The 72,089-nt window shown below is 35.4% G+C and overlaps 1 pseudogene; it reads right to left on the bottom strand.

Annotated features, from left to right (window-relative positions):
- Nucleotides 1–38,456: 38,456 nt before the first annotated feature.
- Nucleotides 38,457–39,869, bottom strand: LOC110207753 (heterogeneous nuclear ribonucleoprotein K pseudogene; annotated as a pseudogene).
- Nucleotides 39,870–72,089: the final 32,220 nt, after the last annotated feature.

Raw genomic sequence — 72,089 nt, 5'->3', positions numbered from 1 at the left:
TCCAAGTACTAAAGTGAGAGCTACCAACTCACCCAAAATTGTGAAAAATCAAATATATTTTAATATTCTCTTAGTCAGCTCCCTATTTGCACTTAATTCTTTTTGTCATTTATTTATTTATTTTTGGTGAGATGATTGGAGTTAAGTGACTCAACCAGAGTCACACAGCTATTACGTGTTATGTGTCAGGCTGAATTTGAACTCAGGTCCTCCTTACTCCACCACCAGTGCTCTATCCACTGCACAATCTAGATGTCCCTCAGTTCTTTTTTAAAGATTTATTTAATATTCTATTTTCTAATTCATGTAAAACATTTTTATAAATCATTTTTTAAAAATTGTGGTTTCTATATTCACTTCTACCCTGCCTGCCTTTTCTCCCTCCTTATTGAGAAGGCAAGCAATTTGATATAGATTATATGTGTGCAGTCACACAAAACATATCTCCATTATTAGTCATTTTGTGAGAGAAAACAGACTAAAAAATAAGGTTTAAAAAAAGCATGCTTTGATCTGTATTAAAACTGCATTAGTTCTTTCTCTGGAGATGAATAACATTTTTCTTGAATAGCATTCTTTCTTTGGAATCGTGTTGGATCATTCTATGACTGAAAATAGCAAAAGAATAATGGCTAAGAATAGCTTCACAAATGGGCACCATAAAATATTACCATTACTGTATACAATGTTCACCTAATCCTGCTCATTTCACTTTGCATCAGTTTGTGTAGGGCTTTCAGGTTTTTCTGAGGGCATCTTGCTCATCATTTCTTATGGCGTAATAATATCCTTTCAAAATCATATACAACACCTTCCTTACCCATTGCATAGTTGATGGACATCCCCATAATTTTCAATTCTCTGCCACCACAAAAAAAACTGCTATAAAAATAAATTTATATGAAGGTCCTTTTCCTAATAAAAAAGGATTTTTTATCTCTTTGGGATAAAGACCTAACAGTGGTATTGCTTGGTCAAAGCATATGCATGGTTTTATAGAATAGTTCCAAATTGCTCTTGGTTGCATCAGTTTACAACTCTACCAATAACGCATTAGTGTTTCAATTTTCCCACATGCCCTCCAACATTTGTCATTTTCCTTTTCTGTCATATTAGTCAATCTGATAGATATTAATCCTTCTTTGAACCATTTCCAATGAGAGTAAGCTTCAGGTTTTTCTCCCTCTGCTTTCCCCATTTTTGCCTCCACTATAAAAGCTCTTTTATGCTTCTTTTGTGTGAGATAATTTAACCCATTCTACCTTTCCCTTTTCCCTTCTTCCTGTGTATTTCTTTTTCTTATCCCTTATTTTATTTTTTTAGATGTCGTTCAATCATATTTGACTCACGCCCATGTCCTGTGTGTGTGTGTGTGTGTGTGTGTGTGTGTGTGTATTCCTTTTATCTTCCCTAATAATGATAAAGTTCTTAGGAGTTACAGGTTTCATCTTCCCATGTAGAAATGTAAACTGTTTAACCTTACTGAATCTCTTATTACTTTTCTTTCCTACTTAGCTTTTTATGCATCTCTGAAGTCTTTTATTTGAAAGTCAACTTTTCTATTTAGCTCTGCTATTTTTATCAGGAATGCTAGAAAGCCCTCTATATCATTAAATATCTGTTTTTCCCCTGAAGAATTATACTTAGCTTTGCTGGGTAGGTAATTCTTGTTGTAATTCTAGCTCTTTTGCCCTCTGGAATATCATATTCCAAGCCTTCTGGTCCTTTATTGAAGAAGCTGTTAAACCTTGCTGTGGGACTGAAAATGGCAAAATACAATTTAACAAATATTTCTTAAGTATTTATTAGATGCAAGGCATAATGCTAGGCTCTGAGGACTCAGAGATGAAACTAAAATGCATCTACTCTCCAAGAGTGATGTGTCTCGCCTACTGTTATTTAGATTTCTAAAATCAAAAGTAACATGTAGACATACCTTCAAATATATCACTCAAATGGGAGTACATTTGTTTTATATAATACATCCTATACATTATATGTGTATGTATGTGCGTGTGTGTATGTGTATATACATGTATGTGTGTATGTGTATATGTGTATATATGTATACACACAAACACACACTTATATGTATGCACATAATTTCAGTACTCATGTGGCACCGACAGTTTATCAAAACAAGAAGAATTAGCTTATAGCAAAACAAAAATGCCACCCAAATGAAGCTGGAAAGGTTATAGTACTCATTTAGCTTGGAAAATGGGTGTGCTTACTGAGGATCTTCTGAAAGTGATACATAGCCATTCCAGATTCTAGTTTACCTGTGTTTGGGAGGTTCAGTCAACTTTCATGTATAATAGTACTAATTCATGCATCCTACAGGACATTGACCACTGTCTGAATCTACCTATATATGTTGAGTTAATTCCTCATACTTCTCCTAGGGGTCACTGCAACAACCAATTATTCCTTTTAAACATCATGCTTTCCCCATTTGTTGAATTGAATTGTAGTCCATGGCCAGTGAAAAGATGAAGATTTACCTGAATGATATGTCTCCACCAGCCCAACCCAATTTATGAATTTTATGACTATAACAACAGCAAATGAAATGCAATAAGCTTTTAATATGTTGCAAATGCAATTTTCTCTGAAAAGAGCTTATCTTTTATTATTGAGATAAAATATGAACACAAATTTAAAATAATTTTGAATAGTACATCAAAGAGAAAAAACTGAAATCAGACAAACAACACAGGGATGATTTTTAAAATGAGAAGAAGATAGATTTTTAGAAAATTTAGACCAGTGTACTTGAAATTGATCTAGACAATGTTCTAGAATGGATGACTTCTGTGCACTTACTTCAAGCCAACACTGGCTTATCAGGAATCAATCATGTCAAACTATTGTCATTTTCCTTTTTGTATCTGGGAAATGCCATAGGAAAAATATACTGCTTTTGTCAAAGTCTTTCCCTGTATAGTTTTGGATAAGATTGAAATGAATCAATGAGTGAATGAAGAAAAAGGACCCATTATATGCTTATTATATTCAAAGATGTGCTAAAAGATGGAGATACAAATACATGGCATGATCTCGGGGTCCCAGAACTCCTAAACCTCTAGACCTCATCAGCTAGAAGGGGAAGTTTGTGTCAGATTAAGAAAAATTCTAAAAGATAAACAGAAGACTCAATACATATACTGGCAGTAATAATGAATTATTGGAATTCAATGAACGGTGGAGAGAGATGTTGAAACATGCTTTAGGGAAATCACTTTGTCAATTGGGTGGAGGCTATTTCAATAGTCCAAGTAAGAGGTGTGTGAAATTGAAAATTGATTTTTAATTATATATTATTAAAACTTAAGCTAGATTTCATGTTCTCTCTCTGTTCCTTACTCTTGCAAGTAGGTCACAATCTACTCTCATGACTTGTAACTCCATCCATACATTGTGAGTTGTATCCCCTCCCTTGTAACTTCACCCTTCACTCCCTTTCCAGAGAAACTTGATTAACCTAAAAGTCAAACTTATCAATCTAAACTGTTAGGCTAAAGATCAAGCTCATCACTTGAGGACTATTCCCATTATCTAAGAACTTATCTCATCTCCCCATGATGTAATGGAGAGAAGTTAAGATGATACTTATCCCACCTTCTCACTGAAATGTCTAGGCAATCAGAGGAAGACACATCTGTGTTGCTTGAAATTTTTCTATGTCATCTTGTAAAGTACTGTAAAAGATCTAAATGCTCAAACTGAAGGTCTTTAATCCTGAGAGGCCATTGATCCCATTTATTGGTGATTGCCAGCTTTGGTAATAAATAGATCATGCTCAGAACTCTGTCTTTTAGGATTTCTATTGTGACAGGTGATAAGGATATAAATTAAGAAGGAAATAGCAGCTAGAAATATTATTGGGAAAGAAATGGCATTATTTGACAACTGATTTGAATATGTGGGGTAAAGAGGATTGAGCTGATATGTATTTAACAATCACTGCTGAAAAAAAATATATATGATAAACTTTTAAGTTTAATCTGCATCTTAAACTTTTTTCATTCAATTTCTTAAGTCTAGATAATTTTTAAAGTTTAATAAATAAAGCCTGAATTAATAATGTTTGCTGATCACTGAGGTTTAAATGCTTATGCTGAAAATTTAATAATCAATTATATGACAGCCAACTTAACAATCAACTTCCTATGACTCTGTTCAAAGTGGCTCTGGAACAACTCTGAATGAGGGAGAGTAAAAAGTCAGAATGACATTTGGTTTGCAAGCCAGAGAGAATAGGATGATGAATGTGAGCTTAACAAGAAATAAGAGAGTATTGAAGAGGAATGGGTTTGGAGAGGAAGATAATGAGTTCTATTTCAGACAGGCTAAGTTTGAAATGTTTATGGCGTATTCAGCTTACTTTTTGATGTGGTACTAGAGTGTAAGTGACAGACCCATACTTAAAATTATACGTTTAGGTGCATTTAGAACTGGTTGAACAATTATATGCAATGATTGGTGATTACAGTGAACCTATAAAGTGGTCCCAGGAATCCACTGGTCCTAGTCTATTTCCTTTTAATATCCTTATTATGTTGTGGATGAAGATATAGATGGCATACTGTCAATATGATAATACACAAAGAGAATTAGGATCCAAAATGATTTTCAAAGACTAAAATAATGGACCAAATATAACAAACTCTTTATGACCCTATTTGGGGTTTTCTTGGAAGAGATATTGGAGTGGTTTGCCATTTTCTTCTCCAGTTCATTTTAGAGATGAGGAACTAAGGCAAGCAGGGTTAAGTGACTTGCCCAGGATTACACAGCTAGTAAGTAAGGGTCTGAGCCCAGATTTGAACCCAGGAAGATAAGTCTTCCTGACTACAGGCTCAGGATTCTATCTACTGAACCACTTAGCTGCCTATAAAGGAAAAATGGAAAGTAACTAACAGAGGGAAGGCACTAAATTAAGAGAAAAGTTAAAAATTTGCAGTAATATGGAAAAAATCTAATGATTTTAGTATCCTAAAAACACAATATGAGTCAACGGTATAATGTGCCTGTCAAAAATGTAAATTTGATGTTAGGTTACATTCATCCAAAAGAGAAATCAGAACAAAGGAAGTGATAATCCAGCGGCGTCCTGATCAGACTACATCTGGAATGTTATCTTTCACCTGAGACACCATTTTAACTGGACTTGAGGGGAGTTCTGATTGGTTTCTGTAGCTATTGGAGAGTTATCAAGTAGAAGAATGAATAGCTTTATTCTAATTGATGCCAGAAATGAAAACTAACAACAGTGGGTTGCAGTTAAAGATGTTACCTTCAAAATTGAAGAATTTCCTAGGCATTCAACATGTTTGAAAATGTAATGGTTTGCTTTAAGGTAGATCATCACTAGGTATATTTAAAGAGAGTCTTGTTGAGCATGTATGATATATTGGAATGAAAAGTGAACTGTACAACAGGATAGGTCTTCCACTCATAATCTTTGTGAGATTCAGAAAATCATTTAAAATTATGAATCTCATTTGCCTTATCTAGAAACTAAGATTGGTACTTTACTTCAGAGTGAGTGGGTGGAACAGATTTTCTTTTCAGATTCCTTCCATTTCTAAGATCTATATGCTTCTATAATATTGTGAAAGGAGTCATGTTCCACAGAAGGGGTGACCTTAGTGACCTATACATTTCTTTGTAACTTAGAAATTCTGTGCTTCTATGACAGTCTATTTGGGTTTACTCTATTTAGATTTAACCAGAATTTTTAATAAAAAAAATAGAATTCATTGTCTGATTTATTCCATGATGTAAGTAGGCTACATTTTTTTATCCTACTGTAAATATATTCTATTTTTTCTTTCTTTGAGTGACCGAAGTATTTCTTACGTCCCATTTTTCTTCCAAGCTTCTCCCTTAAGTACTTAGAATAAAGTTTTAAAAATCAAGCACTTAATGGAGATTACTTATGAGGAAAGCCTTGCTGTCACCTTTCCCTTTGTCTCATTATAAATTATACTTATATATCTTCACAGTGATGCCAGATTAATGATATATTATAGTATCATGTAATCAGCATGGTATTTCCTGGATAATATATTACTCCAAGTCATCAACATAGTAGCATTACATCCATATTACACTGACAATGATTTTAACTAGCACACCATCGGTGCTACTGCCCATCACTCCAGTGATGGAGCATGTTAATACATTTTCTGCTGCCACTTTAATGTTGGATATTAATGTAATGCAACCATGAGGTAACTGAAATAATGGACTTTTCTTTCTTCTATTACTCATTGTCAATGGAGATAGAACACGTTGTGTGACAAGATTCAGCTGCAGTATTCTAATGATGTCTGGTCAAGTTTAGAACAACCCATAGAGTTTGAAGACTATAATGAGGATGGAATTGTTTTCATTTTTTTTCTTAGTACCTTTTAATTTCATTTATAGTTTGTAAAAATATGCTTTCTAGATTCAAAAGGAAAGCCCTTAAAATTTTTCCTTAAGTACTTTTAGCAAAGATTTCTAGTCCTGGTTAAATAAAAGAGTTTATGCTTACATAATACTTTAATGTTTCTGAAGAGTTTTCCTCACAACACTTTGTAAAAGAGACTGTGGAAATATATTCACTTTATATAGAACAAATTCAGATTTAGAAAGGAAAGTGTTGGTAGGCACAACTGTGAAGTAGTTGATCTTTGGCCTCTCCCTCCTCTTTTGACATCTCTGTTTCTGTGTCTGTCTGTGCCTTTGTCTGACTGTCTGTCTCTCCTCCCAGCTTGGACACCCCTGAGCTGTTCTAAATCACTGATTTTCTTTTTGCTGCTTGTCCATCTACATGACCACACTGTGCTATCCTAGCCTCAAAAACTTTCACCATTCCCCCTTTTCTGGCTCTCAGAAAAATGTATCTGCCCTGAGTCCTAGTCTTTCAGAAGAATGACTAATCTGATAAACAAATTTGTCACCAACTGTACATTTTAATAGAAACCACCTTGAGACAATACTCAAACTCCAAAAAGCAAGTAATGGTGAAAATTTGAAACAGTAGGGGGATTGGTTTGGGGACAAATGGGATTCAAGGAACCAATTTTATCAGAATAAAGGTAACTTTTTTCAGAACCTAAATTCTCTCTTCTAGTTCTGCAACTTTTATAATGTCTTTTTAACTACTGATTTCTTGCTGTAATTTAGGCTAAGGTGAAGTTTACCACCCTCTTTCAGCTTCATTCCCAGTGATAACGTTGTATTACTCTTTTTGTAAAATTTCACAGCAAATATTCTCTACATGGTAATTACATGATAATTATACCACTGTGACAATGAAATGCATAATTTATATGTCCCAGTTTATAACAATAAATAGTGTAGCTGGCCACATCCTAAGATGAAAGAGAAAGGCTGTAGAATGTGACCATCTTCAGTGTTACTCTGTTGAGTTAACAGTTTTATAACAATGGTGAGTTCTCATGTTGGCACAGTGGAGAGAGTACCTTTGGAAGCTCAGTTGTTTTGTTCATAAAGTGAGGAAAATCATCATTTTTGATGTATAAAATCTTATACATATTAAAGTTCCACATATTGTGAAGTCCTTCTCCCCACAGGTACTTCAGGGGTATTTTGTGGCTCAAAGAGAGGCAGAATAGACATCACTAACCTCTTCTCCTCCAGTCATCCTCCAAAGGAGACTTTGATTCCTGCCAGGAAGAAAAGGAGGAAATTGGGACTACAGGCCACTCTGTTCTCAGAAAGAAGGGATACCAGGCTAAAATTTTATCTGTCAGCTTGCTTAAATATTATCGGTGTAGAAGACATGATTAGGTTCAATCTTACTTCTGATAGCTATTTCTCATTATAGGAAGGAAGGGGAACTCCATATCCAAAGTCTGACCCCTTTTCTACCAAATACTAGTCCTACAATGAACACACATAACTAAGAACAAAGAACATTTATCCAAATTGTAGCAAAACAGAAATCAGAGAAGACGTTCATAGGAAGATAAATAGAAAGTAAATAGATAAGGATAGCTATCTATATCTACATCAATCTATCTCTAGAGACACAGATATCTGTATGTATATCTATCTATCTATCTATCTATCTATCTATCTATCTATCTATATCTATCTATCTATCTATCTATATCAGACAATACAGAGCGAAGGAGCTCTCCTATTGGGAGTGAGGTAACAGTTCCAGAATGAGACAGGGATATCAACTTTCTGCTCTTTTTCAGTCTAACTTCCTATAGGCAATATGAGTACCTTTATAAAGTTTTCAGGTATGACTCAAATACTACTTCTATCTCATTCTGGAGCTTAAAGTGTCATTCTAGAAAGAATCAGTAAAATGGAAGCAATAGATAAAAGGAAATAATGAATGGAGATTTGAGCTATTACAGAGAACAGAGCAATCAAGTTGGGCCATTGGGTCACTGAAGGCATATCTGAATAAAGGTTTCAGACTGAAATTGCCAATTGTTCACTATTTCAGGGACTGAAGAAAAGTTCCAAAAATATCTCTTCTTTCCCCTGTGTCCCTTTCCCATGGCTATGTAACAATAGACAGTGTAATATAATCTGTTTTTTTATTATTTCCTATATCTTGATATGATTTTAGATATCAAGAATCTAGAGATGTGCTGGGAACAAGAGGTTTAAATTAGTGCAGAGAACCAAATTTTCATTAAAATGTTAGAAATTTTCCGAATTTGGATCTTTGAGTTAGTGTAATTGGGCCACGATCTTTCTATCTGATACAAACTCCAAAAAAGAGACTATATGAACCCAAGGAAATACACACATACACACACACACACAAAAAAAAAACTGTGTGTATATATGTACATATGTGTATACATATATATGCATGTATATATGTATATAGATGCCTGTATGTTTATATTAGAAGAGAACCATATATAAAGGAGCCATATGAGTGCCATAATTTTACTACTGATGAAAATTAAACCAATAGTTTTAGCTGGTTGATTCATATTTCAGCTTCTAGTATCTGCAAGGAAGTGAGTCAGAGTGAAATCAAGAGAGGACTATTTAACTAATAAAGATGGCATGAGATTCAGCTCTATTCATAGTAAATAGTACAGTGAACAGAGCACTGGGCCTAGGAGGCAGGAAAAGCTGAGTTTAAATCTGACCACAAACAGTAGTTGTGTGACTCTAAGCAAATAATTTAACCTCTCTTTGGCTTAGTTTCTTCAACTCCAAAATAGGGATAATAAAAACACCTACATCCCAGATAATTTTTGCAAAATGTTTGGCAAATAGTGGGTACTTAAATGCTTCCTCCCTCCCTCCATTCCGCCCAACCTCCTTCCTTCCTTCCTTCCTTCCTTCCTTCCTTCCTTCCTTCCTTCCTTCCTTCCTTCCTTCCTTCCTTCCTTCCTTCCTTCCTTCCTTCCTTTCTTCCTTTCTTTCTTTCTTTCTTTCTTTCTTTCTTTCTTTCTTTCTTTCTTTCTTTCTTCTTTCTTTCTTTCTTTCTTTCTTCTTTCTTTCTTTCTTTCTTTCTTTCTTTCTTTTCTTTCTTTCTTTCTTCTTTCTTTCTTTCTTTCTTTCTTCTTCCTTCCTTCCTTCTTCCTTCCTTCCTTTCTTTCTTTCTTTCTTTCTTTCTTTCTTTCTTTCTTCTTTCTTTCTTTTCTTTCTTTCTTTCTTTCTTTCTTTCTCTTTCTTTCCTTCTTTCTTTTTCTTTCTTTCTTCTTTCTTTCTTTCTTCTTTCTTTCTTTCTTTCTTCTTTCTTTCTTTCTTTCTTTCTTCTTTCTTCTTTCCTTCTTCCAAAAGGGAGGAGTGAGCAAAAAATATTTAGTACCTTCCATATTGCTCATAATAGCTATTTGGTTTTATGCTGTTATGCCTGTGTACTAGATAGAGAGAAGTTCTTTAGATAATAGTACTGTTGAGTGGATTCAAAATATGATTGGATACCAGGTGTGGTTGTATATTACTGTAATCCTAGTTTCTGAGGATGGCTGAGGCTGATGATCTTTTGAATTCAGGAGTTCTGAGTTACAGTAAGGCTAAGCCAATCACATGTCTATAGTAAGTACAGAAATAATGTGATAAACCCACAGAAGTGGGGCCTACCAGACTGTCTTCTGATGTTCAAATTGGCCCAGGCTGAAAATTGACCAATTCTTATGGGTTTGGTAGGGGAATAGGGTAGTAAATGGCCACTACACTACCAACCTGCAGAGAACCAAAGAGTAATCCTTAATGAACTTTTGTCAAATTGAATATGTGGTAGGTAGGTGAGGGGAATTAGGGCGAAGTCTCAAGTATAATGTTCCAAAGACCTGTTGTTTGGTCCTATATCTTTAATATTTTTCATCAAAGGTTTAGATAGACCTAAAAATGACATGTTTGTCAAATTTTCATATAATATAAAGCAGGAAGTTATAGTTAACCCAGTAAATGGCATAGTCAGCATCCAAAAGACTATTCTCTGTCATTTTCAGATGACATTTGGAATAATGTTTTTTCTTCTGTTTTGAATTTCATATTTTATAAAGAGATTACATAAAAGTCACTGAGTTAATGCCATGTGATAGAGGAACTGGGAAATGTTAGAATTGAGAATAAAAGATGTTGAAATAGGAAGAATATGTCTTCTGTATTCACAAAGTTTTTTCTGTGGAAAAGGGCTTATACTTTTTCCTGGCCTTCCCAGGTCAAGCTAAGAATAATCCCTGGAATTTGTAGAAAATCAGTTTAGGTATGATAAAAGGGACAACTTCCTACAATTAGAGGAAGGGCTCAGAAGGTATAGGTTATCCGTCATTTGAAATCTTCTAACAAAAGTACCTTACAGGCTGAAATTCAGTGATTCTGTATTCAAACTAGAGGACCAACTGTTAGGTTTTTGTGTGAGCAATTCCTGTTTAGGTAGAATTTGGAAAATAGGGCTTCTCTAGTCTCTCACAACTCTTAGATTCAGTGAGTTATTGAACGTTCCCAAACAAGGAACTGATATAATTGAACCTAAGCTTTAGGAATATGAGTTTGCATAGCAGTAGAGAAATAAATTAGGTTACTACATTAGACTAAGGGACTGGTGATGAGAGCTTCAACTTGATTATGTGAGAGAGAGGAAGATAGATGTGAAATGTGGAGGTAGAAAAATCAAAATTGAATATTAAACAGTAAGGAATGCTAATATTTTCAGACTTCACGTTTTGACCTAAACAAAATAATGAAAAAGACTCTTCAGGACTCTAAAGAAATGAAACTAATAACCAAATTAATAGCATAGAAAAACAGGTTAGATGGCATCTAGACTAGAAACACTGCTCCCTTTGTTATAGAGGCAATGATATTTTCTTTAAAAAAGAAGACTGACAAACTGGCATCACTTATGGGCTCTATTTGGGGCATGCAGTTTTCTAGGAGAAAAAAAAAGTGATGTTGGCAGTGTGGAATATAATTATCATTGCCACCCTGGAAAGCACTAAATAAATCTGCTATCACACTCACTGAAACAAATAATGAGGGAAAAGCATATGTTTGTAAACAGGTTGATGTGTACTTCTGTCAAAGAATTGACAAACTATTTTTTTTTCAAGACCTAAGAGAATATAGCTTCAAAATAATAGCTAGAACTTGCTTTTTATTTAGATGTTTCAGTCAAAAACCCTGGGAATGTTTATAAAAGAAGAAAATTTTTATGCAAAATTAGCCACCAGCATCTTATATTACACAGAGAAAAGTTCATTCAAGTTATACTTAACTGTGGAAAGGCAGTTTTTTGTTCCTAGCTAAAATCAAAAGTGCCTAGTTGATGTTACTTTATAAATTCTAATAACAGTCCCTCAAAGGTCTGAAAATGTAATGAGCTTGCCATCTTTTTCATTTATTAAGGGTGCTTCCCTAGGCTGGACTGATTAAATAAAAGTGTATTCTCAATAAATGGAATCTGACACAAAGTGACTGCATTATTCTTTATGGGCAACCTTTGATAAAGGTCCATTTTTAAACTTTTCATGGTCTTGCCTATTGCTACTTAAAGTCAATCTGTAGTAGCTGCTTCACTTAATGAAATAATGGGGGTTAATTTGCCAGAAAGCAATTAAAATAATTCACTAAACTGGAAAATGCATATAGTTCTTGTACAGTAACAGGAATATATCTTGTAGATGTTGAGTTTTGAACATCATTTCAATTATCTTTTTAGATTTATGTAGTATGAATGCTCATAATGTGAATAGGACATTCCACAGAACTTTTGAAATTAACTGTCACTCTAAGGTGCCCAAAAGGTGTATTTGTTCATTTTTTCTAACACTATTTATTTTCATTAATGATATCATCACTAATTTATGATTATAATAGTACTATGGTAAATTTGATTGTATTTTTGTTAATTGAATCACAACAGTAGCTACTTACACCTTATAAATATCCTACATTTGATTCATGTCTATAACTATTTATTAAGCACCTACTATGCATAAAAGAACTAACTGTGCTAGGTACCGGGGATAAATGGAAGCCCATTTCATTATTCATCATAAATTTGAAAAACATTCCTCTATGTAAATGTTTATTTGCTTAAACTTTAATGATACTAGGTATGTTGATAATATATTTCTTACATACTTTTGTAGTTATTTAAGGTCAAAATTCATATCTATATTATATAACTTATAAGTATTTAATAGCTTAAAACTTTAGTAAGACTTTTGAGATGCCCCATATGATCAAGCAATGATGACATGAGAAATTTAACTCAAATATGCTCTGTTTCCTTTAATTTGAATGATAATATTTATGGTGAAACAAACTGAAGGAGAGGATAAAAGAGCAGAAGAAGAGTACAGGACAGAGATGGAGGAAAAGAGGAGAAGAGAAAAGAGTTAGGGGGAGATAAAAAAAATTGAGGGAAAAGAGAGGGGAAAGGAAGGAAGGGAAAAGAAAACCAGCCATGTGTCACATAATAAGTATTCTTTTGAAAATTCAAATTTCAGGGTATCACCTTTTAATGGGATTTGAAGATATTATTTTAGTAATCCATAGTCCAGAGACTCAGGTTCTAGTATTAATTCTAATATTAGGCTATTAATTACCTGTACAAGCTTGAGTAAGTCAATTTACCTGTCTAAGTTTTGGTTTTCTCATTTTTTAAAGTGAGTGAAGAGATGATTCTCTATAGGCCTAAATTTCTCTTGTATTTCTTCAATGAATATCATACACACTTTAGAAGTTTAAGTAGTTTGGATTACATAACCCTATGCAGTTAGCCCTATGAAATAAAACTAATGCAGCATTCTAAAAGAATAAGAAAAGAAAATGTAGATGTTGAAGAAAAAATAAATAAAAAAACCATGAACTACCTTTGGTCAAACCTATAGTTTTGACTCAAGAATCATTTAAGAATTTTAGGGTAAGTACCTGTGTTTATGGATGAAGAAGAATGAGTCAGTCCCTAGTTCTGTGTCTCTTCTTAAACCTGATGAGCAGTATAGGAAGGGGCAATTGCAAGAAGACTTAAAAAGCCAGGCAATAATAATGATGATAAAGATAATGATAACAACAGTAACTAACATTTATTTATCTTAAGTAAGAGACACAAAGACAGAGCCATAGAGAATAGATGGCTGAGATCTAGATAGCACATTTAGCTCTAGAACATAGGTTAGGGAGAGACTGGTGATGCACTCTTTCTCCCTCCTTTTTACTTTCTCCCAGAATATACATAAATATTGCAATGGATTATTTACTTATTCATTTAAATTTACCATCCCCTTTATCCATCTCCAGCATCTCTAAAAGAGAAGCTAGGATTGTAGGAATGTTCTTTCATTCCTTTAAAAGTTTGCTTTATTACTCAAGTTCCTGATGTGTAATAAAGCTTCTATCTAAGATAAACTTGAGGTGGTTTTTTTTCATATTTTATTTAATGCTCATGTATATAGATCACAGGAAGAGAAAGAAAGCATTGCATGTTTTAAAGAGCAGATATTTAGTTCCAATAAAAGTATTGGACATGGGAGTGGAAGCCATTAGGGCAAAGTGGGGACACTGGTTTTAGACTTTTATAAGCCTCGCAAAAGTGTTACTGAGACACAGATATTCCTCATTTAAATAATAATAATAATAACCATAATCATGAATCATGTTGTCCTTCTCAGGAGGCAGAAATCAGAACTTGAAAACCACACCTCTGTGAAGGAAGGGGAAGTGAACAGGGAGAGAAGCTCCACCCACATGAAGCAATAATCAAGCTAGGTCCTTGTAAAGATCAGTCAGGTCCTCTGGCTTAGGGAACAATCATTTTGGGATAGAAGAGTCCTTTAAAAAAATTAAATCAGGTTACAGACTGTTTTGTACATCTATAACAAAATCTTGAGCAAGTAAGGCTGAGGCCTGAGTAGGACTGGGAAAAGAGATGATTTAAGTTCTATGCAGGGAGAAGGCCAAGAGCACTGGGAATAGCAGCATTACTCACAGCTTCCAGTCTGGCCATAGTTCCCTTCATCCCTTTTCCCTTCATCCAATGAAGCAGCTTTGGGGAGACATAGTCTGTCAATTGGCTATGCTGATGCTATAGCCCCTGCCACCTCTGTTGCCACAGATATTGAAGACCTGGAAAAAAAAAAGTCTTGCAACCACAGGTCCTTCGTGCTGTCAACTGGTTCAATAACAGAAATGAATATTCTATTATGAATGGAAATTATATTAAAGAAGATGTTTTATCATCTACCACACTATTATATTTTTAGGATAACAGGACATTTCCACCTAACTTGTAGGTGAAATCTCCCATATGTATTTTCTCTCCCTATATGAATGAGAGCTCCTGGAGAATAGGAGATGTTTTGCTTCTCTAGTTGTATCCTTAATACTTAACACAGTGCTTTGCATGTTTACGTACTTAGTAAATGCTGTTTCATTTCATCTTGCCTTTAGGTGTGTTCTTCACACTAGTATATAATCATACTTTTGCATTTCACATTTTTTCTTCCTTTGAAATTTATTTTGGCAACACTTCTATTTCAATCTAATTACTTTGAATAACTTTTAAATATATAGAATATTAGAAGAAAGATTTTTTTTTTTAAGGTGAGGGTAGTACCTATGATTTCATCATGGTAGGGAAGCCCTAGAAAGAAAACTTTCTCCACTTGAATAACATTTTTTCTGAAATTTGGAGAGTTATCTAAGAGTACAGAGAGACTAATGGAGTAAGTATGGGTCAAAGGTAGAACTTGAACCCAGGTCTTCCTAGCTACAAGTCTAATTTATATAAACTAAACCACTCTGCCGCTTAAGAGACATATACTCCAAATAATACAGTCTATCTGCATTACCAATTTAGACAAAAACAGATGAACAATGTACTTTATTTTTTAGAAGTTTATTATTTTAGACTTGTAAACTTCTTTTGTGATTAAAAGCATAAGCTTTTAATTGTTACTATTATTATTTTTTGCTATCTTGGCTGCTTGATTATATCAAAGTGAATTGTAAGCTGATTTTTTAAAACTCTAATTCCCACGAAGTACTTTGCAAACCTTTATGTTTTTTTCTTCTGAGTGTGAATTGCAATTACTGTTATTGTTCTTTTTGTCATTGTTTCTCTGTCAGATAAATACAGAGATGAAACACAATTCATATTATTAGCATATCGCATAATGTAGAGCACATGACTTATGACTCTTCGGAACATAAAAAAAGTTATGCTGTGAAAAAATGATGCCACAGTCTTCCTGGTTTTTTTTAAACCACTTTAACTGCAGCATAAGAATGTAAATAAATCAACCAACTAAGAAATAGTAACAAAAAGAACTTCTACCTAATGACAGAATAAAATGGTGTTAAATTGGCAAAACCTTTAAGATACATTTTCATATGAATTATCATTACAAAGCTAATTATTAGTATGTGCAAAATCCACCATGAAAATAATTACAGCTTATTCACTTACATCAAGGGCTGAGAACAAAGTGGTAGAGACATTCTATGGAGGACTTGATAAGATCTTACAAATCAAATCAACATAAATTTTGATGTTTTGTGATTTTTAAAGAAAAATTTTAAAAGGAGGAGAAATTTATGGGAAATAAAGTTCAGAGGAAAAAGCTGAGGGACATGAAATAGGCCAAAATTTGTTGGTTATACAGAGGACTCAAACTTATATAAACTGAAAGCTTAAAAAAAGTTGTAAGTGCTAGTCATAGTGAGCAACAAAAAGCATAATAAAAGAATAAAAATCACTGATTATATTTTAAGAGACATGAAAAGACTTATGGATAAGGGATTATTCCAGAGTCAGATGTGTGAGGATATCAGGTCATAAGTTTGTGAAAGCTAAGATCAGAAGTTATAATAAGAAAGAAAAAAGAATAATAATGGGGGAAACAGTCAGGGCAAGAGAGTCAAGAAGATTTGACTCTCAATGATTTAAATAAGCTATTGATTTTTTTAAAATGGGAAATGTACAATGGAAATAACATCCACACTGACTATAATAATTTCTACTGGGAATTAAATATATATGTATGTATATATGTATACATTTATATGTGTGTATATGTGCACACACACACACATATACAAGTAGACCAAAATAGTCCAGAATATACCTTAGTCAACAACCATTTGACTTATGTGACAAATGGAGAGAGATGGCTGCCAAAGGCAATACCTGGTAGAATACAAAACCGGTTGTGAACTATTATGAACGATGATAGAAGATTTTTAGTAATGTTATCCCACACAGCAGAAAGAAGAAATAGAGGGTAAAATCAGTCTAAAGAAAGCTTGACAAGATATCCCACTAAACAAAGTCATCTCAAGCAATTGTATGGGATTCAGAATATAAAGAGGAAGGTCTATATGCATTGGAATTGATAGAATTGTAAGGAAATGGAATTATTTTTAAGAATTATAAAGGAAAAGACTATATGAAAGATACATAAAAAAAAAATTACAGGTCTTACTGATTCCCAAAAAAGACAACCAAGAAAACATTAACAATTACTAACCTTTGTACCTTCTCTTCCAACTATTTCAAATCTTTATGAGGGTCATGTATACATGAATTGAGGATATCATCTATGACAATATTTGTAGGGAACAAGGCAGATTTTACAAATGATATTTATCAATGGACTAATTCTTTACTTGTTGTCCTTTGTTCTTGAAGAGGACCAAAATGGCATGACTACATGAGAGTCCAGTTACAGTGTGTCTGACTAGCTGAAAAAACAATATGAGCTCTAAATGCTCTACCACAGGTGAGGCACAAATAATCCATATGAACATGTGAGATGGATTCTCTAAACTTGCTCATCTTGTGTTTCTTTTGAGTTACCTGAGTTCTGCTTTGCTTATACAGCACAGCACCTTATTTGATGAGCACATGCCATGCTGGGTGTCTTATGCCAATGTCTACCATTTCACACAATTAATTCCAAAGAGATCTCAAGAATGTACTTGCATTGCTTCTTCTGACCACCATGTGAGTGCTTACTTTGTGTGAGTTCTTCATAAAATAGTCTTTTAGGCAAGTGTATGTTTCTCATTTGAACACTATGGCTAGCTCATTGGAGTTGCACTCTCTCCAGTAGAGTTTGAATGTCTGGGAGTTTGTTTCAAGAAAGGACCTCAGTATCTAGTACCTGATCCTCTCAGGTGATCTTCAGAATCTTCCTAAGATAATTCAGATAGAAGTGATTCAGTTTTCTGGCATGGTGCTGGTATACTGTCTGGTTTTCATAGGCATACAGCAATGAGGTCAGCACAATGGCTCTGTACAGCTCCAATTTGGTCCTCAGTCTAATAACTCTTCTCTCCCATACTTTCTTTCAGAACCTCCCAAATCCTGAATTAGCCCTGGCAATGTGGGCATCAACCTCATTATCAATATGTATATCCATGGAAGGTACAATTCAGGGTAAGTGAATTTATCTAAAGTATTCAGAACTTCTCCATTCACTATAACTGATGGTTTCACATATGGATGATGTAGTACTGGCTGGTGGAGCACTTTTGTTTTGGTTTTAATGGTTATGCCAAAATTAGTACAAGCAGCAAAAAATCAATGCATATGTTCTTACTTCTCAGGCTGCATTGAGTGCATAATCCTCTACCAAAAAAAATCATATACCAATTCTCCTTCCACTTTAATCTTGACTTGTAACCTTTTTGAAGTTGAATAGTTTAGCATCAGTGGGTTAACTGACCACGATGACCTATTTGTCCTCATTGAAGGTGTTTGATATCATTGCTGAAAATATCATCTAAAAAGCATGGGAGCAAGTCTTGCTTAATTCCATTGATGAATGAGAGTGTGAGCATTCAGAAGCTGAGCAAGCATGCCTTCATGAAACTGACATACAATACTGATGAACTTCTCTGGGCGACCAAATTTTGACATAATTTTCCATAAACCCTTATGACTGACAGCATCAACATCCTTGATCAGATCTACAAACGTGGTGTACTGACCTCTGTTCTTTTCTTGGCTTTCTTCCTGAAGTTGTCAGGCAGCAGATACTGTATTAACTATTCTTCGGGCTATTCTGAAGACACAATGGTTCTCAGGAAGATGACCATTTTCCCAGAGAAGGATCAGCCTATTAAGGAGGACTCTGACAAGGATCTTGTCATCAATGACTAAGAGAGAGACTCACCTGTGACTGTTACAGGACAATCTATTTCCTTTACATTTATAGACACGGACAATTGAAGTATCCTTGAAATCCTGGGAGGTGACCTCCTCTTGCCATGTAACCCAGAAAATTTCAGTCAGTTTTTGTAATGGGCAATGGAACCCCCACGTTGTAATCTCAGCTAGAATAGAATTATCACCAGGTGCTTTTCCATATAAGAAGAGCCTAATGGCATTCAAAACCTCTTCTTCAGTTGGAAATTTCACTAGAGAGGGATTGACTTCAACCTGAGGTAAATGGTAAGTGGCTTCAGCATTGACTGATGACAGTATGTTGAGAACACTGTGGAAATATTCAGCCCGTCTCTCTAGGATCATGTCCTTGTAAGTAATCAATGTGGCTCCATCAGCACTGAGTGTTTGAGATACACCATCTATAGGTCTTTGGCCCATATATAGCCCTCAGGGCAGCATAAAACTGAATTTCATCTGCCTTCTTACTGTGTCAAGAAACTTGCATTTCTCTAAGCTTCTCTTGTACTTTACTTTTGATACAGTTAAATGCCACTTTGTTAGAGACAGGTGAACTAATCTGCTGGTAAACTTTGTGGAATTCTCATTTTTTGTTAAGTAGCTTCTGAATTTCCCTGACATTTTCATCAAACCAATCTTGATTTTTGCAAGCGTTCTGTCCAAGACAAGTAAACAGTGTTATGCACCACGTCTCTGAAAGCTGCCCACTCCTTTTCTGTTCCACTATTGCCACCCATGTGTTGATTCAATTTTCCAGCCAAGTTAGTAATAAAGTTTCCACGCACAGAGAAACACTCTAATCCTTTGACATTAAGTCTTCTGTTTGTCATCTGGCCTTGGTGCCACTGCTTTTGTTGAACTTGAATATTTAGTTGGGAGACAATAAGTTTATGATCATTCTAGCACTCTGTGCTGCACATTACCTTTGTCACTCTCACATCCTGTCTATCTCTTCTCCTTATAATTATATAGTCCAAGGGTGGGGAGCCTGCAGCCTCAGAGAAGGATCTTCTAGGTCCTGTGTGGACTTTTGACAGTCCAAGTTTCACAGAACAAATCCTTTTGTTAAGGGGTTTTGTTCTGTGAAGTTTGAATTCAGTCAAGGGATACACTTGAGGACCTAGAGGGTCACATGTGGCCTTGATGTCACAGGCTACCCACCCCTGAATAGTCTATTAAATGCCAATGTTTGCAGTAAGGATGCATCTACAAAGTTTTGTTGCCTTTAGGTAAATGGAAGACAGTGTTGGTGATGAGAAGGTCATGAAACAGACAAGTCTTTAGTAGTAAGTGACCTTTGTTGTTGCTGTTTCTAATTCCATTCTTATTAATGACTCCCTGCCATGTCTGATAGTCTGTAACATTATTCTACTTCTAACATTAAAGTCACCCAGTATGAGCTTGTCCTCCTTTAGCACATTGATAATGAGGGTCTCCAGGTCTTTTCTCTGATTTCAAAATGGTTCATCAGAAAGGGAGCATAGGCTTTGATAATGGTGGTGTGGTGTTTGCCTGTAAGTGGCAATCATTTGGTCATAAGCCTGTCTTTCACTCTTTTTGGTAGACACATAAGACTATATTAGTTTTGATTGCAAAACCCATTTAAGCTTCATGTCACTCCCCTTCACTGTGGCCACTCCAGAAAAGTGTGTGCCAGCCCTGACTTCAGTAATCTGGCCTTCATTTGCCAGCCTTGTTTCACTTAGAGCTTTTTGGATGTGATACCTTCTCTTTCTGTCGATGAATAACTGTTCATCTTTCAGGTCTACTGGACTTTATGTTGTCTATGAGTGTGCACACATTCTGTGTTCTGATGGTGAGTTGAATCATCTTTCCAGAAATTTTAGTACATTTTTTGTGTGTTTTAACCACAGGGTGGGATCCCCGCCTTTCTCAGTAAACAGGCAAGGGTTGGGTAAGCAGACAATTTTTAAGGCATCTTTTCTAGCCCCTTCCTCACCAGGAAATTGATCAGTGTAGTCCTTAAAAGGCTTCTCAGACACTCAAGATCTCTGAATCCTACTGCTGCTTCCAAGTGAGAACATGACCCAATAGCCTGAGCCATCTATGTGCAGGGTTGTGACTACAGCTCCTAGTGTATGTGCATCTGCTGCTTCATCACTTGCCTGCCACCACAGGACTTTGAGATAGGTAAAAATGGTAAAATGGCATGGGCAATGTCTTTTTTTATTTTTTTTTTTGGATGAGGCAATTGGGGTTAAGTGACTTGCTCAGAGTCACAGAGCTAGTAAGTATTATGTGCCTAAGGCCGGATTTGAACTCAGGTCCTCCTGAATCCAGGGCCGGTGCTCTATCTACTGCACTACCTCCCTGTCCTGGGTAATGTCTTTTGATTCATGCATAAATTGGATATATCACCTCATGAGCTCTTTTACAATTAGGTATCTCCCATTTATATATCCAAATCATTCAGAATTCCTTGAGAAATGTCATAACAAAAATGACCCTGTTCGATGACCCTCTTGATAATATCAAATGAGGCATAAAAAGGGAGATATATGATTGACAAAAGTATTTGCCATTGTGATGGAGGAGATAGAATGCAGATACATGGTCTAGGTGAGAAGAATGGCCTATAGATGGTGAAGTCATTGAGATTCTCATTTGCAGATGACATTCTGTTGATTACATGTAACTCCAGTATATCTTAGAGTTACCTAAAGAGATTGATAGTGACTCAGTGTGGATTACCGATTCCAAGCTTCCCATAAAAGAGAACGCCCATCTATTTTATACAAATATGTTACCAGTCTTACAAGATGGCAGTGTGATATGGAACATCATTGCCTCCTAAGAATTGTGGATAAGCATCTGAAACAGCACCATGTAAAATGTGTATAGTGAGTTTGAGCAGGCAGTAACATATAACCAACAAGTAACACCAAAGAAGAAAAAGATCAAAGAATGACATCAAGGAACTGTATGATAGAAAGTGAAGATGTGCCTGTCATGTGGAGAACACTGAGGGTATCAGATGGCTGGAGTATTTTACTTCTACCCTCTTTATATCAGAGAACATGAAGGATGCCTACAGAATATCTGTGATGAATAATTGGAAAGAGTGGACAAGAATTGCATGGATGGATGTTTCCTGAACCACCAAAAGGAATTCCAGGTGTATTTGAATAAAAACTTTCATATCTGTAGCACAATTTTGTTGATTTAAATCATTCAAGTGAATTCTCTAAGGATTCTTATGCTGTGGAATTACATTTGAAACTCATTTTACTGAATTATCCTAAAAATTAGAGAGCTATCAATAAAAAAATTGAGTTATAGACAGAATTTAAAATCATTTTAACAGTGTAAGATTCACTTTCAAAAGAGTATATATATTGAGATGGAATTTGCCACACATTAACAATATCTTAAATCAATTAAAAATAAAAAGTGAAAATTCTTTTTTGTAAGTAGAATAATTTTGCTAGGGAAACACTAATCATCTTGTTTTTTTTTTCCCCAAATGATTGATTATTGAGACTGGACCTAATACGTGTGTGTGTGTGTGTGTGTGTGTGTGTGTGTGTGTGTGTGTGCGCGCACGCGCACGCAGGCACACATATATCTTGACACACCCATTTATGTTGATTTTAACAAATGAAAATTAGGGAAAAATTACAAAGTGCAAAACCAGATATGACATGACTATTTATAGATAAGAAAATGTGGCTTGGTTTTTTTTGGCCTCAAAGAGTAGGTGGAAGGTGGAAGTAATAGAGAAGAAAACTTAGGCTCAATATCAGGAGCAATTTCTATACATTGATAGTTATCTAATAGCATAAGGGGTTGCCTCTTGAAGTAGTTTTCTTTCATTGGACATTTTTAAGTGAAGACTGTGTAACCACTTGGGTATAGCATGTGAGTGCCATTTTGTTTTTTGTTTTTGTTTTTGTTTTCTAGATCTAGACTTAATAGCTGCTGAAATTCCTTCTAAAGTCTGAAATTCTGCTTCTGTGATTTTTTTGATCAACAGCCAGAAGAAGCATTTTTCCCATGATAGGATTGTTATGTGTGTTAAGACCTCACTTTTTCCTTACACATTTTCAAACCAGAAATAACCATGAAGAACCTTTATTAAAGACCATTTCCAGACTTTCAAGTTCCTGTGCTTTCAATTTAAAGGTAAAAGTTAAAATTCTTAATTATTATATATTCGAACTAGTTTACCCAACTCAAGTACTTCTATATAAATTCAGCAAATCTTCTCTAAAGAACCTACATCTTCTCATTTTCTTAAATATAAAATTAACAAACCTAGTATTAACCCAAAAGGGAATACAATCAACATTTCCAAATGCTAATACAAGATTATTAGAACATTAACTCAGGCTGTTAGAGTCATCTCTTTGAAAGATGGCATTCTTTTAGAATAGACAATGGCCACATACCGTGTCTCTTGAAAAGCTAATTATTTTTATCAATACTTCAGCTCCAAAGGACCCATCACTTTTGCTTTGATTAACGAGTGAAACTAACTTGAAAGTTAAGTCTGCTAAAGGTTTCGATCCGACAGGATGATTTCTACACAGTGCGTTTTGGATTAGCTGATTTATAGTCTTTAATTTCCAACTGCATTATCTACAGAAGCTATAACTTTAGCAGAATATTTTAAAATAAATCCAGAAAATGGTTTGACTCACTCTCATTACCAAATCTACATAATACTGTATCTCCAAAGGCATCTTCAGACACTTGGCAAATTGACAGCTTGCTGACCATTTGTTGTCTTATTCTACCTTGCTAAGGATTATTTTGACACTGATTTATCTGTAGAGTATGAACTTTTTGCTAGAATAAAGTGATCAAGGGTATACATCATTTTAAAAGAGCATCTTCACAATTTCTTTTCTTATTCCTTTATTTAAAGTAAATAGCAAAATGTATTTCTTTTTTCTTACAACAACAACGATAGCTGTAAATATTTAGATAGTGCTTTGGTGACATTGTCTCATTTCAGCCTCATGACAACTCTGAGGTAGACAATAGGGGTGTTTTTTTTATATGAGGAAAAAGATTCTGATAGAGTAAGTAATATGCCAGTTTCCATAGTGCCAGAGGTAATTAAGTATTTATAAAAAATATAGTCAATATTAATATAACTTTTTAAGTTAAATCACTTTACAAGTATCATACTATCTAATTTGATCCTCACAATAATGTCGTGAGTTAGGTGCTATTATTATCTTCATTTTATAGATGTGGAAACTGAGCCTGAGACAAGTTAGGTGATTTTCCCACAAACCTAGTTTCTGAGACTTGAAATGAACCAAGGGCTTCCTGTCTCCAGGCCTAGCACTATATCCAGAATGTCAGGCTGCTCTTTATCATGAAGAAACACATTATGATACTGCTTTGTTGTACTAATTTAAATTTTTAAAAGTTGTAATAATACTTCATTTGTTTTCTTCTCATCAATTAGAATGACAGAAAATACCCTAATGTTGAAATAAAAAGTATTTAACATTAAAAAAAAGGTTGTGTTCATTTTCACATAATTCAGCAATTGCCAAAATTGAATTTAACTTCCAATGTATTGGAAAAAATTGAAATTCAATTAAATATAATGATTTCATACTCTGTTAAACATGTGAGTTCTTTTTTTTTTAAATAGAAAACAACTAGAAGTTAATTCTATAGTTTTCAAGGAAATTCCTGCCAAATCTTTTTTCAGTTGAAACTAGAACATCTCCTGAGTTATTTTTGGTAACTGTGGTCAGCTACATCAATTTTGAAATATATCTAATATATGGTTTTTAAGTAATAAGAGATGAATTAGCTTAATATTATATGGAGAACAGAAAGTGTTTTTATTATTGGTCTGCAAATTGATGCAATAGAGCCAAATCTTAATCTGATGCTTTTTATCTTATTATGTGGCAGACTCATACTGCATGTCTTGAATTTTACTTGTCACTTATGCAGGAGCTAAGATGGTTTTCCAACTGGCCAAAATAAAATACCAAAATAATCAGGTACAATGTATCTTATTATACATCAGTATTGAATGTTGGTAGCTATACATAATGAAGAAATGTATGTCAGCAAGATGTGTGGAGAAATTATTTTGCCTCCAGCTCAATGTAGGGAAACTAAGTTTTTTCACTGTTTCTAAGTTCTATGGATGCCCTTTATTCAATAAATGTGCCAACAATGGGGATATTAGGTAAGGAAGAGGTTGCCTAGACCAGGCAACCTGTCTGCATCTCCATTTCTCCTGGTTCTACAGTCACAATCCTGAGGCCATCAACATTTCCAGGCTGTATTGATTGGTTTTATTCTCCAAGTGTCTGAAACTTGAGTATTATTCAAAAGCATATCTGTCTGTGGATTTGGCTTTTCTTCCCAGTTTGAACAGAGATTTCTGTGGGCCTAAGAAATACATATTTGATTTTCCTAATGCTCTAAAACATAATATCTCAATGTGTGTGTGTGTGTGTGTTTGTGTGTGTATCTAGATCTTCAAGAAGAGGCTAGATCTCAAATTGTTTTAAGTGGTAGAGTAGGGATTTATTTTGAGTATGGATTGGTCCACACTTAGATCTCTAGTGACTATAATTCTGTGTTTCTAAAGATGTAGTTTATTATGTTTCTTTTCATAATTTCCAAAAGAAGAGATTTTTATAGGCCTTGCATAGTCAAATGGTTAAACACAGAAACTGAAATGGTTTTATTATTGGAAAAGGTGCTGAACTAGGTATGTTACCACCTACTTTGCTACTGCACCCTATGAACTACTGGACTGCCTTTCCGTCTGATGTGCAGCTGAAATCTCTTATGTATGTTGACTCTCACAACTAGAATGTGAACTCCTTAAGAAGAGGAACTGTTAGTTTTCTATCTATATATGAAGAGCTCAGAATAGCACTTTGCATACAGCCCTTAATATGTGTTTTTTCATTCATTTACTACAGTATTTTTATGAGACATTATAAATAGGGACAATTATAATTAATTGTGTTTTTGTAATGATAGTTAATTACAATGATCAGCATTGTGGTATGAAGGACATAGTGGTGAGCCTTAAGTCGGAGAGATATGTGCTATTTGCATGGCACAGAGCAAGCTACAAATTTTTTAGATTTCAATTTTCTTATCTATAAAATGAGGATAATAACTTTACTTGCCTCACAGACTTGTTACAAGAATCAAATAAAGTGATTTGTAAAGCACTTTGAAAATTTCAAAGAGCTTTGTAGAAGTGAATTTGTTGTTATTATTCCCTTGTTTATCTCATCTTTTACAATGGAATTCAGATAGGAATAGGTCAGGGCTGTGTCACTATCTTGCTACTATTTTATATTTACTATTCTACAGCCTATTAAATAGGGGAATAATATAACTGCTTTTTGTAGTTGAATAACAACACAATATAAACACGTGAATTTATCAACAGTTATGTACCATGCCTCATGCTAAGTGCTAAGGGATACTGAGACCAAAAAAAAAAAAAAAAAGAAAATCCCTGCTGTCAAGGAGCTAACATTCTATCATGGGAAACTATGTACATACATAAGAATATACAGAATATATATTGACAATAAGAATACATCATCTTTGCTCTGTGGACATGGGCTCTGTAACAACTGTAATAAGTTGTTAGATATGTTGGAGCTTCTCCTCTTTTACAGTAGCAGGACAATGAGAATACACAACAACCAGATAATCAGAAGGATTTTTGAAACTCAGTTCTTCTTTACATACTAGTGATCTCTTGCAAGTGAATTCTAGCCAAATTTGGAGATGTTGTAACTGCCAGAAACCACAGAACCAGCCTTAAACAACTCAAGGGCAACCTTGAGCAGAACCTACAGACTCAAGAACTTGCTTTGATATTTCTAAACATCCTGTTGCCTGGCTTATTATGTCTATAGATGTCTTCTCACTTAATCCCCACTCTTGGCTGAAAGTCTCTAAAAACTATATTATCTCTCCTTTCTTTCACTCCCCTTTGAGCAGCTGAGATCCCTCTTTCTCTCTGCTCTGCTTGTGCAAGCTCTTCTCAGAAAATAAATGCTTTTATAAACAGTAATTAGACTCTGTTTCATTTCAGGTCCCTTTTTGGACCTAAGCCTGAGGGTCTTTTGTTAACAACAGGCTCATAGAAAGTATCCTAAAGACAACTTTAGTAGCAGACACCACTGTAGGGATAATATGCCCTTCAAATTGTTTCCACATAATTTTGTTTTCTTCTGCCAGATTTTTTTTTTATATTTTAAAAGCTTTTATGAGACATATATCTTAGACATTATAAATATTTTCCACATTGACATCTGTTAAATATTCTATGTTTGAAATATTTATGTATCAATGTTATTTCTCAGCCATTGTGAATAACATCTCAGTTGATGCTAATGATGTGGTTCTAACATTCACTAAAATTCTCAAGGTTTTTTGTTTGTTTTATATTTGTAGTACAGCATTTTGCCAACCTCAGTTTATGAAGGAGAAAAATTCAGAGGTATAATTCTAGGCAATAAGTCATATTTTGAGAAATGTTTGGTAGGTGCTAAATTTTTGTGGCTGGTGTCGTGTCACATACTTTCTACAGTTTCTTTGTTGTCATCTTCACTCTCATCATTAATATTATCGCTGATATCTCAGTTTTCTTATCTTTTTTATGAAGTTAAAGTGGAAATACTTCCAGGGGAAGTTGTTATCATGTTATTTGTATATTTAATGTTTTGTAAACTATTGCACAGGTGGATAAACTGAATACTTTTTGTAATTAAATGAAAGTTTTGTGATACAGGCTCACTGAAAGCATCTTCTGGGCAGCTCCAGTAACAGACAATACAATGAGGACGATTTCATGCCTCATAATTTTATCCCATAGTTCTAATTTCTTCTGGTAGGTCTCCATGTTTTGAAAGTGCTTAAATCTATGTAGTTTGGGGTTTAACATTGCTATGGCAACATCTATGTAAAAAGTCATTCTTTTTTTTTTCTTTTATTTTTTTTTTAAATATAAATTTATTTATTTTTGGTTTTCAACATTCATTTCCACAAGTTTTTGAGTTCCAAATTTTTGCCCCATCTCACCCCTCCCTCCAACCCAAGATGGCATGCATTCTGAATATCCCTTCCCCTAGTCTGTCCTCTCTTCTATCTCTCCACCCTTCTATTATCCCCTTGCCCTTCTATTTTCCTGTAGGGCGGATAGTCTTCTATACCCCATCTCCTGTATTTCTTATTTCCCAGGAGCATGTGAAAACATTTTTTTAAACATATGTTTTTTAAAACTATAGGTTTCAAATTTTCTCTCTTCCTCCCTCCCCATCCACCCTAATTGAAAAGGCAAACAACTCAATATAGGTTATACATGTGCAGTTATGCAAAAGACTTCCATAGTAGACATGTTGTGAAAAAGTAACTCTATTTCCCCTAATGCTATCCTGCCCTCCCATTTATTCTATTCTTTCTTTTGACCCTTTCCCTTCTCAGAAGTATTTCCTTCTGATTACCCTCTTTCCCAATCCACCCTCCTCTCTATCATCCCCCTGCTCTCTTGTCCCATTCCTATCCTATTTTTGTGTAGGGTAAGACAGATTTCCATACCCAATTGAATTGATAAATCCTACGAGAAAAAGATTCATTCATTCCCTCTCACCTTCCCCTGCTTCCCCTCCACTGTAAGAGACTTTTCTGGTTTTTTTTGTGAGATAATTTATCTCATTCTACCTCTCCCTTTCTTCTTCTACAAATATCATCCTCTCTCATTCCTTAATTTTATTCTCCAGATATGATCCCTTAATCTTTTTTTTTTTAGGCAATTGGGGTTAAGAGACTTGCCCAGGGTCACACAGCTGGTAAGTGTCAAGTGTTTGGTCTGAAGCCAGATTTGAACTCAGGTCCTCCTGACTTCAGGGCTGGTACTCTATCCCCTGTGCCACCTAGCTGCCCCATGATCCCTTAATCTTCAACTCACCCTATGCCCTCTATCTATCTATCTATCTATCTATCTATCTATCTATTCTATCTATACATACTTATAATTTTTTTTTTCTTTCAACTACCCTATTACTGACAAAGGTCTCATGAGTTATAAATATCATCTTTCCATGCAGGAATGTAAACAGTTCAATCTTAATAAATCTCTTATGGTTTCTCTTTCCTGTTTACCTCTTCATGTTCCACTTGAGTCCTGTATTTGAAAGTCAAATTTTCTATTCAGCTCTCATCTTTTCATCGGGAATGCTTGAAAATCCTCTATTTCACTGAATGACCATTTTTTTCCCCTGAAGGATTATACTCAGTTTTGCTGGGTAGGTGATTCTTGGTTGTAATCCTATCTCCTTTGCCCTCTGGAATATTATATTCCATGCCCTGCGGTCCTTTAATGTAGAAGCTGCTAAAATCTTGTGTTATCCTGATTGTGTTTCCACAGTACTTGAATTGTTTCCTTCTGGCAGCTTGTAGTATTTTCTCCTTGACCTGGGAACTCTGGAATTTGGCTATAATATTTGTAGGAGTTTTCCTTTGGGGATCTCTTTCAGGAGATCTGTGGATTCTTTCAATTTCTGTTTTTCCCTCTGGTTCTACTATATCAGGGCAGTTTTCCTCGATAATTTCTTGAAAGATGATGTCTAGGCTCTTGTTTTGATCATGGCTTTCAGATAGTCCAATAATTTTTAAATTCTCTCTCCTGGATCTATTTTCCAGGTCAGTTGTTTTTCCAGTGAGATATTTCACATTGTTTTCTAATTTTTTATTCTTTTGGATTTATTTTACAGTGTCTTGATTTCTCATAAAGTCACTAGCTTCCAATTGCTCTATCCTAATTTTTAAGGAAGTATTTTCTACAGTAAGCTTTTGGACTTCTTTTTCCATTTGGCCAATTTTTCTTTTTAGGGTATTTTTGGACCTCTTTTGCCATTTGGGTTAGGCTATTTTTTAAGGTGTTATTTTCTTCAGTATTTTTTTGGGTGTCCTTTAGCAAGCTGTTGACTTGTTTTTCATGATTTGCTTGCATCACTCTCATTTCTCTTCCCAGTTATAAAAAGTTTTCTTAACTATGTGTATTGATCAATATCATGACTAGGTGGTTATGGAGAGTAGTTTTATTTTTTAATGATAACTAGTTCCAGTACTATTATTTGAAGAATTCTTAAGGAAATGTAGATGTCTATATTGATAGTACAAGATTTGTTCCCACCTCATTACAAAGAATAGTATTTCAGGATTTTCTAACCAGTTGATGTCTCTTTAGGTACCCAGAAGCTGCAAAATGCTGCTCAGCTTCCCCCATTATAGCGAATAATATTTAACAAAATTTAAGTCTGGGATCCTAAAAAATAACCTTTTTACAATTTCAAGTGGCAAGGACATGATTCTAAATGACTATTATTGTTGCTGTTGTTGTTACATAAAGTACATTCAATCCTCTCCCAATTTCATCAAACATTCATCTGTACTTGCTTCTGTCTTCTTACTTGTTCATCTGCTAGTACAATGTTTTATGCAGTGTAACCACATAAAATGGAATTGAATTCAATTTTGAATGAAATTCAATTGTGTGTTTTGTATAAAACATTTCATAAAAGATTATGTGTATTGTATATATTTTAAAAAACAAGTATATTGAGGAAAAATGGATTTATAATTTGGTTAACTGTTAAATCTGTTAAACATCACATTCTGTGTACCTACCTAAGAGATTATTAGTATTTTATGTATTTTTTTATATTTTATTAAGGAATAAATACAGTAATTTAAAATAGATGCAATTGTAGACTGTTGTATATATAATTACTATATATGATAGATCTACAGATAGATAGATAGATAGATAGATAGAAAGAAAGAAAATGGGTATTATACAAATTAGGAGACAACATTCAATTCAATTTGGTGATTCAACAGTAGTATTTTAAAGTCCATAAATTTTTTTTTCTAATAAAATTGTAGGAATCTTATTCAAAAGTAAACGTTATTTTTACTGGTCCTACATATGTTATTTTCTTTGACCTAGAAATATGAAACTTATTTTTTATTGTGATGCATGCTACAAATTTTCTCCTAAGAGAAAAAAAGTCTGCTTGTCCATCTGTCTGTCTGTCTGTCTGTCTGTCTGTCTCTATCTATCTATCTATCTATCTATCTATCTATCTATCTATCTATCTACCTATCATCAACCTGACTGTCTATCTTTCTGTCTGTTTTGGTTTCTCTGTCTGTCTTTGTATCTATTTACCTATCTTTCTCTGTCTATATGTTTATCTGTCTGTCTATCCTATCTGTCTATCTATCCATGTCTCTATATCTGTCTATTTGTTTCTGTCTATCTATTAATCTATCTGATAATCTGTCTGTATGTCTGTCAATCTGTCTCTGTCCTTCTATATATGTGTCTATCTATCTATGGGGCAATGGATCTTGAAACAAAAATGAGCCTGGAGTCAGAAGATTTATAGTCAAATTCCTTGTCTTCCACTTCCTAGCTGTATTTTCTTGGCCAGATCATTTAGCATCTCTGGGCTTCAATTAGATCATGTGTAAAATGAAGAGTCTGGTCAAGTTAACTTCAAAATGTCTTTCAAGTTGTAATCTATGATCTTGTGTTTAGATAGACAGACACATAGACACAGGCAAGGACAAAAAGAAAGAGGAGAAAACTAGAAAGAGAGGAAAATTGTACCTATTATGGCGTAGGGAACACTCAGTGAGGAAACTCCTTCCACAAATGCCATGCTTTTAAGTTTAATTTCTACCTCACTTTCTCCATTCTAGATATATTCTACCTCACTTTATTCATTCACAATCACCAAAACAGTAAGGCAAACCCTGATTTGTAACATTTGCCAATTTTTGAGATATTATTGCTGTCAATAAAAATTTAACAATAGGATTCCAGCACACCTATAGATATTGGTAAAATGAGAGTAAGTTACAACTCTACCTTCACAGGATAGTATAAAGGTTCTAATGCAGGCTTTCAATATGACAGTGAAAGATGAATTCTATATCATTCTTTATAAAGAGGACGTGATATAACCAAGATATACATTGTATTCAAGGTAGCCTGGATTAGTTGGTTGAGACCAGAAGTTAGGAAACCCTGAGTTCAAGTTCTACCTTTTTCACACATTGGTTTTGTAAGACCGTGGGCAAGTTATTTAACCTCTCAATGCTAAAGGCTACTTTATGAGATTTGATGAATTAGATAAAAAGGACAGCATTCTTACCTAGAGTTCCTTACTTTAGTCAGGAAACATCAGGTTAAAAAAATAGGGCATAACAGACATTTTGAAAAGTTATTTTGTAACTTGATTTTTATATTTAACTTATTTATTTGATGTGTAAATACATATTTTGGAAGAGAAAAATACGTGTTTCTATACTACTGTGAAAGCATAAAAAATATAAGTGACTTCAAAAATATGGATTTTTGTTTGAATATGAGACCAAAGAGCCAGGCAATAGCACAGTAACAAAGCCATTAAAACAAATGTAATATGGAATTGAGTTTTCCTTGTTTTATTACCAGATATCACATCCTAATTAAGGCCTGTTTGATAAAAAGACCTGTTCTTTATAAATAATGCATAGTGTAACTCCTGCAGAGTTTGACTTTTTTTTTTAATTTAGAAGGCAGTGGATCACCCTAATATCTGATAAAATTCCATCTAGTAATTGATTCTAACAGGCTTCTGTACTTATTTAGAGAGGCCTAAGAAAACAAAGAAAATCTTTTTCAGATTCGTTAAAAAGTCCCAGGCCCTAGCAAATGCACAACAGAACCCCCGATGCTTTTGATCAGTGTAATTACAAGTGATAGTCAAACCTTACAAAGTCCAAATAAGCACTGAAGAGCCAAGGGTTTAGCCACTGTTTATCCAAACCCCTTGAAGTTTGTTTGTTTGTTTTTCCTCTTCCAAGCTTCCCCCATGAACAAACACCAACAATAATATACAATTTTTTTCCAACTTAACCTTTTTCTTCTGAAGTGTGTACTATGCCACACATTCATTAAGCTTTAACAGAGTTTTCTACTGCTTCTCTGACTCCTGGGAGACAGTTCAGCCAATTAAATGCACAGAAGTGGGAATTGAACCTGAACTCATAAAGTCTTTTAGAAAGGGGTTGGGGGCTGAGACTAGGAGTGGAAGCAATATACAGTGTCCCAAAAGTCTTAGTGCAGTTGTAAGCTTTAGTAGAAGAAAACTGCACTAAGACTTTTGGAATACTTTGTATTTACTTCTTACTTACAACATACTGTTAAAACTTTTTGTCATTTTCTTGACTAGGCATATGCTACCAGATCAAATCCTTTGCCAATGGTTCAAGGAGTATAGGAATGTGAAATACAATCTCCCTCCATTACTGTGTACAAGTGCTCTCCTCTCTAGTAATATGAATGACCTTTCCAACAAAAATAACAAAACATAAGCACACATCAACCTCTTCTCAGCACTCTCTTTAAGAAACTCCATATTCATTCCAATGATGCTACAATTACTTAAAATATTTATGGAATTCTTCCAATCCCCAAGGGTATCTTTCCCATATCCCTTTGAACATTTTCATTGATAGCAAATTCTCATTCTTTTAAAGATGAATTTGACTTGAAAATAACCAAAAATCATTTAGGATTGTGCTTTTGGGAAAAACAGGGATACCAAAGGTGATTAGTTATATTTCCTTTAAAAAAAAAGATAATGAATGAATGAATTGAACCAACATTTTAAGTGTTAACTGTGTCTATTCTGTGCATTGGTTATATAAATACAAAAGTGCCACACTACCTGACCTCACCATGCTTATTGTTGTATAAGAAGGTACAACATGTATAGTGGAATGGGGACCAGAGAAGATAGTCTCAGACTAAGAAATAACAGGGATGGTGAGAGCCCATGGGCAGTAAATTGTTATAACTTTACCAACAGTAATGGTAATGTGAATTTAATTGCTATTCTTAATGCAAAAGAAAAAGACATATGGAGTAGGGAATTTGAGGGAGGAGCTTATGTGGGGAGGCCCATGTTTCTACCACAAGCTAGATATAGTGTGTTCTATAAATTTTCCTCACCGGCAAGGAGGAATGCTCAGCCCCAGGGCTAACTGACAAAGCTAAGCAGAATAATTGTACCAGACTAGAAGGATTAGTCTCTGGAAATCTTTCTGGCTCTCAGAGAACACTAGAAAGGAATCTGAAACATTTTCTTATAGTGGCTCTCAATGTCTTTAAAAGCAATTTCTTCTTTATCCCCATGCCCAACCACTTCATCAATTTAAGTCTCTCCTCAGTGAATGGTTTCTTTGAGTTTAGATTCTGCTTCCTCTTACCAAAACTATTTGCCCATAGTAGACTAATTTTCCTTAAACAGTCAGTAAATGCACATTTATGAAATCCCTACTATGTTCTAGGCTGTATGCTAAGTGCTAGAGATAAAAAGAAAGCCAAAAGATGGTCCCTGCTCTAAAAGAGTTCATAGTCTAATAAGGCAGACAACATGCAGACAACAATGTGCAAATAAGCTACATACAGGATAAATTGGAAATAATCAACAGAGGGAAGGGGAATTGTGAAAGGTTTCTTGTAAATGGTGGGATTTTAGCTGTGACTTAAATGAAGCCAAGGAAGACAGGAGACAGGAGATAGGAGGGAGAGTATTAAAGGACATGGGGGACAGCCAGAGAAAGGTCTTGAAGTTGGGAGATGGGGTGTATTGTTTGAGGAATGAAAAGCAGTCAAATGTCATTAGATCAAAGGGTGAGGTTGCTGGATGGGATGTAAAGTGTAAAAAAATTGGAAAAGTTTATGTGTGTTTGTGTGTGTGTGTGTGTGTGTGTGTGTGTGTGTGTGTGTGTGGGTGTGTGTGGGTGTGGGTGTGTGTGTCTGCGTATAACAGGGGTGAGGTTAATAAGAAGGTTGGTTAGAGAGGCCCTGATTATAGAGCTAGACAGTTATAGTGTGTTATGTGAATTTTCACTCACTTATCAATTCATATACCTAAGGCACAAGCTAACCATGTCACCTCCTTGCTCAACAAAGCTTTCAGGAACTCCTTTTGGTTTCTAAAATAAAATATAGAAAAAAAGTTTTCTATTTACCATTAAAAAGCTTTTACTTTTTGGCCCCAGACTATCTTTGAAGACTTTTAAAAAAATATTTTTCCCCATGCACTTGGCATTTCAGAGAAACTGATCTATTTATTCTTCCATTTGGAAGAAGTCCAAGATGCCAACAGATGTATAAAAATGCTCCAAATCACTAATAATTAGAGAAATGCAAATTAAAACTTAACTGAGGTTCCACTCAATATCCATCAGATTGGAAAAGATAACAAAAAAAGAAAATGACAAATGTTGTAGGGCATTTAGGAGAATAAGCACACTCGTGCATTGTTGTTTGGTGGAGTTACGAATTGATCAATACATTTTGGAAAGAAATTTGGTACTAATTCCTCAAAGACACTAAATTTTTCAGACTTTTTGAGCCGTCTATACACTATTAAACCTATGCACAAGGGCATCAAGGGAACAGGAAAAGAACCCATATGTACCCAAAAAAAGAGTAGTTTTTTTAGTAGCAAGCAAAACTAAAGACACATCCATCTATTGGGTATTGGCTAAACAAAATATGGTATATGAATATAATGGAATATTATTTCATAGTAAGACATGATGAAATGAATGTTTTCAAAGAAACCTAAGATCTTTCTGAATTGAGGCAGAGAAGTGAGAATAATTTATATAATAAACACATTATAAAGAAAAATAACTTAGAAAGACTTTACTCTGATAAATTCAATTACCACCTAACACTGCTGAAGACTAATGATGAAGCATGTAACCTACCTCTTACCAAAGAGGTGATTGACTCAAGATATAAAAGGCATATAAAAATATATGGCATTTTTCAACACAACCAATGTGGGAATTTGTTTCACTTGACATGCAAATTTGTTATCAAAACAATCCAAAAATAGGTTATAATTTTCTTTTCTTTTCTTTTCTTTTTTTTACTTCTCTACTCTTGAGGTAAGTGGGGAAGGAAAGGGAAGGAGTTACAGGGATAGGGTGGGGGAAAAAGGAGGAAAATAGAGCCATTGAGCATCTCTCTCTCTCTCTCTCTCTCTCTCTCTCTCTCTCTCTCTCTCTCTCTCTCTTCTAACTTCCTCTCTCTGATCTATATGTTATTGTCTCCAATCCTTTCATTATTCTGGCAACCATCTTATAACTGAGCTCCATGTTACTTATATCCTTTCAAAAAGGTGTTTCCCAAACCTGAACAAGCACTCCAAATATGATTTGAACAGGGCAGAATATAGCAGAATTCTTACATCACTCATTATGTACACTATGTTTTGAGGCATCCTCAGGCAAAACTAACATGATTACTCCTTCCAGTTACCATGTCACACTGATAACTCCTATTTTACTTGCCACCCATTAAAACTTCTAGTAAGCTTTTCCCCTTGCCACCCCTTCTCCTTCCACTGGACCTTTTTAGTTCTATACTTTTAAAGATGACTTTTTGAAACTTTGTGGAACTTTACATTAAGGTTAATTTTGTCTTATTAAACTTAGCTTATTCTATATTATCAAAACCTTTTTGTATCTATCAGACAAGTTGTTTATTTTTCTCAGATTTGTGCTATTTGCAAATAGAGCAAGCAGGTCTCTTAATCCCTTTATTCAAACATACAGGTAGATCTACACTGGTTGTATACAAACCAAAGACCAGGGACCCTGGCTACATAGGTTGTAGACAATGATGTTGAATTTTGACTTTGTTTATGCAGGCTTAGATTCTTTCATAGCAGAACCAATAAACAAAAAAAAATTTTAAATGCAACTGTATGTCAGGCACTGATAGAGACCCAAGAGATATAAGGAAAAAAGAGAAATAATCTTTGACATCAAAAAGCTTATTTTCTATCTGGAAAGACATGACGTATAAATATACATATATATACACACACACACACAGAGTATGTATGTATACATGTGTATGTATTTATCTATATACACACATAATATGCATGTGTATGTGTATGTGTATGTGTATATGTATATGTATGTGTATATGTATACGTATACGTATATGTATGTGTATATGTATATGTATATGTATGTGTATATGTATATGTATATGTATATGTATATGTATATGTATATGTATATGTATATGTATATGTATATGTATATGTATATGTATATAATTGACCCAGGTAAATGGGGAGAGGAGAGTACTAGCTCCTGGGAGGATCAGGAAAGGGTTTAGGGGGAAAAAACAGAGCTTAAACTGAATCTTGAAGGAAACTAGTGATTGTGAAAGGCAAAGCTCAAAAGGGAATGCATTCCAGGCATGTAACTCTCTGAAAAATTCAGTGTAAAGATATGTAAATGGAAGATGTATCATGTATGAGGAATAATAAGATAATTACTTCAACTAGACCATAAAGTTTGTGGAAAGTTGCCATAAACCTAGAGAGTTTGGTTGGTGCAAAGTTCTGAAGTGTTTTTTTAAATCATATTTTGAATTGTTCACAAGCATTTTCTACATAATCCAACATACAACAGAGAAATGGAACATCTTTCTTTCAAATCTGTATACAATGGAAAAACACACACATACACAAAGTTTAACTAGTATGCTCTAGGTAAGTTGACAGTTTTTATAGTCTACAAGTAAGGAATTATATAAAAATAATTAGAATTTACTCAGCTTCAGTCATTTTCATAGCTAAGTGTTATTCTGCTTATTAAAACTTGATGCTAATCAGGCTTCAAGTGTATACCTACACCAATTTGTGGTACTGTTCCGAGCTTGTTTGTTCTTCAAAATTACTAATATACAAAATTTTGTTGCAAGTAGGGGCAAGCATTTGCAAAACCCAGCTTGTTGCACGAATGAATGTGATGCAATTCCTTCCCAAGCAACGGACTTCCATGTCATCAAGTTGTCACCAGAATTATTTGCTTATTATATGCCTATATCCACAGATGAGTTGAAAATCAAATTTAGTGTTTAATTAGTGCTGTTTTTATCTAGGGGAAAATATTTATCCATTTGAGATTTAATGTGTTAAAAAATGACCACCAAAAATAAGCTCATTAAATTTATTTTAAAAATCATAAGACATTTCTTATAAAAGAGAATTATATTCTGCACACTCCTTTGAATGGATGCTAGGAGCATGTGGAGTATTGATACTCTTTCTCTCCTGCCCCCCCAATAATGACAGTGATCACAAAGCAAGGGGTTCACAATAGTTATACGAGGGGCAAAAAATTATTATCATTATTATTACTTACCACCAACAATGAACAAAAATAAAATTCACTCTTGCTTCTGCTCTTTAAAAATTTCAGTGTTAGTTTTGTGCCCCCTTTCCCACCTTGTTTGTAAGGAAGTAAACCATTACATCTGGTAAACAGCAAACATTTCACTGCATGTCAAACTCAGAATACCTATGAAGCAGAGGAATGTTGGCTTTTTAAACAGAAGCAGATTAAAAAAAAATAAAAGATGCAGAACTCCTTCAGTTCTTCACTAATCTTTTTTTCTTTCTAGGCAATGGGGTTAAGTGACTTGCCCAGGGTCACACAGCAAGTTAAGTGCCAAGTGTTTGAGGCCCGGATGTGAACTCAGGTTTTCCTGACTCCAGGGTTGGTGCTGTACCCACTGCTTCACCTAGCTGTCCCTCTTCACTAGTCTTAAAAAAGAAAACAAAACAAAAAACAAACCCACAACATTCCAGAATAATGCTTCACACTATAAAAATGAATATATATGTATATATATATATATATATATATATATACATATATATATATATATCTTGCATTAAAATCCTTCAATATCTGCATACTGTTTCATACTGTTTTGCAGTAAATACTGTGCATTCTGCATATGGTCTTCTGTTCCTGTAATGTTAATAATTTGATCCTCAGATCCTTCCAAAGGCTCATCAGTTTTTATTGATGCTCCAAAATCATGATGTGTGTGATTCACTGACCACCTTTGCCTACAACAGATGTAGCCAAATCTTTGGGAATAGTTACTTGTGTTGTCATAATGGGTTCACCAAGATCACCACATGAGCCATAGCCCTCTGTGTAGGAATAAGCATATCCAGAACCACCTGTAAACTCATGGTTCTTAACCTGTGGTTCATAAGTCATCTCTCATTTTGAAGGACTCCATGTATGTATTGCAGAATCTCAGGTCTCATCAGCACTAAAAGCACCCATGCCATCATAATGGTCACTAGGTCTTCCTCTTCTGTCATAAGCCATAAGATCTCCTCCTCTAGATGGTGGTGATGGAGGAAGAGGAAGATTCTGAGCTCTGCTACCACTCCTTCCACCATGTCCAGGAGGAGGTTGTGGGGGTCCTCTGCAAGGGGTCATATCTTCATAATGTCTTCTAGATGGGGACACAGGATGCCCACCACAACTGGGGAAGGGCATTCTATTAAAGCTTCTTCTTCCTCTCATAGGAAATCTTATAGGGTGTCCTTGTAGATCATCAAACATCATGGTGAAACCATAATAGTCATAGGTTTCACCATAGGAACTGGGATTACAGGGCTATGCACATCCTTTAATGGGAGAATCAGATATAAGATACAATATGGTCTTCATGTACTCCACAACCCTATCAGGCTTTCTGCTGATAAGAACCATTCTATTCATGTAATGAGGACAGCATTGCTGGAAAAGCTTGATTGTTGTCTAAATGTCTCTCGAAGTTCTTTGATTTTAGCACCTTTGACCCCTATAATCCTTCTGCCAGACTTTGGTGAATCAACAGTCTTAACTATCAGTCAAAGTTGTTTTTTATATAGTGTTTGTAATTTAAGCATTTCACAGCATCAGATTTCAGTGGGAGCTGGTTGCAGTGGCTGATGGCAATTGCAGGCACTCTTCTAAGTAGTGATGATTTTCTTCAGCATTTCTCCAATTGTTTCAGTATCTTCACTGGTACTCATTATGAACACGGGACACTGCTGTCTGGGACTGAAACACTGGCATTTTAGTCTGCAGGAAGTGCTTTAATATTTTTGCCTCCTTTCCCAATCACTGCTCCTGCAGTCTTGCTTTGAAGCAAAATGAGCAGTTTAACAATTTTGTCAGTGTTTCTAGAACTTTTAAAGGCCTGCTCCTCCTCCACATCTTCAGCAGGGCTTACCAAATTCACCATTGCTTTCAGTATAGAGGAAGGTTTTTTTTTTTTTTCTGGCTGCTCAGTCTCCATTTTCTCAGATTAAATGGGCAGACAATCACAAAAGGCCACCTTCTTTTCTACTCAGCTACTGCCCTAGTTGATCAGAGCTAAACAGAGAATGAGTGTAGGCCTTCCACTCCCCTCTCTCAAGTGTTTTGAATGAAAACTAGAGGACTTTATAGTTGCCCTTAGAGGGAATGAGGAGCCACTGGAGTTCACTGAGTACAGGAATGACAGAGTCAGACTTTAGAAAAATTCCTTTGGTCAAAACATTGGGGACTTAAAGCTTTTGCAGATTATTTTGCAGATTACCATGCCACCACAAAGGATCAAACCTTTAGGAAGGAATCACACAGACTTCTGAAACTAAAAATAGGAGTGATTCTGAATGATTCTCAGATAACTGTGTGATTATGCATCTGTTACAGAGACTTTGTTTGAAAGGAAAGTCCATTCTAACTATGGTTCTGAGAAATACCATATTTCACCACATAATCATCACCATACATAAGAGTAGCCCCCTGTTCTTTTTTTTCAGGGTGAAAATTGGTTTATCACCTTTCATCACATAATCATAGCATAATTCACTATGCCACTTAAAAAAATAAACAGAGCAGCAATGTATTCACCAGTGGCATATGGATATATATTTATCTCCTGCTCTTGGAGAGCCAGGAACCCATACTTCTCAGAATAAGCCCATTGTGAGTACTCAATTTTAATGTATGTTTACAAGTATTGTGTGTGTGCTAATCTTACACTAAAGACAGTTTAGTAATAAATGATTTTTAAGTAATTCTGGCACAATTTTTAAAGCTTCATGTAATGGTCTCACCCCACTTGTTTTGCAAAAAAAAAGGGCATAAAACCTGTGACAATTATGCAGTAAAATATGGTAAATAGACCAGTCCTTTGGAGATATGGGTGATGGAGAGGAGGCAATAGACAGAAAGAGTTTTCTCCTTCTCTGATTATTTATTGAGGGTAAAAAAATATCTATTTACTTTTATATTATTAAATAGCTGATCTAAAGGACTACTACTCAATTAAATAATGCCTTCATGCCTTTTGTTTTACCCTTAAAATTATACTTCTTGATTAAGGAAAAATAAGCGGTATCAAATATCTCAATCTACCTTAGGTCAGAAATCCTGTTTTCAGAAGTCTATGTAACTCCTTGTTTAAAGGCCTAATACCTTGTGCTGTTTTGAGAATTTGTAAATGCTTTAAGTCTTCAATGTTTAGGCCAAAGAGAATTTTCTAAAAGCTGACTAGGGTCATTCATTCCTATAATCAATGATCTCCAGTGGCTACCCATTCCCTCTAAAAGTAAATATAAAGTTCTCTGTTTTATATTTAAAGCACTTCAGAACTTTGCCCCAACCAAACCTATCCAGCTTTACTGCAATTTTCCAAACACTTTGTGGTCTAGTTGAAGTAGGTGTTTTATTATTCTTCATAAAAAACACAACATCTTCTATCTACATACCAAAGCCTTGTTCCTTTTTCCAGGAAAAAAAAAAAGCTATCATATCCTCTGGATTTGAAACTGAAATTATGACAAAGGCCACTTCTATGAGGAGGAGATAGCCCTCTAGAAATGGGCTCTGGCTAAAATCAGAAACTGGTAGCAGAGACAAGCTTAACAACCTGGTGGCCAATAAAACTCAACTGGCAGGAACCAGTAGTGACCATAAGACCATCTGGCAGAGGCTGTGCCCCATGCAAGGCCAGTGGGGAATTGGCTGAATGAGAAAAAGAGAATGATTACCAGAAGATGTAAGATAACTTGGGAGCTCTTCAGTATCAGGAATATGAGTTGTTCCCTCCACATATATTCCTTGGTCATATCTGTTGCCTACATCAGTTGGTTGGTTGTTGTCCTTTGTTCTCAAAGAGGACCAAAATGACATCACTAGGCTAGAGTCAAGTTACAGTGTATCCAACTGTGGCTGATCAGACCAATATGAGCTTGAAATGTTCTACCACAAGTCGGGCACAAATAGTCCATGTGAACATTTGGGCTGGATTCTCTCAATTTTTGCATCTTGCTCTTCTTCTGTGCTATTTCAATTCTGTTTTGCTCATGGAGCACTGTACCTTCTCTGACATGGGCACACCATGCTGAGTAATTCTGTGCCAGCATCTCCCATGCCACACAATCAATTCCAAAGTCCTTAAGAGAGACCTTAAGAGTGTCCTTGTATCACTTCTTCCAATCACCATGTGAGTGCTTGCCCTGTGTGAGTTCTCCAAAAAATAGTGCTTTTGGCAAGAGTACATTTTGCATTCAAACCATGTGGCCGGCCCATTGGAGTTGCACTCTCTGAAGCAGAGTTTGAACGCTTGGCAGATTAGTTCAAAAAAGGACCTCAGTATCTAGTACCTTATCCTGTCAGGTGATTTTCAGAATCCTCCTAAGACAATTCAGATGGAAGTGATTCAGTTTCCTAGTATGGTGCTGGCATACTGTCCAGGTTTCACAGGCGTACAACAATGAAGTCAGCACAATGGCTCTGTAGACCTTCAGTTTGGTAGTCAATCTAATACCTCTTCTCTCTCATACTTTCTTTTAGAACCTCCCAAACATTGAGCTAGCTCTGGCAATGTGTATGTCAACCTCATTATCAGCGTGTAGGTCCCTGGAAAGTACACTACCAAGGTAAGTGAACTTATCCACAGCATTCAAAACTTCTCCATTTGCTGCAATTGATGGTTACACATATGGATGGTGTGGTGGTGGTTGATGGAGTACCTGTGTTTTCTTAGTGTAAATTGTTAGGCCAAAATTAGGACAAATAGCAGAGAATCGATCCATGCTTTGTTGCGTCTCAGCTTCAGAGGCTGCACTGAGTGCACAATCATCTGCAAATAGAATATCATTCACCAGCACTCCCTCTACTTTGGTCTTGGTCTGTAGCTTTTTCTTTCTTTTTTTTTTAACCTTTTTTTTGGGGGTAATTGGGGTTAAGTGACTTGCCCAGGGTCACACAGCTAGTAAGAGTCAAGTGTTTGGTCTGAGGCTGAATTTGAACTCAGATCCTCCTGACTTCAGGGTGGCTTGCAGCCTTTTCAATTGAAGAATTTCTTATCAGTATGGTAGCTGATCTTGATGCCATATTCATCCTCATCGAAAGCATTTGACAATATTGCTGAAAGGAGGGGCAGAGTCAAGATAGCGAAGTAAAAGCCGTGACTTGCTTGAGCTCTCCCCTAAACCCCTTCAAATACCTGCAAAAAAATGGCTCTAAATAAATTCTAAAGCAGCAGAACCCACAAAAAGATAGAGTGAAACAAATTTACAGTCCAAGACAGCCTGGATAGTTTATCAGAAAGGTATATGGCACTGGGCTGGGAGAGGAATGAAGTTTGGCATCTGCATTGGCCTCAGCGAATCTGGAGCAGGCCTCAGAGGACTGAATGACATGCAGCTATGGTGGTTTCCAGACTTCTTAACCCATGAATGCCAAAGACAACTCAGAAGGTCGGTAGGAAAAGTCTGTGTCTACAGTGAGAGAGAGAAGCACTGTCCTAGCCCCAGTTCCCAAGCTCGGCCCTGGGGCAATGGCTTCTTCCAGAGCTTCTGACCTACAGACTGAGGGGGAATCAAGTGGCTAATCACAGGGGGATTGTAGGGATCTCTTTGCTGGTGCAGGATTCTCTTGCTTTGCCCCATGCTTGCATCTGGGTCACAGTTCTGGGTGGCAGTGCAGGGGGAGGAGGAGCACTGGTGTGGTGGAGCTTGTAGTGGCTGTGAAGAAAGAATCCTCTTCACAGCTCCAAGACAGAAAGAGTGCTTGTGGTCACTCAGAGACCAGAGCACAGGCCAGGAAAGGAGTAAAACTTTGCCCCTTATCATACCACCTTGGAAGAACTGAAAGTTTAAAGGTCCCCAGAAGTATCTCTGAAAACAGCTGAACAAAACCCCCGAAGCTTGGGACAGTGCATTCTCCACACTGGAAGCAGACCCCTACCTTAATAAAGAGTTTATAACTCAAGTAATTAGCTGGGATCATGAGCAAGCAGCACAAAAAAAGTCAGACCATTGAATCTTACTTTGGTGACAAAGAAGATCAAAACATACAACCAGAAGAAGACAACAAAGTCAGAGCTCCTATGTCCAAAGCCTCCAAGAAAAATATGAATTGGTCCCAGGCCATGGAAGGTCTCAAAAAATGATTTTGAGAAGCAAGTAAGAGAAGTAGAGGAAAAACTGAGAGTGATGCAAGAAAATCATGAAAAACAAATTAACAGCTTGCTAAAGCAGACCCAAAAAATACTGAAGAAAATGACACTTTAAAAAATAGCCTAACCTAAATGGGAAAAGAGGTCCAAAAAGTCAGTGAGGAGAATGCCTCAAAAAGCAAAATTGGCCAAATGGAAAAGATAGTCCAAAAGCTTACTGAAGAAAATGCTTCCTTAAAAATTAGAGCAGAGCAATTGGAAGCTAGTGACTTTATGAGAAATCAATCTGTTAAGTAGTGGTGTATATGTCACTTTTTTTTTCAAAATAAGAAAAATACTTAAGTAGTCATAAAAAAAGGGGTACCAGATAACTGCCTCTTTTTCTAACAGTATTTTGGTTAATTTTTATATTTCCATTTTTTAAGATAAGCCAAACTATGCAAACATCAGAGGGAATCCTCCAGGAATTTTGTTAATATTTTCATCTCAATGTATAACATTAGTGTTATTTTCTTCTAAAACCATTTTCATATGACTTACCTCATTTCAAATGAAATGTTTTGTCTATATTTCCTGTTATTTCTAAGGTTCTTACAGAAATATTCAATGCAGCAAGATAATAATCATAATTTCCCATCTCTAACTTCTGGTTGTGTTCAATAGCTATACACTACTACATCTGCAAGTTTCCTTTCTTTTGCAAGTTAAGATAATTTTATTTAAGTACAGATTCTTTAAAGCATAGCTGAGAGATAAAGAGCATTGAGTAATTAATGGAAAAGAACTTACATGCATACAAATGACCTGCTTTTAATGTTGGATATTAGATATGTATTTTTCATGTTAATAAACATTTTTGTGTTCAAAACAAAAAAAAGGTATTGCTGAAACCGTGATGCTAAAAAGCATGGGAGCAAGCACACAGTCTTGTTTTACTGCGTTGGTGACTGAGAAAGCCCAAGAGCATTGTCCATTATGCAGAACCCATACATTTCCATATGTTTATGTTAACATGTTTTCTTCATTTGGCTTCTCCAATTAATGGTGGATATATTTGTGTGAAAATTTGCCACAGTTTTTTTTTTTGTGTGTGTGGGGGGATAGATTATTGCTCCTTTCTTGCTATGCTAGGATCAAAAGCTTTTCATTTCAAGTAATTTTCTCTATTGACTGAATAGATAAGGTAAACATTTCACTAGAGACTCATGAACACTTAATGACTATGTAATCCCAAGAAAGTTACTTAAGTTCTGTCTGTCTCAGTTTTCTCCACTGCAAATGGCAATAATAACAAATCTACCTCCCAGGGTTGTTGTGAGGATCAAATTAGATAATATTTTTAAAGCTCTGAGCACAGGGCCTGGCATATAATAGCAATCAATAAATGTTTATTTCCTTCCTTCCTTCTTTCTTTCCTTCCTGATAAAAATATTAAAAGGATAGAGTTCAAGACAGATCCCTGGAATATTCCACTAAAGACTTTAATCTAAACCGATATTGATAAATTAATGAGATTACTCTTTGAATTTAGTCATCTACTCACTTTAGGATTAATCAAAGTATACTATCATCTGGTATCCATTTTTTTTTTATCTATCCCACAAGAACAGCTGTTGACCAACAAATATGTCTTGAATTAAATTGAAATGAATATTGATAAACTGCTGGAAGAGTAGCAGATTCAATATGCCTAAAATGATAAAAGAGCCAGGGATTTTCCAGAAAAGGTTAACCCCATCCACCATCCCTAGAGTCTAAGATAGACTGAGGTGAGGTGAAGAGATAGTACTTAAAGTTATTGGTGTCATATAGTAAGAAGAGCCCTAGTTCTGAAGCCACACACCTGGTTTTAAATATTTCCTCTGATGTTTACTATCAGAGTGATTTTGGGCAAGACACTTACCCTCCCTGGTCCTTAGTTTCCTCATCTATAAAATGAGAAGTTTGGACTATTTGTCCTCTGCAGTTCCTTTTAAGTCCAGACCTGTGACCTACCATGTGATATTGTCAGTCTATTAAGAATGTTTCTGGGTACCTCAGCCTGCATTCCTTAAATTACAAGAAGTAGGGATTTGTCTCTGCTCTTCTGAATGTTGCCACAATAAGGTAGACTATGTAGTTATTAATTTGTAAAGGAAGAACACCATAACTTTTACTGGTAGCCTTGAGGAGACGATGACCTTGAGATTCCATTAAAAAGACTCCTATAGTGAGCACAAAAATCTGGGAGAAGCTTCCTTGTTGAGATTAACAAGATATTCTATAATATTGCTGTTTCAGAGCTGGAAGAAGAGAGAGGAAGATAAAGAGAAAAGAAATGAAAGGACAGGATTGGGAAGAAGAGAGAGAGAGACAGAGACAGACAGACAGAAACAGAGAGAGAATCAAATTTGACCACTTTGTGACTCAACCTTATGATTTTGTGTCTTCATATAATTCTATATAGAAATAGCTGGGTGGCCTAGTAAATAGGTGGATAAAGTGTTGGGCCTGTAATTAGTAAGATCTGAATTCAAATCTCAAATTCTTAGAGATATGTCCCAAAGGAAATCAATTAATCTCTCAGCCTCAATTTCTTCATCTGTAAAATGGGGATAAAAATAACTCCTACCTCATAGAGTTGTTGTGAGGATCAAAGGTGATAAGTTGTAAAGGAATTTACAAATTTTAAAGCTCCACATAAATTCTTTTGTTGCTGTTCAGTCATTTTTTCAGTCATGTCTCACTCTTTGTGACCCCATTTGGGGTTTTCCTGGCAAAGATACTGGAGTGGTTTGCCATTTCTTCCTCTAGGTCATTTTACAGATGAGGTGCCGAAGCAAACAGGGTTAAGTGACTTTTCCAGAGTCACATAGCTAGTAAGTGTCTGAGATCAGATTAAAACTCAAAAAGATGAGTCTTCCTGACTTCAAGCCTTCACAGTGGCACATAGGCCACTGTGCCACCTAGCTGCCAGGTCAACTCCAACAATTGTTATCATTATTTTCTTACATATCTGTATGTCTGTACTTATGTTCTTCTGGGGGATGAGTGTGTGTGTGTGTGTGTGTGTGTGTGTGTGTGTGTGTGTGTGTGAAAATCTTATATGCTAGCCTGAGCTTGAGATTATTAGGCACAGATAATTGTAAATAGTTAAGTAGCATTAGTCTATGTCACAAAATCAGCAATAGCTGTACCTTTGACAACATTGTTTAAAATTATTCCTTCTTAAGGTAAGGCTGGGGGAAGGGAAATTAGCATTTATATATCACCTACTATATGTCAGGCACTATTCTAAGCACTTTTTAAAAAATATTGTCTCATTTGATCCCCACAATAACCCTGCAAGGTAGGTGTTATTATTATCTCCATTTTCAGCTGAATTCTGTGTTCTTTCCCTCAAGCTTGGTGAAGTACTGCATAGTTCCCCACATGAATGGTGTACTGTCTTGGTCTAGAACCAGCAGTTCTGAGACTTTTTTGCCTAGTACCAATAATGTAGAGCTTTGCAGTTCTATTTCTTCCAGGATTTAGCTCCCAAAAGGTTTTTTGCTTCTTAAAAGCTGTGGTCCAGCTGGCTGTCAAGAGTCAAGCAAACTTTCCCAGCCTGGAGCCAGAGTCTCCATGACACTGGAAAGAGGAAGGGCGAATGTGATGCAACTTTGGATTTTTATTTAATTCTGTGTCATATCCTCAGCCTCACTAGCTGGTAGTGTGAGAGTTGGGAAAGGAGTGTTGAGTGAGCTCAGGTCCATGAGCATCAGTTCCTAGATTTTACTGGATTTTGGTTTTTTTTTTAGCTTCTTTTGAATTCTGGGTGATTAAGACCATGAAAACAACTGAAATTAATTCATCTTCTTTGTGAGTTACGTTTTGAAGAAGTTTAAGAGGTCATGGGGTCAGAGAAAATGATTAGTCTGCCATCTTGTTGCTCACCCCTTTATTTTCTTAAATAAAGGTGGTTTTCTACACTGGATCTAAGATCAGGGAACTGTTTTCAAATCCTGACTGGCATTTATTGTCTAGGTGACTTTAGGAAGGTCTTTTAACTTACTTGTTCTTCATTTTCCTTCTTTGTAAAATGAGAAAATTGGACTATCTTTATTCTTTGGTCTTTTTCATCTCTAGATCTATGATCCTAAATGTTGCTGTGACAAGAAAAAAAAAGATAGAAAATAAATGATCACTTAGCCCTGTAACTTTCTGAATATGGGTTGATAATCTGAAGCTACTTTTAAAGTATGTGTACTTTTTGTGTTAACATGATGAGAAATTTCCTGCTGCTGATTGGGATGCTGAACTTCTGGAGTGTAAAGCATGATTTTCTCTCCATTGCAATGAGCTTTTTAATCAAAGACATTGTTAAACAAAAATCTTAAAGTATATGGCATTTCCCCAGATTACTGTGTTTATAATTTTCAAATTTCACAGCTCCCCAAAGAATGATTTCAGCTGTATTTACATTTCCATTGTGGCTGCTTTTATCTGCTTAGCACTGAATTTCTGATGGCAAACATAATTCTTATTGTGAAGAGACCTACATCTCAGCTTTCTCTCAAACTGCAGTAAAACTCATGATGTGTTTTATTTTTGGAATTTCATGATAGTTCACAGAAGCTTGTTATTTTGATGGCCTTGAGTTCTTATGAGATAAAAAAGTAAAATTCATAGAAATAAGCATAAAATATGCACATTTTAACTCAGTAGTTACCACTTTTTGAAAGTTTTCCCAAGTCTACATCTTCAAATAATTTTTCTAGTTGATTAGATAGATCACTAAAGAAAAAACATATTTGTCTTTTCAATGATTTAGATAACTCATGTTCAAGTTAATTTTTCTCCCCTTCTATTCAGTAAGTTAAGATGTGGGCATTCATTTGTAAAAAGATAAACCTGGATGACATTTTTATGAGAAACATAAATCAAGAGTCTTAAGTTGTGTCTATACCAACAACTAAGTTAGATATGGTAGATATGTGGTGCTGGTTGAGGAGAGGGGCAGTGTCAACTTCTTTTTATTATAAAAGAGTTGAATCACTTTTTGCTTCAGGATATGGTATGAAAGCTAAAGATTGCTTTGTATTGTGAACTATCATACAGGTCAGATGATATACAATTAGCTTTTTATCCATCCATCAATGAATGAATCAGCAAGTATTTACTAAGTACTTATAGTACCATGTACCAGGCTTCATGCTGGATGGCAGAAATTTAAAAGAGAAAAAAAAAATCTGACCTCAAAGAATGAGGAAAGAGAAAATATAATCCAAATAAGAAGAATGAGCTTCTATTAATTTCTCTAGACATGTTTAGAATTTTCACAAATTTCCAATGCTTATTAAAAAATTCAACACTTCAGTATGCCACCATCATGGGATGGTAGGCCTTGGTAAAGTGGAAGAATTTGGAATAATAGAGAACAATATAATAATAGTAGGTACCTCTTGGATAGAGGACAATATTCTAGGAAGGAGAGAAGTTCTGAGAAGAGGGTGGTTTGTGTATTATTGAAATTTGTGTTTAAATTTCACTTTTGATATTAATTAACATATACTAGCTGCATGATTACAAGCAAGTGACTGAACTTCTCTGAAGATCAGTTTAACAACTCCTGCTAAGGGATTGGTTGGGCACAAGTCCCCCTAGGATTTGTAATTCTTCCTAGTTTGGGAAGAGAGGAAACTGACTTGGAAATTAGCCCTTGCATAAGAGGACAGGGGGCAGATTTTTTTCTTTTTTTTTACTCAGGAGTTTGGAGACTTGGGAGAAAGAAGGAAAGCAAAGGAAGACATGGCAGTCATCCTCTGGCAGCTGTATAACTGGAGCAATAACTGATGTTTGCTGCATCTGGACTACCCTTCGATAAGACCGTGAAAGATGACCTCTATCTAGAAGGACAAACTGGATGGTACATGTGACTGTGTGTGCTTTATCTACAGTACTAGTCCAGGAGCTAGAGGGCTGAGAGAAATAAATCAGCAAGAGAGGTATGAAGTAACAGAGCCTACCCTGCCCCAGTCTTCTTCCATTTGCTCTTTCTTATTCTGGAAAATTTATTTGCTGGATTTCCTATCATTTCTCATAAGCATCTGTGGTTGAATATTACCGAGTATACCTTTGTTTATTGCATGAGGACATAACGAGAGTCACATAGGAGAGAGGGACCTTTCTAAGAACAAGACTGTGAGCTCAAATCCCAGGCCACTGTTAACTGTCTTTGTTCTCTACCTGAGGATACAAGCATAAGACATTCCATAACTACCCTTCTAAGTACAGTAATACTATTAATTCAGGCCCTCTTTTATGAATTTACCTCCTAGATATGAGTCAAGGTTATACAAAAGTTTTCTTTTTTTATTTTTTCATTTCTAAAATGGGGATAAAATATCTATGGTACCTGTCTCACAGTTTTTTGTTTGTTTGTTTATATGAACTAACACTTTTAAAGTACTTTGCAAACCTTAAATTTGAACTAAATAAATAGCAACTTTTTTTTTGTTTTTATCAAACCTATCTATTTCCTAACCTAGCTTCTTCCATTCAGCTTAATATTTCCTCATGTGGTTACTTTTGGTACCCTCTACAAAAAGAAAGGAGAAAAAAAAATGTAGATGCTAGTTAAAATGAGTCAGAGCTATAGACCAGCCATCTGCCACAAGATGAAAACTATGGCAGAGTCCTTTAGTCATCTGACATTCCTCTCACTGTTCCCCTCTCTGTCTAAAATTGATGTAGTATGAGTAGTTGTATACTCAAATCTCTAAACCTCTGCAAAAAAAAAAGGCAGTCAAATGGCTCATAAAATGTGAAACTCACTGATTGCTAGATGAGCCACATTTCAGTTGTATGAGCAGTCACTCTTTCTTCCATATCACACTCATTTATTTCTTCCTTTTCTTTGCCTCACACTTCTTCCATTTATCCAAGCACTCAGTGATCATATCTGTCATTACTTTACATTTGAGATGTCAACATCCTTCATGGTGACCCATGTTTTACATCTCAGAGTGAAGATTAGACTTAGTATTGTCTAATTTCATTCTATAAGGACACTTCCACTTGTAGGCTGTATTATACTATGCAAAACAAATATACATGATCATGGGAATGGAATGGAGAAAAAAATCTAGAAAAGTCACTTCCAGTTGAACTATTGTGAAATAATGCATTAGCACTAATACAGTGATTTAAGGTTTGCAAAGTGCTTTACACATACTAACTAAGTTGATGCTTACAACATTCCTGGTACATAGGTGCTATAGTTATCCCCATTTTGTGGATGAGGAAACTAGAGCATACAGAAGGTAAATAAATTGCCCAGAGTTACATCAGACTTTGAGGTTGAATTTGAACCCATTTACCTGACTCCTGGTCCATTATGCCATCTAGTTACTTCTATTATACAGCAGGCTTAGAAAGAGGGATTCAGGCTCAGCTTCTTATAATCTAGCCAATAGGTCACAGGTTCTGAGATTCCTTAAGAGTCTGGCTAATATGGCGGATCTTTAATAAACATTGTCTTTGGCTGAAAGAAGACTTGGGTTGAATTCTTTCTGATAGGACCCGTGTGTTATGATCTCCAGTTTCCAGTACCCCTAAACCTTTAGACCTCATCATATGGTCCACTGCACAAGAGGAAACTGCTTAACCCCAAGTTGCTCTTCAGTCAATACCAAAAGGTATGTAAGCCTCCTCCCTTTCTTTCTTGCCCTGCAGCTGAGGTTGCTCTCCAAGCATGTAGAAAAGTTTGGAGGTGCTTTTCAGGCAGACAGTTACAAGGCTGTCTTGCACTCGGCCTGATGCTTTCAGACTCTCAGTCCACTGGTTCAGTTGAGGCCATGGACCTGGGTACACCTTCTGCAGCATAGAAAACAAGAATGGATGCCGTATCTGGAAGCATATGCCCAATCCTGTCAATTCTCTATATGCTAGAGAATTGGGAAAACTGTAGGTGCTTTTTCATTCCCTGAGGCTTACTTACTCCCTTTCTTCTACACCCCTGAATCCTCCCTCATGGAGGTTACAGTGAAAAATTAGAAGAGCTTAAAACATCTTAGCAGATTCTGGAGGTTTTGTGATCAATCATTAAGGAGTTTTGAAACACTCTGTACAACCTGGTTGCTCTCTTTCTTTGAGTCAAGAGGGTATCTGTTAACCCCTCTCATAGGAGAAGAGAGTTTCACCCTTTCTCCCTCACTTTTGATTTTGCCCTCCCCCTCACCCGGGGGAAGGAAAGAGCAGGGAGGTGCAGCAGCTACAGCATGGGCCCGTCCTGGCAATGGCCTTGGGCCCTTTGGCAACCTATGACTGGAAGCATGACCCAGGTTCAGCAGATCTTGCTCAAGGTAAAGAAGCTCTGAACTTAGATAAGCACGCTCTTTTAAAGATGTAGTTTTAACTGTTAATGATGAGATGTTGATTCTTTGTGTTAAGTAATTTGGAAGTGCATTTAACAAATTTGAAGTCACCTGATTGGTAATGGGTTTGTTTGAAGTTTCAAACTGGTGAACTTTTTGTATCAGTTATGTCCAGCAACTTTTCATAATTTGGTTACCAGTAAAATAATGTGGCTATTGTTGGTTATTGTTTTAATATGTAAACTTGCCAAAAAGCTTGTTTGGGTTTTGTCTTGCTGAGAATTTGCAAGTGTATAGAAATAACTTCTAATGATTGACATTTTGCACCAGGACAAATTTAAATTTGAGATGTAAATCTTGGAAAAAGTTTTCCTAGTCTGTGATTAGTGAAACTTGCTATTTGAGGTAAAATCTCATAGGATTTTATTTTGAGTTGTCTGATGCATCATAATGTATCGATAATCAATCCATAATCTCTGAGAGAAATGCCACAAACTACTTAGAGAATGTGATACTGGTGGGAAGTCAGCATTGAGAAAAGCTGAGAGGACAATTTTAACCATAGTCTAAGATGGGATCCTTTGCTCAGTTTCCCCATTATGTTCCTTTGAAAAAAGAATGTTACCCACATGGCTATTCCTGAGTCTGACTATGAGGTGGATTTGATACAGCATGGTTGAAAAACTGAATTATCTGAATGCAAACAGAGCTAAGGATGTTTTTATCCTGTCATTTCGGCCCTGCAGTCTATTCTGTTAGATTTGTGTCTTCCAGGTGACAAGGCCATTCACCTACAATTGGTAGCAAACAGAGGCTACCAGCTAATGTCCCCCATAATTCCCTGTATGCAGTCTGTGCTTGGTTCCAGTCAACCTCCTCTTTGGTACCCCCTCAAGGCAGGGATATCTCTATTCCTCTTGCCATTGGGAAAGTTTTAGAAGCTGATACTTTCACCCTTTACCCCAAAAGAATTTGGGTCCCAATTGTTTGATGGGGGAATGACGAGGTTGGGATCTGGACCCCAAAAAGGAAAAACCTTGGACTTTCCCACATGTCCAAATCTCTGGAATTTTCCTTAGCAAATAATCCCATCAACTGGCCTTTCATTGTGGCTATGCCCAGTCTCTCAATCTGGTCACCCTTAACCTAGCCTAGCCTTCCATTGTCTTACCTCCCTATGGCCCCAGGCCATTTCCCACCCTTAATCCTAGCTAGGCTTTCTGTTCACCCCAGTTTACTGGCCACTCCCATCCAGATCCTTCTTAGACCCCTCCTCCAATCACCTCAAACTACTTGGTCACCCCTAGATCCTTCCCATAATCTTTCTGTATATAAGGTCCATCTTGTCTCTATTAAGGTGCTCATATTCTCATAATCTAGCCAATAGCTTACTAATTTTCAGACTCCGTAAGAGTCTGGCCAATATGACAGATGTTCTAACAAACCTTGTCTTTGGCTGAAAAAAAAAAGGATTCAGACATAGGATTGTTAGTTACAAGAGAAAAAAAAGCAATTAGTTCAAGAAAGAGGATAAAATAAGAAAAATGAACATTTAATGAAAAAAAGTTTGGGAGAATGAATATGTATCTATGTCACACTCAACAAATTTTCAACTAGCCTTTTCTTGAAGAATGTTCCCACTGAATATTCTCTTCTTCAGGGAAAACATACCTAGTTTCTTCAACCAATCCACATATGACCAACCCTTCACTGCCCTTGTTCTTCTATCCTGGATATTCCAGATCTTATTTCTAGAGTGTAGTACCCACAAGAGAAAATTGTATTCCAACTATGGTCTGCCTATAGCAAAACACATTGGAACTATCACTTCTCTCAATATAGAAACTGTATTTTTGCCTTTCCTAATGTAGCCTAAAATAGCATATAAATAAAATCACTGCTTTTTTAATCTAAATTTTTCAAAGATCTCATAGATCTTTGTAACTTCACATTAAAAATTATTTCACTTTTACCACATTTTAATTAATGCTTTTTTCTTTCTCTTTTTTTCCCTCTTCTTTTTTTCCCTCCCTTTTCTTGGAAGGAAAGCTATGGTAAATTCGTACAACATACTAAAAAGCAGAGATGTCACCTTACCTGATGAAAGTTTATATAGTCAATGTTATGGTTTTTCCAGTAATAATGTATGGCTATGAGAATTGGACTATAAGGAAAGCTGAGCACTACAGAATTAGTACTTTTAAATTATGGTATTTGGGAAGACTTTTGAGAGTCCTTTGCATGGCAAGGAGATGAAATCAATCAATATTAGAAGAAATTAATTCAGACAAGTCTTTGGAGGGGAAAATATCAAGGCTGAATCTAAATACTTTGGTCACATAATGAGAAGACACTGGTCATTGAAAAAGATCCTGATCTTGGGAAAGATAGGAGGCAAAAAGAAAAGGGGATGGCAGAAGATGAGATGGATAGATAGTGTTATGGAAGTAACAAACATGAGGTTGGGCAGATTTTGGGAGACAGTAGTGGATTGGAGGGCCTGGTGTGCTATGGTTCATGGGGTCACAAAGTTGGACATGACTGAATGATGGAACAACAACAACAATCATGTCACACATCTGCTCAAAAGTCTTTATTAACTCCCTATTGTCTTGCAGACAAAATACAGATGGCTCCACCTGACATTTAAAACTTTCTACAATCAATCCTCAGTCAGACTACCTAACTTTATTTCATATTACTCCCATTCATGTACTTTAAATCCAGCCAGAATGAAACAGTGGTTCCTGATCTTAGTATTTCTCCTCCCTGAATCTGTACCATATATCCCTCATAAATGAAATAAACTCCTCATTTTTGCCTCTCAGAAGACTCATCTTCCTTCAAGGCTCAGCTCAGGTGCTACTTCCTCAATAAAGCATCCTTCACTTTCCCATTGTTTATAATACTGGATCCCTCACATGACTGTGCTCTGCACCCTAATAGAATTTAAGTTCTTTGAGGTTATTTTTGTTTCAATAGTCATCATGCCTAGCCTCATCCCTTACCTATATAGAGAAATGAGATAAATGATTCAGATTCCTAGAAGGAATCTCATAGGTCAGGTAAATCTAATCCTCATTTTATAAATGAGCAAATTAAATTCTAGGAATTTTATGTGACTTTACCATAGCCACACAAATTGTGTCAGAGGTAGACTTTAAATCCAGATGTGTTGACTCCAGACCGATACAGTATGTCCTGATAAATGTGGAGTTGAATGGAAGTATGTCAAGACCATATCTTTCGGGAACAGTCTAAATAAAATGCTTGAATTGGATATAATATTATGACAGATGACTCTAAACTCAAAGTCTCTTGGATTCTATAACTTAGCTGTCTATATTTTAAACATTAGGCAGGAAATATGGATGATGTCATCCAACCTAATATATGTGTGTGTGTGTATGTATATGTATATGTATATGTATATGTATATGTATATGTATATGTATATGTATATGTATATGTATATATGTATGTATGTGTGTTATTTTAAGACTCTAGAAATAAATAGAAAAATGTTAGAATTATTACATACAAAATTCAACATATAGATTGATATTTGTATTTTGATTTTTGAAATAATGTTAAAATATGTTCAGCATTTTAAGAATAGGTGTTAAAAAACATGTTTCACAAAAATACCTGCAAATTAATTCTTTCCTTTTTTCTTTTTAAGGGCAGAAGATTGTGAGATTATTCCCTCCTTCTTATCTCTCTCCCTCCCTCCCTCCCTCTCTCCCACCCTGCTAAGTAAGGACCTTTCGTTTATTTTTGACCTAAATAAAAGTATCTTCTGTGGCAAAAAAAGGAAACTATCTATGTTCAGCTGTCACAGCAGGGACTAATAAAGAAATAATCCTACTCAAACTGAGACCTTGTCCAGAAAGAAGGCATAAGAATCCACAGGAAAAACTTCATTCCCTATTATGAGGTAATAGCTATATCTCAGTCTAATAAAAGTGATTAGATGTTACAACACAAAACGGAGTTTTCATAAAAATAGAAGAGAGAAAACAAACTGTAAATTCATGATCAAAATGGTTTTCCTTGTGCCTTATATCAGTGATACCCAACTCAAATAGAAAGACATCCCAACCAGCTGCATATTGACTTAGCAAACCACAAATTAACATTTTATATCCCATGCATTTTATATGTATTATATTTGTATTTTGTAAACAATTTCAATTATATTTTATTCTGGTTGAGAGGCTGTTTTCATGATGGTAGGTCACAAATTTGAACCTCTGCCTTGCATAGAGAAGAGAAAAATTTTGCTGCTGTCTTATAGAGTCCTCTTGACTAACTCATTTTAAAAGAGCAATAGCACCAATAATGAAGTTCTGAATTTAATAGTTTATAAATGAATCCTCCATTGACTATGTTCTTCATTTCATCCATTTCTGTAATCCCTTTGAAATTTGGTGAGAGATATTAGTAAAAGGCTATATTTATAATATACCAAAAAAGAGCCACAGATGTACAGCTAGAAGGGACCTCAGAGGCTGGATAGTCTAAACCCTTCATTTTACAGATTAAGAATCTGCTAGGCCCAAAGACTTGTCCAAGCCAAGGCTGTAATATATATCAGAGGTAGGGTTTGAATGCAGATGCTGGGATTAAAGAATCAGTGGCTTCTTTTTCAAAATATAATCAACTATACAAAATATATGCATTTTCTTTGCAAATATAACCATCTATACAAATTAATTCTACTCAACTATATGCATCTGTATAAATTCACTAGATTGCAAACTCCAGGGATTGTCCATTGCCTGTTTTTGTATCCACAATACTTAGCATAGTGCCCAGAACAAATTAGGTGGTTAATAAAGTTTTACTGATTGATTGTTCTTTATGAGATATTTGATGAAACATGCAAATAGCTGCCCTACATTTAAGAAAGCTTTGGATACAATTATTACACTATATGATTTCATAACTTTTATAAATATGTATATATATATATGGATTATATAAAATATGTGTTTATATGTAAATATGTATATACATATTTGTTGTTTATATAAATATACATATACATATAAATTTAGTATAGTCCTGAAATTTCAAAGACAAAGAATTTTTAACTCATATATTTAAAGCTGTCTGTAGTAGATAGAAGGCATTTCTTTCCAGCCAATATGTATTAAAGATACAAAGATACAAAGCCAAGATCTTCCTCAAACCAACACCAGCCATCTTCACAATGTCATGCTATCCCTTATGGAACAATCAACTCTACTGCTGGACCTAATAGCCTAGAGCATTTGCCTGCTCACTCTCACAAAGAGGTTGTTTTGCTTTAGATTCACACCCTAATTAGATGATATTCAATCTTGAGGAGCTAAAATTTTAAATATAGCTTAGATATCCACAAGGTGGAGTAGGGAGAAAGGTACTTAAATGCAATATGAATTAGACATGAAATGGGTATTTTTTTCATGTACTGAAAAGAATTGCTAATGGACACAAAGTCTGCACCAAAGTACATATTGACAAGAACACCTTAAAATAGGATTCAATAACTTATAAGTACTATTAATTATTTTTCAGGAAGTTGACAATTAAATCTCATCAGAACCTAAATGAAGTGTGCAGGTCTTCTGATCACATATTTTACATTTTCCTCTCTTTTTCATTGTCCAAACAACTCCTGGTCCATGTATTCTGATAAAATGGTTTGAGCCATATTTTGTTGTTGTTGTCTTCTCTAAGACCTTCTCTAAAAAGGAGTTGCTGGGGACTGCTTCTCTGGCCATCTGTGATAAAACCCATAATCTCAAATTTTGGAACTCACAAGGCTGCCTCTAAACCTAGTCATGTCCAACTCAAGAATGATGATTGTTCACCTACTTAGAAAAGAAAACACAGAGCAGAAGTCAACCAGAGACCCAGGCCCAGATGGGCAATTGAGAAGCATCAGTAGAGTGGAAATGGGAGAGCAGAGAGCTCTTTTCCTCACTCCCTCATTGAGAGTCTAGAGACAGTTGCAATACTTGCCTCAAAACGTTGTTGAAGCAAAGAGAGTGAGTGAGTCAGAAGCTCTCCTTACTTATAAAATCCTCATTAAGTCATTAATTCCTCTAGCTCTGCAGCCAATGAGGGGATTACTACCTCATTTAAAAATGCTCCTGTCCTTCAGTGCTGAAGCACTTCAGGACTGGAATTGGGCAGGGAATTCACCAACATCCAAATCCTGAGTCACTAAGCCTCTAGAGTTCCAAGAAGTTTCCAGGCACATGCAATGGGAGGGGCCAATTCAACTTTCACTACATTCTTAAAACTGAATGTCATGTAAATTAGCATACCTAGGGAGGCTTTCCTGAAAATAATAATAATAATAATAACCATAGATTAAAAAAAATCTAACCAGAAGTTTCCTCTCCTCTACCCCCAGGATCTCGTATCTCTATTTGTTATTTGTAATGAATTTTAATACATTTATGACTATGCAATCATATTATATTTATGATTATGCTATCATAACACAGTTAACGCCTTTTTGGTTCAGTGATGCAATTCCACCCCCTACCTCCAACACCAGAATGAATCACTTGTAAGCCTTTCTTTGAATGCTAAATAAATCAACAGAAAAAAATTCAGGGTCGAAATGTAGGAGATAAATCTATATTAAATGTACTCTTTAATTACCATTTCAGGCCTTTATTTTGATAATGTCATCTTAAAATTCAATTTCCAAGCATTCTTTTTTTCCTGAATCAAATTTTTGGTATAATCAAGCAAAACTTATTCACTATTTTATCAGGTAATAGAATTAAACTTAAAAGGGTAACATTTATGTAATAATGTAAAATAAATTATATTTGTCATATGTTACTTATAAAGATCTTAGCAGCAGGAAATATTGCTTTATTTTTTACCTTTTTATGCAATCATATATTGCTGGCAGATGTATACAGATATATTTTCTTAAATGACACTTACTGTAATTGAAGGATTTGAATGTAAAGTATTTATAATGGTTACTGTTTATTAAGAAACATTCATACCCATCAATACCTCTAGCATTTTATGTGGGTTAGAAAAAATGGGAAAAAATACCATTATGTTGAGAATCTTTGGAAGATATTAAAGAGCACATATATTTTCCCAATTAATCGAGAAGCAAATATTTAATAAGCACCTACCCTATGTCAGGTGCTATGCTAGAAGGTAAGGTTATAATCAGAAAGAATAAAACAATCCCTAGTCACCATGAACTCACTTTCCAATTGGGAGACAACAAATACATATAAAATACATACAGTATAAAGTGAATGAATAGAAAGATTACATATTTGTGTACATATATATGTATGTGTGTCTGAGTGTGTGCGTGTGTGTGTGTGTGTGTGTGTGATACTAAGTAGTTTGGGGGAAAGGCACTAATAGTTGCTAGGGTTAGGGAAGGCTTCTCACAAAAGATTGTGCTTAAGCTGCATCTTAAAGGAAAAGAAAGCCTTTGCAGCAGAAATGAAGAGGAATACATTCCCTGAATTGGGGGGAGGGGGGTGAAGGCCAATGCAAAGGCACAGAGATAGAATGAAAATTACTTTGGCAGCAATACATAGGATAGAATGGAGTGGTCAGAGAGTAGAAACAGGAAGGCCGATTAGGAAGCTTTTGTAATTATCTAGATGAGAAGTGATGGGGGCCTGACCCAAGATCATAGCTGTGGGAATGAATGGAGAAGTCAGATGCCAGAGATGATAAAATTTGACAACTGAATGCACATGTGAAGTAAGGGAGCGGGAAGGAGTCTGAGATAATGTTGAGATCATGAACTTGGGAGAGAAGGTGTTACCTTTCTCAGAAATTGGGAAGCTTGAAAAAAGGGTATGTTGAGGGGTGAAAGATAATGAATTAAGTTTTAGACATGTTAAGTTTAAGATATTTCCAGAAAATTCAGTTTAAAATGTCTAATAAGCAATTGGTGATGGAGGACTGAAACTCAGGTCATAAACTAGGGATGCCTGTATAGATCTAGGAAATATCTTCATAAATATCATAGTCAAATTCATGGAAAATGATGAAGTTACCAGAAGAAAATGTGTAGAGGAAGAGAAGAAGCAGACTTAGAAAAGAATCTTAGGGAATACCCAAATTAGGGGCTTTATTGTGGATTTTTTATTTACTAATATTTATTTAAATACATTATTTAAAAGGGACTGAAATGGAGCAGTTAGAAAGATGACAGGTGAATCAGGTCAGAGAAGTGAAATGAAAACACAGGGAAGATCTGTCAGCAGACTTGACCACTAATTGGTTATAACTTACATTTTGTGTATTTGGAAAATAATGTAATCACTAATACTTTAACTCTGTTACGCAACAGATGAAATGTGTTTTCAAAATTTTCTTCTCTTCTTTTCCTTCCTTATGCTTCCACCACCCCCTTATTTTTTTCAGTGCCCCCCAATTGCACTTAAGGCTATGACTTCCCCCTTTATTGTTCTAGAGACCCCTGGGGGCATTATCATACACTTTGGGAACCTCTGTATGTAGAAGTATACTACATACAGAGGAGATAGAGGAGAATTATGTCTTGGTCTCCTCCTCCTTGGACAAAATCTTGATATCCTCTTTCTTGGCCTATAGAACCTCTTCCTGATGCTCAGTCAGAAGCTTCTCCCAGGACCTGTCTGCCTTAAGTCTAAATATTTGCTCCATAAGGATCTGCTTATTCTTGTATAAATTTCCCTTCATCTCCAAATACAGACTGTGGTACATCTGGTGGTCAATCTTTCTGGATCCAAAATATCCTTAGACTAGATAGTACAGAGTCCTCATTTTTCCTTATCCAGGTCACCTTCTCAGGTATACAAGCATGGGCAGAGCCTTTTCTTTCACCAATGTCCATGTGCCTGTCCCTCCATAAAAATCAGAATATTTTTGCACCATCACACATGAGAATGGAGAGTAACAGACTTCTGGATGGTCAGCCTATCTTTAATCAACTTTTGGATCTTCTGAAAGAAACTGGCACTGTTAGTTTATTGGTCTCATAAGGATCAAGCCATAACTTCTTTCAAAGTTGAAGGATGCTAAAGTCAAGCTTTTTCTAAAGCATAAGCATAGCACAAAAAAGGAAAGGCAGTGAAGCTGGATGTTCAGGTGAGATCTTCCCGACTCCAAACCAATGTTCTATCTATTTTGCCATCTAGCTCCCTGTACAAAAAAAAAAAAGTTATAGGGTGACAGAAATAAAGGAAACATTAAATGCGTCAGAAAGTTTTTATTTCTACTCTCAATAAAGGAAAGTTCAAGCAGAGCCATAACTAGCATAGGGACAATGGAATTCAGACTCTTGAAGAAGTAATGCTTCCTCCTTATGTAATCCAGAGGCCTGCATTCCTATGGATCTTGTAAACTACCATCTCATCACTTCTTGATTTCCTATCATCCTGTGATACCAGCATGACTCCAGAATAATCTTAGCCAGGGGTAGCTAGGTGGCACAGTGGCTAGAGCTCTGGCTTTGGAGTCAGGAGGACCTGAGTTCAAATCTGACCTTAGACACTTGACACTTGTTAGCTATGTGACCCTGGGTAAATCACTTAACCCCAATTGCTTAACTAAAGAGAGAGAGAGAGAGAGAGAGAGAGAGAGAGAGAGAGAGAGAGAGAGAATAATCTTAATGTTCAGATGGCAGTCACTCATTGTTATAATGTCACTCCTTGTCTCCATGTCCAAGGTAACTTTGGTACCCCTCTCCCAGGGCTTTAATCTACTCTAACCCATTGGGGTTACATAGGTAATTCTTTCTATGGGATGAATAGCTTCCGTTCCCAGAAAGCTAAACTTGTGATTGGACATCTTTTTGTCCTCTTGCTACCATCACCTTCTCTGCTCCCTTCTATAGGATTTTTCTTCATATCAACAATGACACTACCATATCACATATACCAACACCTCCCCCCACCATTACAGATAACTGGTTACAGCCATAGCTAATCTTTTTGGAAGTCCTTTTATGAAGGTATAAAAACAAAATATAGTTTAAGAAAGTTTTATATCTTGATGTCTCTTATTTATACATCAAGATCCTACAGCAGTCTTTGGAAAACGTGATAACAGAAATTACCTTCCTAATGATCCTCTGATAATAATTATCAGGTGAGGCATCAAAAAGTGAAGTGTGTACTTCCCAAAGTTATCAGCCATTATGATGGAGAAAATTTAGCAGAGTCTAGGTCTAAAAGGATTTCCATATGGGTGAATGTCTATTATATGGTCTTGTTTGTATTTTGCTGCTATTGTATCAAGCCCTAGAACATCATGGAGTCTGGTCAAAGAAATCTGAAAGGAATTTGGCCTGTCTATCCACACAGGAAAGTTCAAACTGATGAAGAATGTCTCTTGTCTTGGATGGAAACTCTACAGAGCTTGTCCAAAGTTATGTATATCTGGGTCAAATAGTGCTGATCAACAGTGATCTGAATTCAGAATTGAAAAGGAGGAGGAATGTGGCTAGATTACCTTTAGGATATAGTAAATTTATTTTAGGATCCCAAACTTCACACAAAAACAGGCACCTGTATTTTCGACTTTAACATGTTAGTGCCATTGTTAGACGACAGTGAGACATGTCTCTGAAGAATGAAAGATGAGTATCACATAGAGAGCAATTGAAAGTCATATGTTACATATCAGTATGCTACAACCCTTAAACAATGGGGAACTGAAAAAAAGAAGAGTAAATTGTATCATAAAATAATTATATGATTTGAAGAGGAAATAGAGTTAATACATGGCAATACCAAATGATGTTAGAATATTTTGGTGCTACCATCTAAATATCAGAAGGAATCCAGAAAGGTCTCCAGTATTTTGTGTGGCTATGTATAATAGGAAATGTTATAGTATGTATGTATGTATGTATGTATGTATGTATGTATGTATGTATAATATATGTATTTATGTGTATATAATATATATATATAATATATATATATTATGTACACATATATTATAGGAAATCACATAAACATCTCCACCCTGAGAATCTCCATACATCTATTGTTATTGTGTGCAACCTTAATCTTGGTAAAAGATTCCCAGGTCATTCATGGTGTCTATTGGGACACAATGCTAGAGAGGCATGGCTGGAAAAACAAACACTAACTAGTTTGGCTGCTCTGACAGCTTAACATACATATTAGCCCTGACTTTATAAGGTAGATAGTGTCATAGGAAGTTGTCCCTGAAGCAATACTTGTTTCTGTATCCTCATTCTACCACCCACCCCACCCCCTAGCTAGATTTGCTACCTTGATTTGGACTTTTTGTTGTAGTAGACTGCAGCATGAAAAAAATGCAGTGGAAATTGCATTGGTTTTAGAGTCAGAGGACCTGGACTCAAAGCACATTTTGACACTTAAGAGCTGTATGACTGTGGGTCAGTCATTTAACTTTCTTGAATCTTAGTTTCTTTATCTGTCAAAAAAAGTGGATAATGGGCTAGATAACCTTTGAAGTTCCTTTCATCTATAAATCTGATTTATGGAAAAGAAGAAAGCAGTTTCAGCATTCACTTTCAATCTTTACTCCTACAGGTGAATAATGCTTTGACCCTAGTGGTTTCTCTTTTTAATACTGTTGGTCTTATGTGTAGACTTTTTCACTTGTGTCAGCCCATTTTTTCCCTCTCTGTGCCAAAACAACTATTTTATGTGGCTGGACAGTTTAAAAAAATGTTGACGTGGATGTTTCTCAAAAAAGGTATTACATCTTAGAGACACAGCATTCCGGGTAGTCATTTTGGAAACCAACACACTGATATCCACAAGGAATCTTCACTTCCTGTCACGTTAAACTTCAGATATAAAATGTCTTCTTTAGGGTTATTTTAAAACAGAATTATGTACCTTTCAAGTAGCTATCACATACATAGCTATGTCCATTTTTATATGTATATGGACAGTATGGAGTTCTGAATAAATATTAAATAATATTATTATCGTTATTAAGAGAACACCTTGTAATTTATGTGAATAAATAAAAAAATAACTTGTTAATTGATATTATTCTACTTTGCTGTAGTCTTTTGCCAAAAATCTCTAGCTATTTTCCAATTATTGACTCCCACTCCCACTAGGGTGGTATAAAATTTTGTCCCTCTCTTCATAGCTTAAGTTGTACAGAAATAAATCTGTTGAATAGAGGAAAATTATTTCACATAAGGTAATAAATTTTGAAACAAAAACAAAAAGAAGATAAATAAGTGTGTATATAAGCTAATGGTGGTGGTGCATATTAATCATCCTTGCTACTGTGGAAGCTGAGGCTAGTAGATTGCTTGGCTTTGGGAGTTCTGAGTTTCAGTTGAGCTAAAGTTAATTGGGTTTCCACACTCAATCTGGCTCCCATATGGTGAGCTCTCAGGAGTGATTGTGTGAGCAGGAGATGATTGTGTGAGCAGGAGATGATGACCAGGCCTACTAAGGAGGAGCAAACTAACTGAAGTAAGATGTAGAGCAGAGCAGGTCAAAGGGTCCAAGCCTATCAGTAGAGGGACTGGCAGAAAAGAGGTTGTTGTACTTCCAGCCTGAGTGAAATAAAGAGACTCAGTTTCAAAAAAATAATAAATTTCATGCACACATACATACATATCCATGCATATATGTATATGTTTACATATATACATATACATATATGCATTCATATATATGAAATGATACAACGAATGGAAGCTGTAAATTCTGGATTATTCTAATACAATCCTGGTAGATTATTGTGTATTTCACTAAATACCAGGAGAGCAAACAATTATGCTTTTGAAATATGAAAAATTTATCTACGGCATATAGATTCTTATCTCAAGAATAACCACAATAAAATTCCATTATAATATCATTTGTTATAAAATGATTTCAGGTTAAAATTCAGGTTTGATTACATACTCTACTACAGAAAAAGCAGTGTTCTCATTAATTTTTCACACCCATCAGATACATAGCACCAGCTTGATAAAAAATAAAGGGGGGGAAGAGGTTAAAGGGGAAAAGATATTAATTTAGTCTAATTCAAAGTTTTCTCTAATTAGGCTTGGGCCTTATGTACATCTATGCAGCATATTTTTTCTAATTAGAAAAATATATGAAATATATGAATTATTTTGTGATGTCATTCAGCTTCAAATCTTTATTTATTTCTTATTATTATTTTGAGTGGGTTAAAAACACAGGTTACTCAAACCAGTAAGTGCAGACATAAAAGGTTTCACATATTCACACGTCATTTACATTTGGATCTGTCCTTAAAAAAATAAAACAAACAAACCATAAACAACCCACAGGGGAATATTCACTGGTTTTGAAGATTGAAATGTGCACTTTGAAAAACCCACTATGTAGAAATATTTCATGTTCTAAATTTGAGAATAGTGATGTTGATGATGATGAGATGATGACGACGGTGATATTGCTGTTTTACTCAGTCATGTCCAGATTTTTGTGACTCCATGTGGGGTTTTCCTGACAAGAAACTAAAGTGGTTTGCCATTTCTTTTTCCATTTCATTTTATAGATGAGGAACTAAGGCAAACGGAGGTAAGTGACTCACCCAGGATCACACAGATAGTATGTGTCTAAAGCCAGATTTGAACTCAGGTCCTCCTGACTGCAGTGCTGGCACTCTATCCATTGAACAGCTTAACAATAATAATAATCATAGGCAGTTTTATATAGAACTGTGTACATGCTATCTCATTTTGGCCTCACAATAGCTTACAACCTTGGGAAGTAGGTGTTATCCCTATATTGAAGATCAGGAAAATGATATGGATACTTAGATACTGAGAAAGAACTCAGATTTTTCCTGAATCCAGGTCTTAATCAATCTGTAAGAAGGCTAGTTTCCCAGTCTGGAAGGAGATTTGCAGAGCTATAATCATTGGGAGTACCTGGGGTTAGCCCAGTTCCTTATGGGAAAAAGTTTCCCCCTCCTAAATATAATAATTCAAAGATGGAGATTCAGGCTAAGTAGCAATCACGCCATTTGCTAGCTTCCTCTGTCACTCCAGAGTGATATATTAGACCCTTTTCTGTTGAAAAACAAAGGAATCCCCACTCTCCACATTAGCACTTTTTAATTTTTATTGCATTATGGACCCTTTTGGCAGTCTGGTGAAGTCTATGGATCTTTTGTTTTGTTTTGAAAATTTAAACTTTAAACTTGAAAAAAAACATTAAATTTGTAGTTGAAAAAGGAATAACTTCTAGGTAATTTTAGGTTAGTGGAAAAAAAAAAGACCCCATGTAATCTTCCCAACCTCCAATCAATTTCATGGCCACCTTGAAATCTAGTTTTGAATGTTTTTTAGGTCCATGGGCCTCAAGTTAAAAACCCTTGGTCTTTTCTGGGAGCCATGAGTGCAGAATAAGCAATGAATTACTGTAACTCTCCCATACTCACCTCCAAACAACTATAAAACAGATCCTTAAAACAAATCCTGGGACAGCAGAAGCAGCAAAACAATAAGGTGAAACAATCTGTTAGCCCAAGAAACTTGGAGGATTACCAAGAAAGATCCATCTCACTCAAGTGAAAGGAAAACACAGCATAGGATGAGAAGCATCCCAGTAAGCCAGCATCAAGCCTCACCTCAGCAAACCATAGTAGATCCTGAGCCCCAGTATGGTGGAACAGGCAAATGCCAACACCAGGACAACTCCTTAAAGAGTACAATTGACCAAATGGCAAAGAAATTACAAAAGCTAAATGAGGAAAACAACTCTTTAAAAGTTAGAATTGGGCAAGTGGAAATTAATGACTCTATGAGACATTGTGAATCAAGCAAATTCAAAAGAAGGAAAAAAATGGAAGAAAATGTAAAATACCTTGTTGGAAAAACAACTGACCTGGAAAATAGATCCAAGGAGAGACAATATCAGAATCATTGGGCTACCTGAAAGCCATAATCAAAAGGAGGACCTGGACAGCATTTTTCAAGAAATTATCAAGGAAAACTGCCCTGATGTCCTGGAACCAGTGGGTAAAATAGGAATCAAAAGAATCCAGTGATCACCACAGGAAATAGATCCCAAAATAAAAACTTCAAAGGACATTATAGCCAAATTTGAGAACTATCACATCAAAGGAAAAATACTACAAGTGCTCAGAAAGAAACAACTCAATTATCAGTGAATCACACTTGGGATTACACAGGACTTGACAGCTGCAAAATTAAAGGACTGAAGGTCATGGAACATGATATTCTGGAGGGCAAAGGAGCTAGGACCACAACCAAGTATTACCAAAGAAATTAAGCATAACACATCAAGGGGAAAAAATGGTCACTCAAAAAAATACAAGAATTTCATGCTTTCATTAGAGGAAGACAAGAACTAAATCAAAAACTTGACCCACAATATCAAGACTTAAGAGAAGCATAAACATGTAAAAAAGAGAAAAACAAATGTGAGAGATTCAACATCAAGAAATAAGCCAGAAAATCAGCAAACAACAAATAACAAATCTAATTTTTGTTGATCCCCAAAGTTGTACTATGGTGACAGCCTTAGAAGCTCAAGACACCAAAGACTTGAAAATGCCTATAAGCAAAGCCTCACAGAAAATTACAGATCAGACATAAACACAACATAAATTCATTAGAAAAAAGTTAAAAAAAAGATTTTGAAAGGAGGCAAAAGTCACACACAGACACACACACACACGCACACACACATGCACACACACACACACACACACACACACACACCACACACACACACACATATATATATATATAATATATATATATATATATATATATATATGTAGGTGAGGCAATCGGGGTAAGTGGCTTACCTAGGGTCACACAGCTAGTAAGTTTCAAGTGTGTGAGGCCAGATTTGAATGCAGGTCCTCCTGATTCCAAGGCCTATCTACTGTGCCACCTAGCTGCCCCTCAAAAATGATTTTTAAAGCAAAATAAGAGATAAAGTAAAAAATGAGAAAAGAAATAAGAGCTATGCAAGAAAATTAAGGAAAGAGAATTAGTATCTTGTTGAGGTTTTTTTTTTTAAAGGGTGAAAGAATACTGAAGAAAATATCACCTCAAAACTCAGAAATGACCAAATGGTAAAAGAGGTGGAAAACATCACTGAAGAAAATAACTACTTATAAATTAAAATTGGATAAGTAGAAGCTAATGACTCCATGAAAAATAAACAATAAAGAAACAATAAAGCAAAGTCAAAAGAGTGAGCTAAAATAGAAGAAAATGTGAAATCTGGCATAAGAAAGGGAATTGACTTAGAAAATAGATCAAGAAGAGATAATTTTAAAATTATTATACTATCTGAAAGTTATGAACAAAAATGAGCCTAGATAATTTTCATAAAAAAATTATAGAGGAAAAGCATCCAGATATCTCAGAACTGGAAGTTAAAGTAGAAACTGAAAGAAATCACTGGTAATATCTTGAAAGAAATCCCAAAATAAAAGCTCCCAGGAATATTATAGCCAAAATCTAGAATTCCCAGGTCAAAAGAAAATATTTCAAATATCCAGAAAGAAATAATTCAAATATATTGGGGCCACAGTCAGGATCACACAGGATTTAGCAACTACCACCATAAAAGAGTGGCAAGTTTGGAATATGATATTAAGGACAGCAAAGGGGCTAGGATTACAACCAAGAATAACCTACCCAAGAAAAATTGAATATTATCATAGAGGGAGAAATGGATATTTAATGAAATCTATGATTTTCAAGCATTTCTGATATGAAGATTACTGATGAGTAGAAAATATGGCATTCAGGACAAACTTAAAAGAACAAATATGAGTGAGAAATCATAAACAAGGTTAAACTTTATATTCCTGTGTGGGAAAATGATGCATGTAACTCCTAAGCACTTTGTCATCATTAGGGCAGTTATACAGACTCTACTTAAAGGTCATGGGTATGAGTTTATTCTGTTGAGATGATATCAAAAGAGAATCAAATGGTGAAAAGATGAAAGAGAGAGGAAGAATGGAGAAAATTATCTCACATAAATGAAGTAGCAAAAGAAGAGTTTATTCAAAGGAGGGGAAAATAGGAAGGGCATATGAGCAATGCTTGAAACATACTCTCATCTGAATTGTTTTAAGAAGAGAAGACTATGCAAAGATACATAGTTGAGCATATGAATTTATCATACCCAATAGGTAAGAAATGGGGAAAAGGACTAAGAGAAAGAGGGGAGGGGTAAGAGGAAACTTACATTAAGGGAGTCAGTGATCAGAAACAAACCAAATTATTGAAGGAACAGGGTAAAAAAGAGAAAAATAAGTATAAGATAATGGGATGAGGAGAAATACACAGTTAGGAATTATAATTGTGAGTGTAATCTCAGATGAAGCAGAAACAAAGCTAGACCTAATTAAAAGAGTGATTCAGAGAAACTAAAATTTGCTAAAAAGTACCACAGACAATGTATTAACATTAACAATGAACAAATATGCACCAAATGGCATAGTATCCAATGTCTTGAAGGAAGAATTTAAATGTGTTACAGAAGGAAATATACCATAAAGCTATACTAGTGAGAGAATCTACCCTTCTTATACCTAAATAAATCTAATCACAAAATAAACAAGAAAGAAGTTAAAGGAATGGATAGAATTTCAAAAAATGAGAAATAATAGATAACTAGAGAATACTGAAGGTGAACAGAAATGAGTACAGTTATTTTTCAGCTGTGCATAACACCTACACAAAAATCAATCATGTACCAGGACATAAAAACCTCAAAAGCAAATGCAGAAAAGTGAAATATTAAATGAATCTTTTTTTTTACCCTAATGCAAGAAAAATTCAATAAATGGCCTTTAGAATATTGATTAAAAAGTTAATTCTGAAATTAGTGACTGTTGATGGATTAATAATTAAAAGCAACAGTAAATCAATAGAATCAGTACTTATGAATTAGAGTTTGTTTTAAAAGACAATTTGACTTCTTAGTCTTAGAGTCTATAAGATCAATTTCTTTATAAGAATTTAACTTCCTTATTTTTCTGGGCTACATCCTGGACTCTTGCCCTGGAAAGGAAGAGAGAGAATAAATTTCTAGGGTCATAAGATTCACAGGTTGATCTGCCTGGTCATAAATCTTGGGTTGCTTAACATCATACTTTCCAGAGAATGTTGATCAAATCTGTATTTTCTCTGTTGTCATAGGTCCTAAAAATCCCCACATGTAAATCAGGATAAATATAAGCCCACCTTTATCTCTGCCATAGATCAATTACAGTCATAGCTTAATTTTTATAACAGAATTTTTTAGCACCTCATATAAACTGTTTTATTGTACAAAAAAGCTTCTCTGGCTACTATCAAAGGGATCCTTGACTGCTAAGGAGCCTTGAATCTCTCTTTAATGGCAAATCTTGCTAATAAATTGATTATGTACCTGGGGCAGGTGAAAGATGAAATGATTGAGGAAAAAAAGTTTGAGCTTTTGAGCATATCAGTTTATTAAGCAATATATGACAATTGCTCAACAAAACAGGACCAGACTTCCTCAAGTTAGACCTAGACCCCTAATATAGGGGAAACAGATTTTCACACATTAAAAATCAATGAATAAAATAAGAGCAATTTATTAAAGGGAAGCAATACAACATTAGGTAATCTGATTTCTAATTGGAAAAGATCAAAGATTTTCAAAGTTGGGTGAGGGAAAGAGAATAGGTGCAATTCACTGAATTCAGAAAAAAAAAGAGACGTCCCACTTCCTGCAAGTTTTTATAAGCAATCAGTAAGTGATTAAACAGGATGAAGCCAGTTTTCAGATAAGACATATGGGTTGCTTGAGATGTACAATTGTGAATATGGGTTGTTTGAGGTGAACAATTGTACACTCTGCATCAGTCTTTGAATGTGACCAGATTTCTGGTCAGCATAACCTAAGCCCTTAGTTAAGGGTCTGTAAGCATCAGGTAAGGGTGTTTTCCTTTTAATTAATTGGCCTTATATTGTTTAATAAATCAATATGCTTGGAAGATCAAACCTTTGTTTCCTCAGTCATTTCATCTTTCACTTCCCACACTTTGACCTTTGTGCCTCAGTTTCTTTATATCATAGATCCATTGTGACAGTCAGTGAATGAGCCAGGAAGTATAAGAGTGAGACCTCAGCCTCTGGGGCCACCCTCACTGCAAAACTCTTTGAGAGCCCTCTGACAATTTTTTTTTTTTTTTTGCCACTGTAGGACTTCCCTGAGGAGGATTGCCCCTAGGTTCGGACTTCCCTCTCAACCTCAACCCAAATTTTCTCTGAGCCAAGGTATGTTCCTGTATAGTGAATTTTATAACATAGAATGCATCATTCCACATTCCAACAATATCATTTCTTTCTCTGGAGGTGGATCGTAGGCTTTATAATTAGTCCTTGGATCATTGTATTGCTGAGAATAGCTAAGTCGTTCACAGTTCTTCATCAAACAATATTGCTTTTACTGATTACAATGTTCTCCTGATTCTGTTCACTTCACTACATCAGTTCATGTAAGTCTTTTCAGTTTTTCTGAAATCATCCTGATTGTCATTTCTTATAGCATAATAATGGTCTATTACTATCATACACCACAGCTTGTTTAACCAATCCCTAATTGATGGACATCACTTTGATTTGCAATTCTTAGCTACCAAAAAAGAGATGCCATAAATATTTTTGCACAGATAGGTCCTTTTCTCTTTCTTGTGGATGTCTTTGGGATATTGCTAGATC

Source organism: Phascolarctos cinereus, unplaced genomic scaffold, assembly GCF_003287225.1.
Source record: "Phascolarctos cinereus isolate Bilbo 61053 unplaced genomic scaffold, phaCin_HiC Scaffold_4;HRSCAF=312, whole genome shotgun sequence".
Taxonomy (NCBI): Eukaryota; Metazoa; Chordata; class Mammalia; order Diprotodontia; family Phascolarctidae; genus Phascolarctos; species Phascolarctos cinereus.
Note: the sequence above shows the minus strand (reverse complement) of the source record. Positions and strands in the feature narration are given on the sequence as shown.